Source organism: Mobula birostris, chromosome 7, assembly GCF_030028105.1.
Source record: "Mobula birostris isolate sMobBir1 chromosome 7, sMobBir1.hap1, whole genome shotgun sequence".
NCBI lineage: Eukaryota > Metazoa > Chordata > Chondrichthyes > Myliobatiformes > Myliobatidae > Mobula > Mobula birostris.
The window spans coordinates 132953473-133014420 of record NC_092376.1 but is presented as its reverse complement, the minus strand read 5'-3'; the positions used below and the strand labels follow the sequence as shown (position 1 = coordinate 133014420).

General features: G+C 42.3%; 1 protein-coding gene across 1 annotated transcript; it reads left to right on the top strand.

Annotated features, from left to right (window-relative positions):
* Positions 1-11596: 11596 nt before the first annotated feature.
* Positions 11597-23264, top strand: thoc3 (THO complex 3). The gene is made up of 6 exons (XM_072263758.1): positions 11597-11827; positions 15514-15670; positions 16905-17109; positions 17732-17893; positions 21372-21472; positions 22042-23264. Exons 1-6 carry the CDS (start codon positions 11648-11650, stop codon positions 22203-22205), a joined length of 969 nt encoding a protein of 322 aa, XP_072119859.1. The 5' UTR covers positions 11597-11647; the 3' UTR covers positions 22206-23264.
* The last annotated feature ends 37684 nt before the right edge of the window (positions 23265-60948 follow it).

Here is a 60948-nt window from a genome sequence, read left to right as displayed (position 1 = left end):
GCCAGACAACATCAATAGGAAGAGGTACAGTCGACGTTTCGGGCCGAGACCCTTCGTCAGGACTAACTGAAAGAAGAGCTAGTAAGAGCTGATGGCATGAACATTGACTTCTCTAACTTCCATTAATGCCCCACCTCCCCCTCGTACCCCATCCATTATTGCCCATCCTCTGGGCTTCCCCCTCCCCCTTTCTTACTCCCTAGCCCTCCCGTCCCATGATCCTCTCATATCCCTTTTGCCAATCAACTGTCCAGCTCTTAGCTCCATCCCTCCCCCTCCTGTTTTCTCCTATCATTTTGGATCTTCCCCTCCCCCTGCCCTCCCACTTTCATATCTCTTACTAGCTCTTCTTTCAGTTAGCCCTGACGAAGGGTCTCGGCTCGAAACGTTGACTCTACCTCTTCCTGTTGATGTTGCCTGGCCTGCTGCATTCACCAGCAACTTTTATGTGTGTTGCTTGAAATTCTAGCATCTGCAGATTTCCTCGTGGCTGTGTATAATCTCCTTGGTTCTTGATCCTCCAAAATATTCCACATGGAAATTAGACTGGAGGTGGCTGAGGGTGAGCTTAAGAAGGAGATTTTTGAAGAAGAAAAGCTGCCTTAAATTTAATTGGGTTTGGTTGTGAGACTGTGTTAGGATTAAGATTATTCCAAGCTTTAATTGTGCAGGGAAAAAATGAATTGCTGTTCACATCTGACTTGGTAGTTAGTATTTCAAATTAAGTTGAGTGCCCTCGTCTACTCCAAATAGGTTTGGGTTTGATGTGGGATTGGTAGTCTATGTCGAGTTGACCATTTAACATTTTGTAAAAACAGGTCAGGCGGTGTGCTTCACGTCTATCTTGGAGAGAGTTCCACTTTAATGAATTTAAAAGTTGAGTAACATTCGCTTCTCTTGTCGTGGTTTCTCGTTTCTCACAAACGACAAGGAGACGCAGAAAATCCTTCAAGAAGTTTTAAACTTTAATTTGCAAATCAAAGCTGAGACAGCCAGTGAGCTAGTCGCTGATTGTCCGTCGATCCTTGTACATCGCACTTTTTATAGCAATTCTCCTATCTTAGCTACATTATCATATCCAATCGGCCTGTGATTATATATCATCAATATATCTGCTCTTGACTTTCCACTATTGTTTTACTCCTCAACTTAACTATGTCCTAGTTTACATTTTTAGACCACGTCTTCTCATCCCTAACCACAGTAATTTCTTAATTAGTCTTGCGTTGACATATTGCCACATATTTCGTCATCTTACCCGCCGCCGTTATCTTTCTACTTGGTTTCATTCTAGTTCTCTCATGAATTAATAGTGAACAGGTCAAAAGTCATGGCTACATAGTAAATACCTTCTAATGAGCTAACAGTGGTTACATAGTAAATAATGTAATACTGTAGAAAATACAATGTGTGCATTTACATTTTCCAATATAATCCACCCTTACAGAGAGAGAGGACTGCGAGTCCATGCACAAAAAGCTCAAATAGAGCCCAGCATTTACTCCCAAATTTGGGTTAATCTATAATTTCTTGCACTTGGGACTCAAAGTGTTCTCTCCCCACCTCCCTAGGCCGCTGAGCCAAAAACCTGTCCTTGCATATCTGAGACAGAAAAAAGGACTCAGGAGCCTTCACAGTCTACTCCCCACACTATCATCTCTTTCCTGTTCCTCTTGCATGTCTCATAGACTGTACAAATACAACATCGGTGCTTCTTTCTCCATAGGGCTCGACCCAATAATTTCCAGGAGCATTGGAAACCGTTTCATTGCAGCACGCACTACAAGCGACTTGAGGCATAGAAGAAAACAGCACAGAATGACCGCACAGCTTAGCAATACAATACCGATGGTTACTGCAATCTTGGTCAGCCATGCTCCCCATCCTCCTAGTTTACTATTTAACTAGTCAAAGAACTGGTGTCCAAACCCTGCATTTTGTTTAACTTCCTTTCTTAGATTTTTCAGTTTATTCATTGCTCTGGTAAACGATCCCTCTGGACTAGTGTTATTCGGTATAAAAGTACAGCATTGTTCCCCAAACATTACACAAACCCCTCCTTTCTCCGCAAATAGCCAGTCTAGTACCTGTCTATTCTGCCACGCCACTCTACTGGTTGCATCTGGCTGCTGCCCCAAGGCCTCTAGTGCATCATTGGTGTAGTTAATGAATCTCTGTTGATTATAATATATATAATTTATCCACTCAACATTTTTGCTAACCCCCATCACGGGTGTAAGTGCTTCCCAGCCCGCAGCAATCTCAATTCTTGCCTTAAACTCGTTGGGTATACCCCTTGGCTGTCCTATACTGCCGATCCAAATCGTCGGGTCGGGCTCATATTTTCTCTTCCTCCGTTTTAGTGTCTGTTGCGTCGAGGTGTCAAATTGTATTTCAGGGGATACTACAACTTCTTGAATCAGCATAACCTGTGTACATGTACCTGCCCAATTACGGGGAAGCATGGATCTCAGACCTCCCTCCTGTCCACACAGCCACCAGGTATCTGCTAATGGGATGGTCTGGGCATCCAGTGCACCCTCGGGCGGAGGGGTACCTGTCTTGTATCTTCGGCCTGGGGTTACATCCCAAGTCTTAACACAGTTGCCGCTGAAATGCCCAACTGAGAGATCACCTGTCCGTGTGAAGCATTCATAACTCAAATGTTCCTGCATTTTAAACTTTCCCATTGTGGGTGTCTGGCTTCTTTTATTTATAGCCCACGGTCTGCTGTAATTACAGTTAGAGGCAAGCTTGTTTTGATCAAACTGCGAGGAAGCCTGGTATAACATACACCAATAAGGGCACATTGGTGTGTTGGCCACACACTTCTGATAATAGGGGCTTACCTTAACGCAAACCCTCATGAAACAAGCCTTGGTCGCACTCGGACACTGCTGTTCACACCGTTCCCTACGCTCCCCTTGCCATTGCACACAAGTGGAGGAGTTGTAGGGCGTGGGGACTACATGCTGCACAGGGTTTGATAATAATTCTGCCTCTTCATCATCCCTGCTGTATAGTTTGCCCATTGGTACCACGTGTTCTGGTACCATGGTACGGAGGTAACCGTTGTGCTCCTCTTACTCCTTTCTCTCAGGTTTTGTGGGATCCTAACAGTCCCATGCCACATCTGCCAAATTAATGGTCTCCAAGTCTGCACAAGAGTATCTGAGTGTATCATCCCGAGGGGCAAGACTGGTCGCCCCCATTATCTGAAAGAGTACTACCATCCATAACCCCATCCTTAGGGTCTTCGGGCCTGTCCTCAGGACCAAAAAATTCCCTTATTACTTGGTCAAGTTCCTGCGGTTCAGTATCAGCTTCTTGTTCCTCTTGTCTGTCCCCTACTGCTTGGTCCTCTTCACCACTTACCTTGGGCGGCCCACCTGACTGTACCTGCGGGACTGCTCTAGTGCAGTGATTGAGATGATACCAGGTGGAGCGCCCTTCCACTTGAACTGCAGTGGGTGATGCTTTGGTTACTGTGAAGGGCCCTTCCCTTCTTGGTTCATTCCACTTTCTTTGAGATTCTCACATGTAGACCTGCTCGCCTGGCTTGATTGGTCCTTCTCCTTGAACGGTCTCCAGCTCTTTCTGTTTTTCCTGTGCATAAATAGACATGTATCATAGTTAGTTACTGTATGTATTGTTTAATTCCAATTCCAATTGTTCCCAGGCCCTTTATATGGTCCTCTCCACTGGGGTACCGGCATGGGTCTTCCAGTTAGCATTTCATGCGGTGTTAGACACGTCATCTGATTAGTCTGCATGCGGTAACTCATTAACGCTAACGGTAGTGCACCAACCCAGTTGAGTTTTGTATCTGCAGAGATTTTGTTTAGTTTGGTTTTTAAGGTCCCGTTAATTCTTTCCACCATATCCTGCGACTGAGGGTGATACACACATCCGAATCTTTGCTTTATTCTCAGTGCTGGCAGTACTAACTTGACCACTTTTTGGATGAAAGTTGAACCATTGTCTGAGCTAATTTCTGTCGGTATCCCAAACCTTGGGATCACTTCGTTTGTCAGGAACTTTACCACTGTTCCTGCCCCTTGATCTTTCGAGGGTACTGCCTCTACCCATTTGCTGAATCTGTCGATTACCATCAACATGTATCTTTTCCCTCTTACTGTTTTTATCATGTCTACATAGTCAATCACTAGATGTTTAAGTGGCCCTTCAGGTACGGGTATATGACCTATTGGGGTGGTAATTCCTTTCCGAGCATTATTCTGTGCACATATCTCGCACTGAGACAGCACATGGTCTACTGAAGCCTGTAAATAAGGTGACCAAAACCGTCCTTTTTTATTTTCCTTATTACTTCCCCCTTGCACAATGATCCATCCCATGTGCTTCTGAAATCAGGATAGTCAGTAAAGGAGTGGGAGCTACCAGTAGACGGTCTTCCGTTGTCCATAGGCCTTCTGGGTTCTGCTTGCCCCCCACCCCCCCCCCCCGTCTCCACAGTGTTTGTTCTGCCAAAGTTGCCTTTCCTTGTATTTCAATTAGGTCCTCTACCATAGGTTCCGGCTCCAAGCTTACCTGGGATGTACACCCAGACACTTTCCTGGCTGCTTCGTCTGCAGCTTGATTTCCCTTTGTTACTGCATCGTTTCCTTTCTGATGTGCCTGGCACTTTACTATAGCCAGTGCTTTAGGTTTCATCAGTGCTCTTATTAGATATAAAATTTTCTGACAGTGCTGTATGGGATTGCCATTGCTCTTTTTAAAACCTCTCTGTATCCACACTGCCCTAAACAAATGACATATTCCATGAGCATATGCTGAATCTGTATAGATATCTACTTTCTCTCCTTCCATCATTTCATACGCTGCCGTCAAAGCTCTGATTTTCGCTGGCTGGGCGGAGCACGGTAGGGGGCAAGCCTCTATTCTGATGACCTTGAAGTCTGCCTAATCCTGTTGCACTACTGAGAACCCTGCGTGATTCCCATCATGATCCCTATAACAAGAACCATCTACGAACAGGACCTTTTTATCTTTGTCCTCTAATGGTTCTGATCATAAATCTGCTCTCAATTTAGCGAATGCCATTGTTTTCCCTACACAATCATGGGGTTCTCCTTCATACCCTAAAGGGACATAATCAGCTAGGTTACTGGTGGTGCATCTCTGTATAGTTATATCCGGAAATGTCAGTAGCATCTGATATGCTGCTATCCTGGCTGGTGTCAACACGAATTTCCCTCTTTCCAGTAATTCTGCTACCTTGTGGTGCATGTACAGAAACATAGAAAATAGGTGCAGGAGTAGGCCATTCGGCCCTTCGAGCCTGCACCACCATTCAGTATGATCATGGCTGATCATCCAACTCAGAACCCTGTACCAGCCTTCCCTCCATACCCCCTGATTCCTTTAGCCACAAGGGCGATACCTAACTCCCTCTTAAATATAGCCAATGAACTGCCCTCAACTGTTTCCTGTGGCAGAGAATTCCACAGATTCACTACTTTCTGTGTGAAGAAGTTTTTCCTAATCTCGGTCCTAAAAGGTTTCCCAATTATCCTCAAACTGTGACCCCTTGTTCTGGACTTCCCCAACATCAGGAATAATCTTCTTGCATCTAGCCTGTCCAATCCCTTTAGGATTTTATACATTTCAATAAGATCCCCCCTCAATCTTCTAAATTCCAATGAGTATAAGCCGAGTCGATCCAGTCTTTCAACATATGAGTCCTGTCATCCCAGGAATCAATCTGGTGAACCTTCTTTGTACTCCCTCTATGGCAAGAATGTCTTTCCTTAGATTAGGGGACCAAAACTGCATACAATACTCCAGGTGTGGTCTCACCAAGGCCTTGTACAACTGCAGTAGTACCTCCCTGCTCCAGTACTGTACTCAAATCCTCTTGCTATGAATGCCAGCATACCATTCGCCTTTTTCACCGCCTGCTGTACCTGCATGCCCACTTTCAATGACTGGTGTATAATGACACCCAGGTCACGTTGCACCTCCCCTTTTCCTAATCGGCCACCATTCAGATAATAATCTATTTTCCTGTTCTTGCCACCAAAGTGGATAACCTCATATTTATCCACATTAAATTGCATCTGCCATGAATTTGCCCACTCACCTAACCTATCCAAGTCACCCTGCATCCTCTTATCATCCTCCTCACAGCTAACACTGCCGCCCAGCTTCGTGTCATCCGCAAACTTGGAGATGCTGTATTTAATTCCCTCATCTAAGTCATTAATATATATTGTAAACAACTGGGGTCTCAGCACTGAGCCTTGCGGTACCCCACTAGTCACTGCCTGCCATTCTGAAAAGGCCCCGTTTATTCCCACTCTTTGCTTCCTGTCTGCCAACCAATTCTCTATCCACATCAATACCTTACACCCAATACTGTGTGCACACTAATCTCCTGTGTGGGACCTTGTCAAAAGCCTTTTGAAAATCCAAATATACCACATCCACTGGTTCTCCCCTATCCACTCTACTAGTTACATCCTCAAAAAATTCTATGAGATTCGTCAGACATGATTTTCCTTTCACAAACCCATGCTGACTTTGTCCAATGATTTCACCGCTTTCCAAATGTGCTGTTATCACATCTTTGATAACTGACTCTAGCATTTTCCCCACCACCGATGTTAGGCTAACCGGTCTATAATTCCCCGGTTTCTCTCTCCCTCCTTTTTTAAAAAGCAGGGTTACATTAGCCACACTCCAATCCTTGGGAACTAGTCCATAATCTAAAGAGTTTTGAAAAATTATCACTAAGGCATCCACTATTTCTTGGGCTACTTCCTTAAGCACTCTGGGATGCAGACCATCTGGCCCTGGGGATTTATCTGCCTTTAATCCCTTCAATTTACCTAACACTACTTCCCTACTAACATGTATTTCCCTCAGTTCCTCCATCTCACTAGATCCTCTGTCCCCTACTATTTCTGGAAGATTATTTATGTCCTCCTTAGTAAAGACAGAACCAAAGTAGATATTCAGTTGGTCTGCCATGTCCTTGTTCCCCATAATCAATTCACCTGTTTCTGTCTGTAGGGGACCTACATTTGTCTTAACTAATCTTTTTCTTTTCACATATCTATAAAAGCTTTTACAGTCAGTTTTCATGTTCCCTGCCAGTTTTCTCTCATAATCTTTTTTCCCTTTCCTAATTAAGCCCTTTGTCCTCCTCTGCTGGACTCTGAATTTCTCCCAGTCCTCAGGTGAGCTGCTTTTTCTGGCTAATTTGTATGCTTCTTCTTTGGAGTTGATACTATCCCTAATTTCCCTTGTCAGCCACGGGTGCACTGCCTTTCCTGATTTATTCTTTTGCCAAACTGGGATGAACAATTGTTGTAGTTCATCCATGCGATCTTTAAATGCTTGCCATTGCATATCCACCGCCAACCCTTTAAGCATCATTTGCCAGTCTATCTTAGCTAATTCATGTCTCATACCTTCAAAGTGTATGGGATCACAGGATAGCCCATGGTTACGGATGATGCCTTTTCATATGCATAGTACAGCGCTGCCAATCCCTGATGACAAGGTGGGTACCCCTGAGGCAGTCTCGCACTGTAGTACGCTATCGGTTGTTTTGCTTTACCTGTGCCAGTCTCCTGCGTTAGAACTGCTGCGGCATAACCTTCCTGTCGGTTGGATACGTACAGACGAAAGACCTTCTCGTAGTCAGGCAAAGCTAATGCTGGGGCTGACAGCAATTCCTGTTTAATGGTATTGAAAGCCACTTCCGCCTCCTCATTCCACTGTAGACTATTCCTCAAGCTTGTATGTCCTTCATTATTTTCCTTAGTGGCGTTACAATTTCAGCATATTCCCCAATCCAATCTGAACTATATCCTGTTAGTCCCAGAAACGTCATCAGCTGCCCCATTGTCTGGGTCTTAGGAGCCTCAATTTGATCCGGCGCTGTCGCCTTCGCTCCCTTGGATATCACTCTGCCTAGGTATTCTACCTGTTGCTTGCAAAATTGCAGCTTCTTTCTAGATACCTTATGCCCTCCATGCGCCATTCTTTCTTAAAGGGTTATGGTATCCTGTTCACACTGTCCCTCACTTTCGGAGCAAATCAACAAATCATCCACATACTGTATCAATATATTTTCCAACGGGATGCCCTCTAGGTCCACCTTTAACATTTGATTAAAAATGTGTGGTGAATGTTTAAATCCTTGCGGCATTCTAGTGTAGGTATACTGGTTCCCTCTGTTTGTAAACGCAAATAGGTACTGACACTGATCTGCCAGGGGAACGCTGAAAAACGCCGAGCACAAATCAATCACTGAAAAATAGCCTGCTTCCGGCGGAACGTTAGTCAAAAGCGTGCGTGGGTTGGGAACTACCGCTGGCCAGTCCTCCACTACCTCATTCACCGCTCGCAAGTCATGCACCAGTCTCCATTTAGATTTATCCGCTTTTAGGACGGGTAACAGCGGGGTATTACATGGGCTGTCTGTCCTTTTGAGTACTCCTGCCTCCAGTAGCCCCTGTATTGTTGGCGCTATTCCCTCTTCTGCCTCTGGTTTCAAGGGATATTGTGGTCTCCTGGGTGAAACTGCTCCCTTTTTCAGCTTTATTTCCACCGGACTGGCTGGTCTTATTCTCCCTACATCCGTGTCATGTTGTGACCACAGAATAGATGGTAGCCCTTCTAACCTGTTACCTTTCTGCTGGACTTCCCATGTGTGGTTGGGGAGTTACTTCGACCTCCTTTGTTGTTCCTATCATATCTATATCTATCTCTATTCTAAAGTAGTTGTTGTCTCCCGATACCCACACCTTTGGCATAGTTTTCCTCCACATCGCTACGGTTCCAGCGTGCTTTACTAAGGGTCCTAGGTCTTAAGACTGATGTCCCTCATTTACCAGCAGCGTTATGTGGGGCTCAGCTTCCGGTATCCTGTACCATTTTTCCAAGAAGGTATTCCACCTGACCTGCAGGGCTGCCCCTTGTCTCCCAATTATTATAGCTTCTCCTCTGGCCTGTTCAGTTCCGTGCTCATATAACAGAGATTTCTCTCCATCCCTTTTCGCTCTTAATTCCTGTAACCTTTTGACCTCTTCTAGTTTCCTTTTTTCCTGTTCTATCTTTGTCCTGTCTTCTTCTGTTACCTTCCATAGTTCCCCCTTCTCCTTTTCGTGCTTCCTTCTTTCCTCCTCGGTATCCCAAACTTTAATTTCTCCATTTAGATCCACTTCTCCTGTTATCATCGGACACTGTTTAAGGGTTCCTTTCTCGTAATAGGGAGGAGGTTTTTCTACGTCTTTCAGGTCTGGGTTTAGAGCCGAAGCCGGCTCCCTGTTATGCTTTTCCTTTTCTTTACCAGACTGCTCCTTTCGTATCTCAGTGTCTTTTTCACTTACTATTAATATACTTCCCGTCTTTCTGAACCTTTCTCCCTCCATCCACTTCCATTTATCGTTTTCTTTTTTTCTCTCTTTTCTTGGATTTATCTTTGGGTTTGTGATTTTTAATTAGCGCTTCCATTTCCTCACATAAGCTTACATCACACGTTCCTTCTCTTGGCCATTTCGTGACCAGATTTTTGGTTCTTTTTTCCCATTTCTCTGACGTTTCTATGATCTCATCCTGACTTACTGGGAATGTTCTGTTCCTTTCTCCGTCACGTTGTTCTTTTTTTCCTTTTTCTATTATGGTATTCTTAGAATCTGACGACTTACCTATATAATAATACTATTTCTCTAATTCTATGCCTAGCCTTATGGTTTATCTTACCAGCGTTTGCATTATCTATTAAACTATCTTTATCTCCTATTACGTTCTGCCCGTGCAGACCCCTACTTAAGGCGGTATCCACAGAACTTTTCCTTTTGCACCTCGCCTATTCAGACCCTTACACTTCTTAAGGCGATATTCACGAGGATTTTCTCTTCCTTTCTTTCTTTCCCTACCCGTTCAGACCTTAGTTTCACAGGGACTTACCAATACCACGTGGAATTTTTCCTTCCTTAACTTCGTATTACTTTATTCGTACTTACCCCCACGGCCGTGCTCTTGATCAATCCTCTGAGCCTCCTTTTATCCCCAATTCTGCCAGATTCTTTGGATCGGAGAGACCCTTCGGCAGTTGCTTCACACTTCTGAGTCCCCGAGACCCCCCAAAACCAACAGAATTATTAGTCCGAATTATCGCAAAAAGCGCTCACCTTTTTCTGGGTGCACCCTTAATTCTGTTAGCCCCGTGAGGGTCCCCAGGGGACCGAGAAGCGTCCCAATCTGCCGTTCTTTTCCTCGCGGGTCTCTTTCCGATTCTGTCCGTGACGCCAATTTTGTCGTGGTTTCTCGTTTCTCACAAACGACAAGGAGACGCAGAAAATCCTTCAAGAAGTTTTAAACTTTAATTTGCGAATCAAAGCTGAGACAGCCAGTGAGCTAGTCGCTGGTTGTCCATCGATCCTTGTACATCGCATTTTTATAGCAATTCTCCTATCTTAGCTACATTATCATATCCAATCGGCCTGTGATTACATATCATCAATATATCCGCTCTTGACTTTCCACTATTGTTTTACTCGTCAACTTAATTATGTCCTAGTTTACATTTTTAGACCACATGTCTTCTCATCCCTAACCAGTTATTTCTTAATTAGTCTTGCATCGACATACTGCCACATATTTCATCACCTTACCCGCCACCGTTATATTTCTACTTGGTTTCATTTTAGTTCTCTCATGAATTAATAGTGAACAGGTCAAAAGTCATAGCTACATAGTAAATACCTTCTAATGAGCTAACAGTGGTTACATAGTAAATAATGTAATACTGTAGAAAATACAATGTGTGCATTCGAGTAAATACAGTAATACTGCAGAAAATACAATGCGTGCATTTACATTTTCCAATACTCTCTCATAGGTATTTGTGACAAATCGGGCTGCCTGTCTTTGGACTCACTCGATGGAAGTAGTGTTTTTGTTTGTGTATGGGTCCCATGCAGCAACTGCATATTCCAAATGTGACCTAACAATGGTGAGGTACAATTTCTATGTAACTGAAGCTGAACAATGATGAAAATTGCGTCTCAAAAAATTTAGGACTCCTGTTGCATGATGCGTTCTTGCTTTCACATTCAATTCCACCAGCAACAAACAATAACATAATTAGCTTCCTTAATTATGTGCAGTCCCTGTACAAATATCAATCCTGAAACCCCATACTATTTAAATATACATTTTTCCTGCCGAAATGGACATTTTAAACTATTCTGTATTCTACACCATTTGCCACAGATGCTGGCAGTACGAAATAAACACAGAAAATGTTGTAATTAGAGCGGAGCAGACTGCATTAATCTCTTCGGCGACAAACGGACCGTCAATCTCCCGCCGACTGCCCGTCCCTCCGCATTGTAAATAAAGTTTGGTTTATAAATAAAGTTTGAATCGCAATATATGGTTGTACCATTTCACTAATAGGGGTTCAGTAAACAGCAGGCTTTAAAATAGTAAAAGAAAAGTATTTTTTTGAAAATTCAGAAAATAGCAACTCTATTTTTTGAGTATTATTTGATATCTCGTACCGTACGGTATTTCCCTTTGTAGCCGAAGCGGAGAAGTGTCCGCAGTTACGTTGAGCGTCCCCCCCCACGCCACCGGTAGAGGGTGCCGTGGCCCGGGCCGCGCGACCATGGCGGCCACTTACCTGCTCGAGACTCAGGAGCACTTCAAAACCAACGGCCGCACCAAGGAGTTCTCGGCGCACGCTGCCAAGGTGCACTCGGTGGCCTGGAGCTGTGATGGCCGCAGGCTCGCCTCCGGCTCCTTCGATAAGACGGCCAGCGTTTTCGTGTTGGAGAAAGACAGGCTGGTGAGAGAAGTGAGAGCCGGGCTCTACCCCGCGTCCCGCCGAAGACCTTCCTCAATTGTCCTAGACCCTGCACCCCACCCTCAGCTGGACCCCTCCTCTCCTCTCCCTCCCCCCGCCTCCCTACCCCTTCTCCTCTCCCTCCCCCCGCCTCCCTACCCCTTCTCCTCTCCCTCCCCCCGCCTCCCTACCCTCTCCCCCCGCCTCCCTACCCTCTCCCCCGCCTCCCTACCCTCTCCCCCGCCTCCCTACCCCCTCCCCCGCCTCCCTACCCCCTCCCCCGCCTCCCTACCCCCTCCCCCGCCTCCCTACCCCTTCTCCTCTCCCTACCCCTTCTCCTCTCCCTCCCCCCGCCTCCCTACCCCTTCTCCTCTCCCTCCCCCCGCCTCCCTACCCCTTCTCCTCTCCCTCCCCCCGCCTCCCTACCCCTTCTCCTCTCCCTCCCCCCGCCTCCCTACCCCTTCTCCTCTCCCTCCCCCCGCCTCCCTACCCCTTCTCCTCTCCCTCCCCCCGCCTCCCTACCCTCTCCTCTCCCTCCCCCCGCCTCCCTACCCCTTCTCCTCTCCCTCCCCCCGCCTCCCTACCCTCTCCCCCCGCCTCCCTACCCCCTCCCCCGCCTCCCTACCCCCTCCCCCGCCTCCCTACCCCTTCTCCTCTCCCTCCCCCCGCCTCCCTACCCCTTCTCCTCTCCCTCCCCCCGCCTCCCTACCCCCTCCCCCCGCCTCCCTACCCTCTCCCCCGCCTCCCTACCCTCTCCCCCGCCTCCCTACCCCTTCTCCTCTCCCTCCCCCCGCCTCCCTACCCCTTCTCCTCTCCCTCCCCCCGCCTCCCTACCCCTTCTCCTCTCCCTCCCCCCGCCTCCCTACCCCTTCTCCTCTCCCTCCCCCCGCCTCCCTACCCCTTCTCCTCTCCCTCCCCCCGCCTCCCTACCCCTTCTCCTCTCCCTCCCCCCGCCTCCCTACCCCTTCTCCTCTCCCTCCCCCCGCCTCCCTACCCCTTCTCCTCTCCCTCCCCCCGCCTCCCTACCCTCTTCTGCCTCTCCCTCCCCCCGCCTCCCTACCCTCTCCCCCGCCTCCCTACCCCTTCTCCTCTCCCTACCCCTTCTCCTCTCCCTCCCCCCGCCTCCCTACCCCTTCTCCTCTCCCTCCCCCCGCCTCCCTACCCTCTCCTCTCCCTCCCCCCGCCTCCCTACCCCTTCTCCTCTCCCTCCCCCCGCCTCCCTACCCCTTCTCCTCTCCCTCCCCCCGCCTCCCTACCCCTTCTCCTCTCCCTCCCCCCGCCTCCCTACCCCTTCTCCTCTCCCTCCCCCCGCCTCCCTACCCTCTCCCCCCGCCTCCCTACCCCTTCTCCTCTCCCTCCCCCCGCCTCCCTACCCCTTCTCCTCTCCCTCCCCCCGCCTCCCTACCCCTTCTCCTCTCCCTCCCCCCGCCTCCCTACCCCTTCTCCTCTCCCTCCCCCCGCCTCCCTACCCCTTCTCCTCTCCCTCTCCCCCGCCTCCCTACCCTCTCCCCCGCCTCCCTACCCCTTCTCCTCTCCCTACCCCTTCTCCTCTCCCTCCCCCCGCCTCCCTACCCCTTCTCCTCTCCCTCCCCCCGCCTCCCTACCCCTTCTCCTCTCCCTCCCCCCGCCTCCCTACCCCTTCTCCTCTCCCTCCCCCCGCCTCCCTACCCTCTCCCCCGCCTCCCTACCCTCTCCCCCGCCTCCCTACCCTCTCCCCCGCCTCCCTACCCTCTCCCCCGCCTCCCTACCCCTTCTCCTCTCCCTACCCCTTCTCCTCTCCCTACCCCTTCTCCTCTCCCTCCCCCCGCCTCCCTACCCCTTCTCCTCTCCCTCCCCCCGCCTCCCTACCCTCTCCTCTCCCTCCCCCCGCCTCCCTACCCCTTCTCCTCTCCCTCCCCCCGCCTCCCTACCCCTTCTCCTCTCCCTCCCCCCGCCTCCCTACCCCTTCTCCTCTCCCTCCCCCCGCCTCCCTACCCCTTCTCCTCTCCCTCCCCCCGCCTCCCTACCCCTTCTCCTCTCCCTCCCCCCGCCTCCCTACCCTCTCCCCCTGCCTCCCTACCCCTTCTCCTCTCCCTCCCCCCGCCTCCCTACCCCTTCTCCTCTCCCTCCCCCCGCCTCCCTACCCCTTCTCCTCTCCCTCCCTCCCCCGCCTCCCTACCCTCTCCCCCGCCTCCCTACCCTCTCCCCCGCCTCCCTACCCTCTCCCCCGCCTCCCTACCCCTTCTCCTCTCCCTACCCCTTCTCCTCTCCCTCCCCCCGCCTCCCTACCCCTTCTCCTCTCCCTCCCCCCGCCTCCCTACCCTCTCCTCTCCCTCCCCCCGCCTCCCTACCCCTTCTCCTCTCCCTCCCCCCGCCTCCCTACCCCTTCTCCTCTCCCTCCCCCCGCCTCCCTACCCCTTCTCCTCTCCCTCCCCCCGCCTCCCTACCCTCTCCCCCCGCCTCCCTACCCTCTCCCCTGCCTCCCTACCCTCTCCCCTGCCTCCCTACCCTCTCCCCCGCCTCCCTACCCTCTCCCCCGCCTCCCTACCCCTTCTCCTCTCCCTACCCCTTCTCCTCTCCCTACCCCTTCTCCTCTCCCTACCCCCGCCTCCCTACCCCTTCTCCTCTCCCTCCCCCCGCCTCCCTACCCTCTCCTCTCCCTCCCCCCGCCTCCCTACCCTCTCCTCTCCCTCCCCCCGCCTCCCTACCCCTTCTCCTCTCCCTCCCCCCGCCTCCCTACCCCTTCTCCTCTCCCTCCCCCCGCCTCCCTACCCTCTCCTCTCCCTCCCCCCGCCTCCCTACCCCTTCTCCTCTCCCTCCCCCCGCCTCCCTACCCTCTCCTCTCCCTCCCCCCGCCTCTCTACCCCTTCTCCTCTCCCTCCCCCCGCCTCCCTACCCCTTCTCCTCTCCCTCCCCCCGCCTCCCTACCCCTTCTCCTCTCCCTCTCCCCCGCCTCCCTACCCTCTCCCCCGCCTCCCTACCCTCTCCCCCGCCTCCCTACCCTCTCCCCCCGCCTCCCTCCCCCTTCTCCTCTCCCTCCCCCTTCTCCTCTCCCTCCCCCTTCTCCTCTCCCTCCCCCTTCTCCTCTCCCTCCCCCGCCTCCCTACCCTCTCCCCCCGCCTCCCTACCCCTTCTCCTCTCCTTAACCCCCTCCCCTCGTCTCCCCCTCCCCTCACCTCCCCCTGCCTCCCTACCTCTTCTCCTTTCCTTAACCCCCTCCCCTCCCCTCATCTCCCCCTGCTTCCCTACCCCTTCTCCTTTCCTTAACCCCCTCCCCTTGTCTCCCCCTCCCTTCCCCTCTTGGTCTCCTTGTTCATCTGAATTTCCATTTCTTCCACATTTGCCTCATTGCTGGACCAGCTACCTGAGAAAGACAGCACACTTCTGAGAAATGTGTACAAGGCAGAAATAACTCAGCAAAATTATCTACAGTAAAACTGATTGGATGGTATATAATTTTATTTTATTAGGTATTTCACAGTGTTATAATAATTTTTCCATAAAACAGGTAAGATTAAAAGGAGTACAGGAACTAGGGCCCTGGTAGGTAGAAGGGGACACTGCAAATAACATCTGTCAAGTCAGATTCTGAGCCAAGGTGATTTCCAAATAGTTGGGTTGTAGATTATTGAAATTTTACTCTAAATAATATCTAATTACACAGATGATCTAAAATTTTTATTCTTGTGAATTCTATTTATATTTTTCAGGTTAAAGAGAATAACTATCGTGGTCATGGTGATAGTGTAGACCAGCTCTGTTGGCATCCTAGCAATGCAGACCTTTTTGTGACTGCTTCTGGTGATAAAACTGTTCGAATCTGGGATGTCCGAACTACAAAATGTGTTGCTACTGTCAACACAAAAGGTAATTTACAAGAGATTTAGTCAACACTGCACTACATTTAAATCTATGTGGTTATTGTATGCCAAAATTGGGAATAATTAGATTATTACATTAAGATCACTTAGCACCAGTATAAATAATTGATCTTCTCAATGTGCTGAGTTGTTGTCACTGGACTTTGGAAAGCTTAATGTGCTTTTGGAAGCCATAACCAATGTTTAATGTCATTGAGAGAAATGTGACCTTCATCCTGCAGAGTCTGTGCCTACCATCAAACACTGTATTCACACAAATTCTACCCTAATATATTTTATTAACCTTACATTCCCATTGTCTGCTGTTTCGACAGTTGTGGGTATGGTACGCAGGCCTTGCATTACCCCCTCACTTTTTATGTTTCCTGCTGCTTTAAAATGCTTCTTTGACTTCTTTAGTCAAACATATTGGTTGGCTGAGTGTATCAGCTTGTGTTATATTTCTATGAAATGCTGGTTATATTTTGTTATATTTAATTGTAGGGTATTATTCCCTTATTCCCTGTTTGTATTAGAAGCAGGTTTATTATCACAGACTCATGACGTTTGTTGTTTTGTGGTAGCAGTGGAATGCAAATCAAAAATTAGTCTAAATTATAAAATATATAGTGCAAAAACAAAGGAATAATGAAGTGGTGTTCATAAGTTCAATGGATCTTTCAGAAATCTGATGGTGGAGGGTTAGAAGCTGATCTTAAGATGTTCAAATTCTTGTACCACCTTCCTGATGTTAGTAATGAATTGAGAGCATTTGTTGAATGGTGAGAGTCCTAAGTTGATGGACGCCGCTGTTTGAAGCACTGCCTCTTGAATATGTCGTTGATGGTGGGGAGCACTATGCTGGCAAGAGTCTACAACTCTTGGCAGGCTTTTGTGATCCTGTGCATCGGAACCTCCATACCAGGCTGTGATGCAACCAACCAGAATACTGTCCATGTTGCAGAAATTTGCAGATCTCTTTGACATACAAAATCTCCCCAAACTCTTAACAAAGTAGAGCCACTGGCATGCCTTCGTGATTGCATCAGTGTGTTGGGCCTGCGATCCTCTGAGATGTTTACACTCAGAAGCTGTCCACTGTTTCCACCACTGATTCCTCAATGATGACTGGCAAGTACAGAATTTGGATTGTATTGCCTGTGTTGGCTTGATTTTTTGTTGTAATAAAGGGAATGGGTGCATTGTATTCTGTCCAGAGACTGAACATATTTTTTTGTTAGGTGAGAATATTAACATCTGTTGGAGTCCTGATGGCCAAACAATTGCTGTAGGAAACAAAGACGATGTGGTAACTTTCATTGATGCTAAATCACACCGATCAAGAGCTGAAGAACAGTTTAAATTTGAAGTAAATGAGATATCTTGGAATAATGATAATGATATGTTTTTCCTAACCAATGGCAATGGCTGCATCAACTTACTCAGGTAGCATAAATTTTTGAAATTTACTAAATGGGCTGACAAAGATGTGTGTAATTGAACTGTACAGTATATTAGACTCAAGATGTTGTATCCTGAGTTGGTGATCAATCTAGCTTCGTATGTATGAATAATTCACTTTCAGACTTTATATAAAATTACTAGTTTTGAATTTATTCTTGAACAAATTAAAAGTTGTTAATTTGTAAACTTAGGACTGTGGCAGAACTGCACCAATAGTTTTAATTTTTTTTGCAAGGAGTAGCAATGTGATGAATATTAACATCTGATCAATTGTTTAGACAATATTTGGGAACGGGGTATATATGGAATCGGCTTCTGTGGACAGTATGATCATTTGAAATTTAAATTCTGCAGATTTTGGGGTGGGAAGGAATGGGTGGTCAAGAAAAAAAAATGCATATTATCCTAACACTTCTACCTATTTAAATTTACCTTAGACTTATGAGATTAATATATGTGTTTTTTTGAACAAAACTGCATTATTTATTATTATTCACGTCTGATCTTACATTTGCCTGTAATAGATTGAGGCTGTTCAAAATAACTTAGTGAAGTAATCTGATATTACAGTTTTTAAGGTTTTTTTTACTTAATTGTGTTTCAGTTATCCAGAATTGAAACCTATTCAGTCAATCAATGCACATCCTTCGAACTGCATTTGCATTAAATTTGATCCAACAGGCAAATATTTTGCTACAGGGAGTGCTGACGCACTGGTTAGCCTTTGGAGTGTGGATGAACTTGTCTGTGTAAGATGCTTCTCCAGGTTAGTTGGCTTTGGAATGTGCTCAAAATATTAACTGTTAAATTTGGACTGAGAATGGATAATAAACAAGATATTGCATCTGATCTTGTTACATTGACTATTTTTCAAATCATAGCTGTGATGCAAGTTTTTCATGTTATTAATTCTACATCAAAATATATTCATTTGAATTTGTACTTTACGAGGAGAATTGTTTGTGCAGACAGTTAAAGATAAGTTATTCTATGTTCTGTATGAAAAAGGTCTTTCCTAAGGAAGTTTGACTGTATGTTGGGGTCAAATCATTTATTTAGTTCTTTCTAAATGTGCCTGAGATTCAAAGCACATGAGTTTAAATGCTTTTTTTTAAAACCGCAGTTTGCATTTCTTTGATACATTTATGCAGATTCTTGAGATATTTTTGCCATTTTCTTAAAAATTAGTTAAAGGTGTGGAGTACAATAAAACACTAATGTATTCTATCTTATTTATCTTAGTTTGCTTGTGCATTATCCTGCCATTGTGCATATTTGAGAATGCTGATACAATGGTATAACACTTAATTCCTTCACACCACATATTCTTTGCTGTCTGTTTATATGAGGTGCCAAAGAAAATGAGTTGCAATTTGTAATAGCTAACGCAAAGTTATCTAAAGACATGTTATCTATCTGCATGGCATGATGCTGGGCCATGGAGATTACCACATTAGCTATAAGTTATGGCCTTAAGTTTTCTTTAAAGATTGGAAAGCCAGCTGAATATTCATCTATTAGTTAAGGTGGAGTCAATAGAACTTAGATTCTGTTCACAAAGATATATCATAAAACTCACAATAGGATTATACTTGTTTGATTCTGCAGTTAGATGATAATTTGGTGCAGGATGAGGACTGTGAAAAGAATGAGAGTAATGTGAAAATGGTAGAAATGCATTTTCTCATTTTGGTTCCTGCGCAGTGAATCACTAACTAACAGACAAGGTTTCAGAAATAACATTTAAAAAAAAAAAAAAAAAAAAAATTGAGCCAGAAATGGGCCATTTGGGTGTTTTTTCTTGCAGTCTGTCAATCAATAAAATTATAGCTGATCTTTTATTTCTACAAACATTTCCTTCAGTGACAGCCTTTTGTGTTACTCCTAATATTTTAATCCATCGTATTTTCTTGAGTATACCTTGTGGCAAAGCATTCATTGTTCTCTTGGCTAAAAAAACTTCAAAGATCCAATATCCTTTGGGGAAAGCCATGTCTTCTTGTCTGACTTGAATTGTCAACTCCTCATGTTAAGACTGATTTCTGGTTGAGACATCCCAGCCAAATAAATATCAATCTTGCATCTAATCTGACAAACACCTCCAGATACACTCTGGGTTATTCAGCTATCTCTGTGCTTGCTAACTAATTGGTTCCCTTTTGCTTTATATTCTCAGGCTGCTCATGCTCCTTCAGGTCTGTTTGAGCTCCACACTGTAGTCTTCCTTCAGGTCCACTTGACCACTTTGCCTGGTCTGCACCCAGCTTATCCTGTTGCCTTGACATTCCCTGCTGCTGCTCTCTGCCTCTGTGCTGTTTGCTCTTCTTGTGCTTCACTCGACCTGGTATGCTGGCCCATCACCCTCCACTTCGTCGTGTAGCCTGATCCACTTCCAAACACCCTGGATTCCACCCCTCCCACCCCTCACTAGCAAATGCTCCACTAGATCCTCCCCCCTTCAGCTCTGGTTGAGCTTCATCCTAGTCAGGTCTGCATCCAATTTGCTAGATACACTCAAAAGTTCAAAGTAAATTTAACTTTGAATTACTTGTATTTTACCATATACTACCTTGAGATTCATTTTCTTGTAAATATTACAAGAAAGTAATATAATTTATGAAGAGCTATACGTAGACTGATAAACAACTGATATGCTAAAGAAGACAAGCTGTGTAAATGTAAAAAATCACTGAAAATCTGAGTTGTAAAGAGTCCTTGAAAGTGATTCTGTAGGCTGTAGAATCATCCGGGTCATCCTGTTGCCTCTGCAGTTCACTCAGCTCTCTATATCAGCCTGCTCATGCTTCTCCCTACCTTCTGCTCTAGCTTGTCACTCTGCACCTCGGTCTACATCAAATCACCCTGCTCTCCCTGTTTCACTCTGTGGCCAATTACTGTTGCTTGGTCGGTTGACTCTTCACTCTGTCCCTCCCTGCACATACTTCACTGTACATGGTCTGCTAGGCAATCCTTTCAAGATTGCTTGAGTTCCAAACTTCTGTCTCCTTTAAGGTCTGCTTGATCTTCACCCTCCCAGGTCTGCACCCATTTTAACAGATGTACTCTGGGTTATCCTGTCACTTCTGTGTTACCCTCTACTTCAATACTCTAGTGTTCTGTTCTGCCAGCTTCATCATAAGCGATGTGTTAACTCATCACCCTGCACCTTTGTGCAATCCATACTCAAGCTTCTCCTCTCCCTGCTTCATCCTGAGGCCCTTTATTGCACGTTCCTGATTCAAAGCTGCTTTGCTCTGTCCAGTTAGCTCGTGATTTCTCCAATACAGTTTGCTCTGCCATTCCCCTTTCTGATCTCAAACACTTCTGGATTAACGGCAATGGTCATCAATTAATATGCTGATTTACAGACTTGCACCCAGTTTCCATTTCTGCAGACTCCTGCTTCAAATACGCTTACTATAAAGGCTAACGTATCAATTTTCTTCCTATAGATTGTTATACATGCATTTTAGCTTCATGCACCAGGATGCCAAAATGTTCATACTTCTCTGAAGCCTTTTTACTTGTTGGTTTATATTGCCACTTGCTTTGTTTCTCATATTTCTTACAACATAGATGCCGGGGGCGGGGGGGCATCAGGTCTATTCTAGCTCTAGATTGGATGAAGATCGGTTGAGCAGATGAAGGAGGACGAGAGGTGTCTTGATAGAAATGTTATAGATGATAAGAGGCGTAAATCAAGTGGATAGCCAGAGACTTTCCCAGGGTGGAAATGGCTAACACCAGTGGGCGTAATTTTAAAGTGAATGGAGGAAGTATAGGTGGGATGCCAGAGGTATTTTTTTTTTCCAGAGTTGTGAGTATGTGGAATGCCATGCTGGGGGTGGTGGTGGAAGCGGGGGCATGTTAAAAAAAACTCTTAGTTAGACCTGTGAGAAAAATAGGAGGGAAGGGTTAGAATGATTTTAGGATTAAAAGGTTGGTACAACATCATGGACTGAAGGGGCTGTACTGTGCTGTAGTGTTCTATCTATTACAGTAATGAATTAAATTACCAACTAGTACCTCTTTGGGAAGTGGGAGGAAACTAGAGCATCTGGTGAAACCAGGTGGAGCATGAAGCAGAATATGCAAGATCCACATAGGCAGGATTGGAGGCATCAGCCAACAACTTTACCTGCTGTATCAATGTGCTGCATCACCAATTTATTGACAATTTTTGCTTTAGCCAGGCATTAAAATTTTATTAAGGAGTTTTGCACAGCTTTGTTTGTTTCTTTCAGACTTGACTGGCCTGTAAGAACATTGAGCTTCAGCCATGATGGAAAAATGCTAGCTTCAGCTTCTGAAGATCACTTCATAGACATTGCAGAAGTGGAAACTGGTATGAATTTCTAAATCAACATGGTGGTGATTGATAACCATTGGCATCGTTCTAGAAGTTACATTTCTCTTGCCTGGCTGCCTTTTTAGAAAACTAAGTATATGCCTGTAGTGTATATCATTTAAGTGGAACTTTCTAAGTTTCTAATGGCTGTCTGAAGGTTTATTTGTTGAACTGTTAACCTTTGACTAAAGTTTTGATTGTGGCTCCCACACACACTTTATTTGAATCCTCAGCCAGCAGAAGAGATTTTGTTTTCAGTTTGAACGTTTATCCCAAAGGTGAAAGGTCATGACTAATGCACTGGACCTGAGTATCTTTTTAAAAGGATAGAGCTATAATAGTTTGTAATATTACTAGGAGAAGAAAAATATAACTAAGAGTAAAGCTGCATACAATTAAAAATATAAGAACAGTGAAAACATCTGCATCCATAGCTAAATATATATCTGTGGAATAATTATTCTGACTGGTTCTGTGAGTGTGACAATATTATGAAAAGTGCAATAGTAGTTGTCTTAAGTATCTTTTATATGATGTATATTTTAAAAAGAAATTTCTTCCAATAGGTGAAAAGCTATGGGAAGTGCAATGTGACTCACCTACTTTTACTGTAGCATGGCATCCGAAACGACCACTCTTGGCTTTTGCTTGTGATGACAAAGATGGCAAGTATGATAACAGTCGGGAAGCTGGAACTGTTAAACTCTTTGGACTCCCTAATGATTCATGAAACGATACTCCTGGACTTCAGTGCATTTGCTCAGCGATATGTCGAATGAAACATGTAAAAGCTACTTTGGATTCCAGTCTATTGGGTGAACATTGTAGAAAAAGAGCTTTTATTTTTTTAAAACTATAATGTGAGTGCTTATTGAATTCGTATGCTCATACTATAGTTTTCCACCTAATATGGAAATATATGTTCATGAATATTCCTGGATAAATTTGATATAAATAAAGCTTTTGTAATTAATGTGCAAATGTGTTAAAATATGCAGATGACAGTATTTGACAAAAAAAGTAGAAATTAACTGTTAGTTGAATATTGTTTACACATGAAGTGCCACATACAAGATGTCTAACACACGGTTGATTTTTTTTTCCCCCTTTGTACATTCAATTTCCTATCTTTTAAAGCTGTAAAAGGTAATTTCACAAGGGTGTTAAGTGTAGAAGAGAGTGGTAGTTTGGCAACAGAACTACTAAATTGCAACTCAGTACATTATTGAACATTTTTTTATGAATTACAAGTTTTCACTTTTACTATTCCATTCAGGAAAATCTTGTTGCAATGGTTTAACTTGACGTAGTTGTATTAGATGACAGTGTTCCAGAAAACATGATGTTAATGATTCTCTTGTCCCAAATTCACATTAGTTTAAATTTGATTGTCTTATAGCTACCTTGTTTATCAGATATCAATTTGATATCATAGGTGCAGTTTTTAACTTTTTTAGGGAAGGTTTACTTGTTAGATGCAGCGCCACAACATTATAGTTAAAAGGAAATAAATATTTAGAGCAATTGGATGAGTGTAGATTTGGCACCAGTTACCAAATCAAAGGGGATCCAGAGTTTTCAAAGCAATGCAAAAGAGTTTTTGGCATTTTGTCCAGACCAGTGTATTATAAGTAAAGGTTTAAGGATTCTCTTTTATGTTGGCCTGAAAGTTACTTGTTTGATGTATTTTTTTAAGATAATATGTCAACTCAAAAACATGTGGCAATAATCTGAGTTTTTATGGTCTATATTAAGAATAAACTTTGGATTTAATTGTTTTGGATAATAATTTCCATTTATGTTCTATGTGTGCTTAAATTTATAAATGTCTTTTTAATATAACAATTAATAGGATTTAACCCCACAATGAAAAATGTAAGGGGAGGGAAAGCAGAATGGATAATTCCACATTTTCAGCAAATTCATTTCCACTACTTGCTTGTTATGGTATTTTGAATGTTATCGTTACAGAAAAAAGCACTTTAATTTGAGGCTGATTCTGAAAATGAATCCATACCCAGATAATTTGATTGCAAAAAGAAATATCAGGTTTTTGTCTTTCGTTCTTTGGTGGACTTTGGATGTTTGACCACAGTGAAGCTGAATCATAACTATGTACATTGTAGCATTCTGAAGTGTGCACGTTCAATTTGAATTGGCTGACAGTTATGAGGCTTAAGACAAGTTATAACTTGCAACACAAAACAAGTGCACACTAGTGGTATGAATTGACATTTCAAATCAATTACAGTGGATTCTGGTTAATTGGGATGCATCAGGACCAGTACATTTTGGCCCAATTAATTTTTGGCCCAGTTAGCCAAAGTTTCAAGTCAGTCCAGTTTATTATCACTTAACTATATGCATGTATATGCGAGACAACATTTCTCTGGACCTAGGTGTAAAATACAGTAGTACACAGAGCACACAGTAACTTAGGAAAATAAATCTACAAATGAATTGTGCATAGATAAACAAAGTAAATTGCATAAATTAAATATTGTAGGGTACAGTACAAATTATCTGATGTCACTTAGCATGTGATGCGACAGGGAGTTCAGAAGTAAAATGGCCTGAGGGAAGAAGCTGCTTCCCATCCTGACCATTCTTGTTTTTAAGCATCGGACTCTCTTTTCTGATGGTAGAATGTCTAAGAGGATGTCGGATGGATGGGTGGGATCCTTGATGATAATAAGGTCCCTGTGTACACAGCGCTCCTGATAAAATGTCCCCGATGGATGGTAGGGAAACCTCTACGATCCTTTTGGCTGTTCTCACAATCCTTTGTAGGAACATCCAGACCGATGCTCCCATACCAGACGGAGATGCACCTTTTCAGGATGCTGTCAATGGTGCTACTGTAAAATTAATTTAAAATGGTTGGGGGAGGGGAGAGCCTCACTTGCCCCAATCTCTTCTGGAAGTGTAGGTGCTGCTCTGCCTTTTTATTTGGGAGAAGATATTGAGGGACCAGGTGAGGTTGTTCCTGATGTGAACTTGGTGCACTTACCTCCTTCTACGGAGGATCTATAAGGGAGAGGGAGTGGTTCATCTGCAGCTTCCTAAAGTTCACAATCATTTCCTTGGTCGTCTTCACATTCAGACTTTGATTGTACTCTCACACCAGTCCACCAGCTGTTCCATTTCCTCTCTGTACTCTGACTCATTGTTAATGAGGTCAACCACTGATGTGTTATCTGCAAGTTTGTTACAGTTTCAGCTGAATTCTGTGACAGTCATGCGATGGTAGTGTGAACAGCAATGGGCTGAGCACACAGTCCTGGGGAGTGGCAGTACTCAGTGTAATGGGACTAGAGAAGTTGCTGCCCCCACTGACTGACTGTGGCATTTCTGTTTTTGAAAAGTCCAGGATCCAGTAACAGAGGGAGGCGTTGAGACACAGCAAGGACAGTTTCCCCACCAGGTTCTGGGGTCTGAGGTGTTAAATGCTGAAATGAAGTCTATAAAAAGCAACCTGGCATATGAGGCCCCATTTTCCAGGTGGGACAGGATGGAGTGGATGCCAGAAGCTATGGCATTGTCAGTGGATCATTTGGAGCAGTAAGTGAACTGGACAGGATCGAATGTAATTGTGTTAAAGGCTTTAATGTGCTCTGTGAGCAACCGCTTAAAGCATTTCATAATGGTTGATGTTAATACCACAGGATGACAGTCATTTAGGTAGGTTACTTTTGCTTTCTGTGGCACTGGATGGTTGGTGCCTTGAGGGAACAATAGACTGTTCCAGAGAGATGTTGAATTTGTCTGTTGGCATCTCATTTTGTTGGGCTGCACGGTCTTTCAGAACCCGGCCTGGTATGATATGGGGCCCCATGGGTTGATTCTAGCCAGGGTCTTCCTCACCTCAGCTTCAGCCAGATGGAATGTCTGCTCCTCTTGGGGAGGGGGGGTGGGTGGGAGAGGTTTCTTCCTCACCAGAACTTTGTTCTGTGCATCAAATGGGTATTAAAGACATTCAGCCTGTCGGGGAGTGAGATATTTTGGTTGCTGATGTTCAGAGTAGAATTGTAATCTGTAATCCTAATTTCCTGCCACATGTGCCTCATGTCTCTCATATCATAGAAGTGGTTGTATATGCTCTGAAAATACGCCCGTTTTGTCTTCCTGATGAAGCAGGAAAGCATGGTTCTTGCTTCCCTGAAAGTTGTCATGTCCCCGATCTAATGAAACCTTACTATGCAGCAAGCCGTGGCTTCTGATTTGCCCTTACACGGATAAGAAATAGTTAAAAAGATATATTAAAAAAAGACAATCTATGTTACAAATTATCTATTTAAATGAAATACAGAACAACTTAGAATACTGCCAATAGTACTACAGTACTATAATAGTTATTGACAGAGGAGTTTATCCAGTGTATGCAGTGAATAAAATTGGCACAGACAACTAGTGCAGATAATGGACTGATTTCAATGATTGCATCTTCCAAATCTTCACTTTCATTGTAATATTCAAGATGATTTTTGATACCTTGGAATTATTTGTAGTTCTTGTTGAAGTAGTGAAATCGTTTCATTTTCACTCCTAGCCATTTCTGGTATTTCTAAGCCTGAATGCTTGAAACTGCAGTGAGCAAAACTTTTCAGAATTGTCTTACTGCTGTTTACTTGCCAACTATCAGTGACAAAAATCACTGCTCTTTGAATGCAAAAACACACAACTGACGCTATTTAAAAACTCTTCGCTCTAAGTATGGTGTAGTGCGGCCACACAATTGCTTGTGAATGATGCCAGTTAGAACCTGTTCGGCACCAGTCTCCTGTCCCAATTAAGTGGCATAGTGTCCCAAATAAATAGAGGGAATCCCGGCAATTTTCTTGATGTTTGTTATTTAAAGGTTGAACTAAATAAGTGGTTGCCCCGATTAACCGATGGCCCAATTAACTGGAGTGCACCATATTTGTAATCAGAACTGAAAAAAGATCAATAAAACTTTGAACTGAAGAGAAGGTGGAGAGCGCAGGGGAATTGTCTTTAATAAGATGTGGACCAAATTTATTAAGGTAATAACCACTTCAAATATCCGCCGTTGAAACAAAGTGATACAGAAATGATTTGAAATTGTTCTGGGACTGCTCCTTGAAGCATTGTTGGGAGTAATTGCAGAGGCCAGAGACAGGATAATAAAATAGTGAACTGAAGTTGGCAAGTGTAGAACAAATAAGGATTTTACCTACAGTGTATCTAAAGTATTTTATTTAAAATTAAATAGATTATGATGATGCTTTACAGAGTTAGTTTTATAGAAAATTGGGGAAAAGCTGCAGTTGCTGAAAATGTGAAATTAAAACAGAAAATGATAAGATGATGAAAACCCAGCAGAAATTGCAACTTCTGTGGGGGGTGGGGGAGAGAAAGGGTCAATCTTTTAGACTGAAAGTCTTTTGTTTGTTTTGTAGAAGTCAAAATTAAATGATGCCACCCAATATCAGCATTGCATTTTTCTAAATTGGGTGTAATAAATTTGGACACAGGGTAAGGAGACCTTTCGTTTCCATTTGCTTTTTATTCATCCCAATCTGCAGATGACTGATCACTGTTGCATAAGAATTTTGCTCTTTATATTGTGTCAATCTTTCTTTTTAGAGAATTTGGCACTTTGACTGTTTCTGTAATATTGTACCAATTTTGTTCTTGGTAATGACCTCAGTGAGAATCAGGTTTTGGTCACCTTATAATATCTTAAATAGCTTGCTCAAAAAGGACTTTAATTGTATGTTGAAAGATACAAGTCTTAGATCCTGTAGTGAATACTAACCTATTGCTTCTCGTGTCACTCCCGAATGGTACTGCTGCAGCTCTGTTATAACACTATAGTGATGGTACTTGTCTATTTTTTTCGTATTCTGTGTTGCAATTAGAATATACAAGTTAGATGTTCAAAAACCTTTCAGTGGCACACATAATTAAATTGAAAGGTTCAACTACTGATAGAGGAGAACGTAAGAGGAAGACGAGTATGTGGGTGAGTTTCTAAGTTGAGAAGCTTGCATTAATATTTACCAAGGAGAGGGGTGTGAAGGATAGGGAGATCAGTGTGGAGAATGCTAACGTGGCAGTCCATTTTGAGAGTAGTGTCAGACCTCTTAAAGAACTTTAAGATGATAAGGGCCTGATGCGATTTATTCACATTATTGAGGGTAGTAAGTGGTGAGATTGCTGGTGCCTCGACCAATATCTTTATGTCCTCTCTAGTCACAGGCAAGGTCCTGGAGGACTGGTGAGTAGCTAATGTTGCTCCAATATTCAAGAAAAGAAATAGGGATAAATCTAGAAACTATCAAGTGGTAAGGAAGTTGCTGGAGGAGAATTTGAGACAGAGTTTATGGGCATTTGGAAAACTATGGCTAATTGAGGACAGTAAGCATAGCTTTCTGTGGGGCAAGTCACATCTTATTAATATGTTTGAGTTTTTTGAGGTGAGGAAGGTAGATGTGGATAATGTCTATATGCATTTTGGTAAGATGTTTGACGAGGTCTCTCTTGCAAGGCTCAGTCAGAAGATTAAAATGCATGGGATCCATGTGAGTTGTCTGGTTGCATTCAGAATTGACTTACCCACAGAAGAAAGAGGGTAGTGGTCGATGAGATTTATTCTGGTTAGAGATCTGTGAATGGTGGTATTCTGCTGGAATCTGTATTGGGACATCTACGATATATACAAATGATCTGGATGAAAATGTAGGTGGGTGGGTGGGTTGGTAAGTTTGCAGATGATATGAAGATTGACCGTGCTATAGACCATGTGGAAGACTGCCAGAGGACACAATGGGATATAGATCAGTTGCAGATATGGGTGGAGAAATGGCAGATGGTGTTTAGCCTGGGAGATCAAACATTAATAATAATTAAACAAATAATAATTCATAGCAAGACATCTAATAGTGTTAATGTGCAGAGAGATTATAGGGTCAAAACTCATAGCTCTCTGAAGGTGGCTACATAGGATGGTAAAGAATTCATATATGCAAACAACAGGAATTCTGCAGATGCTGGAAATTCAAGCAACACACATAAAAGTTGCTGGTGAACGCAGCAGGCCAGGCAGCATCTCTAGGAAGAGGTGCAGTCGACGTTTCAGGCCGAGACCCTTGGTCAGGACTAACTGAAGGAAGAGTGAGTAAGGGATTTGAAAGTTGGAGGGAGAGGGGGAGATCCAAAATGATAAGAGAAGACAGGAGGGGGAGGGATGGAGCCAAGAGCTGGACAGGTGATAGGCAAAAGGGATACGAGAGGATCATGGGACAGGAGGTCCGGGAAGAAAGACAAGGGGGGGGACCCAGAGGATGGGCAAGGGGTATATTCAGAGGGACAGAGGGAGAAAAAGGAGAGTGAGAGAAAGAATGTGTGTATAAAAATAAGTAACAGATGGGGTACGAGGGGGAGGTGGGGCATTAGCGGAAGTTAGAGAAGTCGATGTTCATTCTAGCGGAATTAGTCCTTACTCTTAATAATTTCTCCTTTGGCTCCTCCCACTTCCTCCAAACTAAAGGTGTAGCTATGGGCACCCATATGGGTCCTAGCTATGCCTGCCTTTTTGTTGGCTTTGTGGAACAATCTATGTTCCGTGCCTATTCTGGTATCTGTCCTTCACTTTTCCTTCGCTACATTGACGACTGCATTGGCGCTGCTTCCTGCAGACATGCAGAGCTCATTGACTTTATTAACTTTGCCTCCAACTTTCACCCTGCCCTCAAGTTTACCTGGTCCAGTTCCGACACCTCCCTCCCCTTTCTAGATCTTTCTGTCTCTGGAGACAGCTTATCCACTGATGTCTACTATAAGCCTACTGACTCTCACAGCTATCTGGACTATTCCTCTTCTCACCCTGCCTCTTGCAAAAACGCCATCCCCTTCTCGCAATTCCTCCGTCTCCGCCGCATCTGCTCTCAGGATGAGGCTTTTCATTCTAGGACGAGGGAGATGTCTTCCTTTTTTAAAGAAAGGGGCTTCCCTTCCTCCACTATCAACTCTGCTCTTAAACGCATCTCCCCCATTTCACGTACATCTGCTCTCACTCCATCCTCCCGCCACCCCACTAGGAATAGGGTTCCCCTGGTCCTCACCTACCACCCCACCAGCCTCCGGGTCCAACATATTATTCTCCGTAACTTCCGCCACCTCCAACGGGATCCCACCACTAAGCACATCTTTCCCTCCCTCCCCTCTCTGCATTCCGCAGGGATCGCTCCCTACGCAACTCCCTTGTCCATTCGTCCCCCCCATCCCTCACCACTGATCTCCCTCCTGGCACTTATCCGTGTAAGTGGAACAAGTGCTACACATGCCCTTACACTTCCTCCCTTACCACCATTCAGGGCCCCAAACAGTCCCTCTGGGTGAGGCAACACTTCACCTGTGAGTCGGCTGGGGTGATATACTGCATCCGGTGCTCCCGATGTGGCCTTTTATATATTGGCAAGACCCGACGCAGACTGGGAGACCGCTTTGCTGAACACCTACGCTCTGTCTGCCAGAGAAAGCAGGATCTCCCAGTGGCCACACATTTTAATTCCACATCCCATTCCCATTCTGACATGTCTATCCACGGCCTCCTCTACTGTAAAGGTGAAGCCACACTCAGGTTGGAGGAACAACACCTTATATTCCGTCTGGGTAGCCTCCAACCTGATGGCATGAACATTGACTTCTCTAACTTCTGCTAATGCCCCACCTCCCCCTTGAACCCCACCTGTTACTTATTTTTATACACACATTCTTTCACTCCTTTTTCTCCCTCTGTCCCTCTGAATATACCCCTTGCCCATCCTCTGGGTCCCCCCCACTTGTCTTTCTTCCCGGACCTCCGGTCCCATGATCCTCTCATATCCCCTTTGCCAATCACCTGTCCAGCTCTTGGCTCCATCCCTCCCCCTCCTGTCTTCTCCTATCATTTTGGATCTCCCCCTCCCCCTCCAACCTTCAAGTCCCTTACTCACTCTTCCTTCAGTTAGTCCTGATGAAGGGTCGCGGCCTGAAACGTCGACTGCACCTCTTCCTAAAGAATTCATATGACATGTTTGCCTTTATTAATCAAGGAATTGAGTTTTAAAGTCAGGAAATTAGGTTGCAGCTTTGTAAAACTCAAGTTAGTCCGTAAATGGAGTATTGCATTCATTTTTGGTTGCCATGTTATTGAAAGGATGTCGAGGCTTTGGAGTAGGGGCTGAAGAGATTCATCATGATGCTGCCTCAATTAGAAGGCATGCTTTATATAAATGAGGTTAACTTGGGTTGTTTTCTCTGGAGTGGAGCAACTGAGGGGAAATTTGATAGAAGTTTATGAGAGACATAGATATAGAAGACTTCTAGTATTATTTTCGTCAGTATTGAAATGTCTACTACCAGAGGGCTTGCATTTAAAATGAGAGGCGATATGTTCAAAGTTAACAGGTTACACAAGTTTGTTTTTACCCAGTGTAGTGATTGCTTGGAATGCACTTCCAGAGAGGTTGTGGAGGCAAATTGATCGAGGCATTCAGGAGACTCCTAGATAAACATGTGATATGCAGGAAATTGAAAAATATAGACGGTATGTAGGCAGAAAGCATTAGTTTAGTTGGGTATTTGATTATCAATTTTGTTAGTTCAGCATAACATTGTAGGCCAAACGATCTGTTCCTGTGCTGTACTGTTGTATAGAATCATAGAATCATAGAAAATAGGTGCAGGAGTAGGCCATTCAGCCCTTCGAGCCTGCACCGCCATTTATTATGATCATGGCTGATCATCCAACTCAGAACACCGCCCCAGCCTTCCCTCCATACCCCCTGACCCCCGTAGCCACAAGGGCCATATCTAACTCCCTCTTAAATATAGCCAATGAACTGGCCTCAACTGTTTCCTGTGGCAGAGAATTCCACAGATTCACCACTCTCTGTGTGAAGAAGTTTTTCCTAATCTCAGTCCTAAAAGGCTTCCCCTCTATCCTCAAACTGTGACCCCTCGTTCTGGACTTCCCCAACATCGGGAACAATCTTCCTGCATCTAGCCTGTCCAATCCCTTTAGGATCTTATACGTTTCAATCAGATCCCCCCTCAATCTTCTAAATTCCAACGAGTACAAGCCCAGTTCATCCATTCTTTCTTCATATGAAAGTCCTGCCATCCCAGGAATCAATCTGGTGAACCTTCTCTGTACTCCCTCTATGGCAAGGATGTCTTTCCTCAGATTAGGGGACCAAAACTGCACACAATACTCCAGGTGTGGTCTCACCAAGGCCTTGTACAACTGCAGTAGTACCTCCCTGCTCCTGTACTCAAATCCTCTCGCTATAAACGCCAGCATACCATTCGCCTTTTTCACCGCCTGCTGTACCTGCATGCCCACTTTCAATGACTGGTGTATTATGACACCCAGGTCTCGTTGCACCTCCCCTTTTCCTAATCGGCCACCATTCAGTTAATAATCTGTTTTCCTATTTTTGCCACCAAAGTGGATAACTTCACATTTATCCACATTAAATTGCATCTGCCATGAATTTGCCCACTCACCCAACTTATCCAAGTCACCCTGCATCCTCTTAGCATCCTCCTCACAGCTAACACTGCCACCCAGCTTCGTGTCATCCGCAAACTTGGAGATGCTGCATTTAATTCCCTCATCCAAGTCATTAATATATATTGTAAACAACTGGGGTCCCAGCACTGAGCCTTGCGGTACCCCACTAGTCACCGCCTGCCATTCTGAAAAGGTCCCGTTTATTCCCACTCTTTGCTTCCTGTCTGCTAACCAACTCTCCACCCACACCAATACCTTACCCCCAATACCGTGTGCTTTAAGTTTGCACACTAATCTCCTGTGTGGGACCTTGTCAAAAGCCTTCTGAAAATCCAAATATACCACATCCACTGGTTCTCCCCTATCCACTCTACTAGTTACATCCTCAAAAAATTCTATGAGATTTGTCAGACATGATTTTCCTTTCACAAATCCATGCTGACTTTGTCCGATCATTTCACCGCTTTCCAAATGTGCTGTTATCACATCCTTGATAACTGACTCCAGCAGTTTCCCCACCACCAACGTTAGGCTAACCGGTCTATAATTCCCCGGTTTCTCTCTCCCTCCTTTTTTAAAAAGTGGAGTTACATTAGCCACCCTCCAATCCTCAGGAACTAGTCCAGAATCTAACGAGTTTTGAAAAATTATCACTAATGCATCCACTATTTCTTGGGCTACTTCCTTAAGCACCCTGGGATACAGACCATCTGGCCCTGGGGATTTATCTGCCTTCAATCCCTTCAATTTACCTAACACCACTTCCCTACTAACATGTATTTCCCTCAGTTCCTCCATCTCACTGGACCCTCTGTCCCCTACTATTTCTGGAAGATTATTTATGTCCTCCTTAGTGAAGACAGAACCAAAGTAATTATTCAATTGGTCTGCCATGTCCTTGCTCCCCATAATCAACTCACCTGTTTCTGCCTGCAGGGGACCTACATTTGTCTTTACCAGCCTTTTCCTTTTTACGTATCTATAAAAGCTTTTACAGTCCGTTTTTATGTTCCCTGCCAGTTTTCTCTCATAATCTTTTTTCCCCTTCCTAATTAAGCCCTTTGTCCTTCCTCTGCTGAACTCTGAATTTCTCCCAGTCCTCAGGTGAGCCACTTTCTCTGGCTAATTTGTATGCTGCTTCTTTGGAATTGATACTATCCCTAATTTCTCTTGTCAGCCACGGGTGCACTACCTTCCTTGATTTATTCTTTTGCCAAACAGGGATGAACATTTGTTGCAGTTCATCCATGCAACCTTTAAATGCTTGCCATTGCATATCCACTGTCAATCCTTTAAGTGTCATTTGCCAGTCTATCTTAGCTAATTCACGTCTCATACCTTCAAAGTTACCCCTCTTTAAGTTCAGAACCTTTGTTTCTGAATTAACTATGTCACTCTCCATCTTAATGAAGAATTCCACCATAGTATGGTCACTCTTACCCAAGGGGCCTCTCACGACAAGATTGCTAATTAACCCTTCCTCATTGCTCAAAACCCAGTCCAGAATAGCCTGCTCTCTAGTTGGTTCCTCGACATGTTGGTTCAAAAAACCATCCCGCATACATTCCAAGAAAGTATGTTCAAGGTTACTTATTTGGAAGACCACCCTGAAGGGGGTGATTGTATTGATTAAATTTTGATTTGTAGCAGGTACTGTATTCCCTTATAAAGAAATCCTGATTCTCCTTTTTTTTGTCCTTTAAGGTGGAGTGTGTGACTCTTGTACAACTCTTTGTGTCTCCGTGAAATCCAAGCCTAGCAGCAATTCTCATAGTTCTTGAAGGATCTGCTTACTTTTTATCCAGTATGCACCACACTAAAGTTTGCCAGTTATAATTAGCTTATTTTTCTTTGAAGTATGTGCCTTTATGTGATGAAGGTAAAAGATGTCCTTTTGAAGTTAGGAATTTAATAGGAGGCCCTCTGTTGGTAGAGTTTGTTGTAACGTGGATGAAATCACCAGACAGACAGAGTCATTGGTAGATTCAAAGCAGCTTCTTTATTCGACACAACAAGGTACAGCAGGTGTCATATGGACGGAGATGCTTTCGGTAGAAAGGTCTGCTAGCCCAATGAGGGCTCGATATTTATATGCTAAACACAAAGGCAATCGCTACTTAAAAAGTTATAGACAATGCTTCCTATTGAAGCTACATACAAAATATCACACCTCCTAACTTCATCCTTTCCTTCCGATGCCAACATGTCTGGGTTGGTATCCACAGCCTTTAGGAATGCAATTAAATCCACAATACATTTATTTGGCATTTTACATGCTAACATGGAAGACAATTAATATTTATAATGTATAGATAATACTGTCTTCGAAACTACGGCATCAGGTCAAACTACGGCGCCAGAAGCATCTGGTATTCACACCTTTTTAGGAAGCGCATTGTTGTGGACTCAATCCACGGTACTTTGTCAAATAGTCAAATAGAAGTCGGGTGGCCAAAGTCATTTAAGTGTAAACAAACCATCTACCCCAAAAAAAACTCACTCTGACAGAGTTCAACCATGGATGTTGTGTCCTAATGTCTATGTGATGTGCCAGCCAGTACATAAATTAGGGTAGTACAATATGGAGAGCAAGCTGTTGCCCATTTAGCATACTCCCACTCTCGATGCAGCTGATGAACCCAAAAGAACAGTAGAGACTGATACAGTTTAGCACCAGTGGTGTTGCAGGAGTTACTAGTCAGTGTTGAATTCATATGTCATAACTAATGAGGGATGCCATAACTAATTTTCTTTTCCTTGGGTTTACTCCTGAAGCCTTCACCATGAGTTGGTATAGTCACAAGGCAGCAGAGGTTTGAGATCAGACTTTTTCTTCTAAATGAGCTGCCAACCGCAGCTGACAAACCCCATCTGCTTGAAATGACTGATGCTAAGGTGCCAGTAACCTGCCTTTACCCCTTCTCCTGTTAGTAGAAATGGTTCTGTCATGCTTAGTAGCTAAGCCACATAGATACTATAATTAACCTTAATCCATGTCAGAAAGGTGCATTGGCTATGATTTATAATATTATTATGAAACTTAGGAAAGCTCCATTTGATAAGATTAGGGTAGATTGGGAACAGGAATTGGGGTCTATCATTTCCGTGGATGACTGGGGGCAGATTTTACAATTAGTCAATACTTCCTCTATCTGTGCTAAACATTCCCTAATTCAATTTAAAGTTGTTCATAGAGCACATATGTCCAAAGATAAATTAGTTCGCTTTTATTCTCATATTAATCCTTTTTGTGATAGATGTCCGGGGCAGATAGCCTCTTTAACTCATATGTTTTGGTCTTGTCCTACTCTGGAAACTTTTTGGAGAGACATTTTTAATATTATCTCCAAGGTATTGAATATAGATATTTCTCCTCACCCTATTACTGCTATCTTTGGACTACCTAAAATTTCCAGTAATCTTTCTCCTTCAGCCCGTAGAATGATTGCATTTCTTACTTTAATGGCGAAAAGATGTATCTTACAACATTGGAAAGAGTTTAATGCTCCAACTACCTTTTTTTGGTTTTCTCAGACGATATTATGCTTGAATTTGGAGAAAATTAGAAGCAATCTTTATGATTCCTCACTTAAATTTGAACAGACCTGGAGATCTTTTATTCAATATTTTCATTTAATGTAATTTTTTTTTCTCCTCTTTTTTTTGCTCCATATTTATATACCCTTCTTGTTTTTTTTTTACTGTTTTTAATGGAGGTCAGGATTGAGGATGTGATTTTAAGTTTTTTTAACTCTGCTTGGTTCCAAGTTAGCCCATTGCTTTGCTTTGCTTTTAGTTAGTTGCACGGTGTTTTTTTTTTCGGTTTTTTTTTTCTCTATTGATATATATATATAAAAATTAGTATACTATTATGTTACCTTAGTATGTTATGTTTAAATTACATTGTTTGTATCATTTTTTTTGTATTAATATCTCCTGTAATTTTATTATATTCTAACAGTGTATTAGTGCCTATATGGCTTACCTTTTTGTATACTTATTCAATAAAAAGATTTAAAAAGAAAGAAAAGCTAAGCCACATGTGAAGGCCAGGAACTCGACTTGATTATCAGAGCTATTTGAGACGCATGCCATTGGGAGCATTTAAGAGGCAGTGAGAGCTTATTCCCCACTATTTCCACCACCCTTCCCCCGACAGCTATGACAACCTTAAGGAATAACCACTGATTACCCTTACAACATTAAGATGTTGAATGTCTCCTAACAACGTTTCCATATGTTAGAGCATTAATACTGATACTAATGCAGTTATAACAATGGGAGACTAAGTACTGGGCTGAACATAAAACTTCTGCCCTGGATTAGACCATTACACTTATTGGTTAAAATCCAGCTAATGGTGCTTATGAGTTATTACACTTGCTTTTGAGACCTTAGACCAGAAAACAATTATATATAATTAGACCACAAAATGACAGAGAGGAAAAATTATGGTAATTGGAAGTATATGGGAATATAGTCTGAGGGACTGACCTAAAAATGGCTTGCTCTCAAATTAGTGATTTGTAAGAAGTAGCTCAAATGCATAATGAAATATTTTAAACGTAGAAGACTAATTTAGTGTTTTAATATCGTTGTCGTAATAGAACAGTGTTATAAAGACTATTAAAGCAAGTACAAGTATTTTAACATGGTGCAAGGTTGAGAAGCAAAGTATGATGGTCAGTTAAGTTAATTGCATGCTTTCTGCAAAAGAAATGTGGTTAAGTAGAACTGTGTTAAAAAAATTTTGCAGACTGTTAAGGTCAGAACAATAATTGAGTCTATTGGGATTGTGTTTGTAGCAGACAGATTATCAGGCATAGAACAAGTACATTAAATCTTAATAATATTCTTTAAACAATAAATTGGTGGCAGAACACTGATTAAAAGAGAAATAGAATAAAGGTGGGGTTGAAACATACAAAGGGCCATATCAATAAAGCAGTTTGTGCTTGCAACAGAGTCCAAGACAATTAGCATTAGGGTCCCACACAAGAGTGGCACAGTCTGAGAGATAAAACCAGGATGATGAAGAACAGTTACAGCTGCAGATATTTAAACTGGGAGAGAAGTGAATACAGAAAACTCAGCCAGGTGGAGGAGATTTTGCAGCAAACAAAACACAGCAGATGGAAAAGAGACTTTCCCATCTCTTGTTTTAAGGAACAAATTGATTATCATTAGTAGGTAATGCACTTTTTTTACTTGGTGCAATTTCGTCGTCGTCATAGGTCGCATCTGGAATTTCTAGTTGGCGGATGATTTCCCTCCACGCCGCTCTGACATATTGGGAAATCATGTACGTGGCAGATTACAGCAGCGGTTTGCCTTTGCCTTCTGCCGGGTGAGTTTAAAGAGGACACCACCTCTTGCAGTGGATGACCAGAGCCTTGTCATGCTCTTAGCATTCCACCAACGCCTGCTGGCCTGCCTTCTTGACCGTTGGACCATTAATTGGTCTCTTCTGCTCAATCTGCCATGGCCGGACTTCACATGCTGGGATAGGCTCAATCCCCTACCTCACCGAGGGTCGAAGACCCGTCGGCTATCCTCACCTGGTTTGGCCCATCTGCCGAGACGGTTTACCAGGGTGTGGCGGCTGCACGTGTTACAGCTACTTGGAGCCACAGGTGAGAGCTGAGTGCCAGGTGCGGACCAAAGGTGGACGAACTGTCCTGAAAAGGGCACGGCAGGCCCCCCATCAGAGGTGCTACCCCTCCCTAGACACCCCATATATCTCCGGTGCAATTTAATGCAGTGGAAATGGTGCCTTCTTAGAGATAATGGAAAACACCAGGAATTGGAGCTAAAAGAAAGTATCTTGGGGGGGGGGAGAGAGACTAATTAGAGACATTAAACGAAATGAAAACTGATAAACCCCTGGACCTCACTGGCTGCATCTCAATGTTTTGTAGGAGGTGGAAAATGTGATTAACACCTGAGTACATCTAAGATGGAGGTTAATTAATGTTTTGATATTAAGTTATCAATGGATTAGGAGGTTCATGGAAGAAAGTGGTGCTGGGGTGAAAGTTCACTCACAGTCTTAATTGTATAGTGGAGCAGGCTCAAGTGGTTGGGCAACATTTTCCTACTTTATGTTGCAGAGGAAATAAAAACAAATACCGTATTACTGAAGGAATAAACTTTATTTGCTGGAATTTATACTTGTTAGCATATATTAGTGATTCAATTTAAAAGTCAAAGAAGTTCACTGTCTTCCTATTCATCTTTAGTATTTAAAAAAAACAGTATTTGTGAAACATAGATGGGAGTGAAATCACAATTATTGTTTTGTATAGGTAGAATGATTATGAAGGAAAACCTTACATGAATTAAATTGTAATACTTGGTTAGTATAACCTTATACAAATAACTAAGTGATCTAGAAAGAAGAGTATAGAAGGCAAGTGAACAAAGTGCACATAACTCTTATGCACAACCCAGTTTGCTCATTCTATCATGACAATACCTTTTTCCATTATTGTCTTCTTTGACAAAGATAGAGCTTTTATTTATCTGATTCAAAACCAACAAAGTTTTTTAAAGGACTTCTGTCAGCATTTTGCTTTTCAGATCAATGTGACTATGGTGAGCACTTCCACTTTCCAATCGAATCTGATCTATTGGTTGCTTCAGAGTTCAGATAATGTACAGGGGATTAAGCATATTGTAGATGTGCATTCTTGCCCTTATGTTGTGATTCTTCACTAATTTGTCAGTAGATGGCAGCATTACTTTATAAACAGAAGCAAAGAGTTGGAGCTTTAAAAAAAGCTTAAAAAATCCAAGAACATCTCATTCATATAGTTTATTTATGGTTATAACTAGCTAAATTATATGATATTTTGTTCTTTGGCAGTGAGTTAACTTGGTTGTTGTTTCATTATTATTGATGCAATTTGAAATTTATTCAAGGCACACACTGACTATTGGGTAAGGAAAAACTTTGTTTTGTATGCAATCCAGACAGATCATTTTGTTACAAGAATGCAATGAGGTGATACAAGGAAAAACAATAACAGAATGCAGAATAAATTGTTATAGTTACAGATAAAGTGTAATGGAGATAATTAGATGTGAGGCTAGAATGAGGTAGATTTTAAAGTCAAGAGTCCATTTTACTGTACTAGGGGACTGTTCAATATTCTTATAACAGTGGGACAGAAGCTGCCCTTGAGCCTGGTGGTTCAGTGTGGGTGGGGTCTTTGATTGTGTTGGCTTTATATTGGGAAAGTGAGAAGTGTAGACAGAGTCCATGGAGAGGGGGCTGGTTCCACGATGTGGTGAGCTGTGCTGACTACTCTATGCAGTTTCTTGTGGTCTCAGTCAGAGGTATTGTCATACCAAGTCCTGATACATCTGGACAGGATACTTTCCATCAACACACATCAAAGTTGCTGGTGAACGCAGCATGCCAGGCAGCATCTCTAGGAAGAGGTACAGTCGATGTTTCGGGCCAAGACCCTTTGTCAGGACTAACTGAAGGAAGAGCTTGTAAGAGATTTGAAAGTGGGAGGGGGAGGGGGAGATCTGAAATGATAGGAGAAGACAGGAGAGGGAGGGATGGAGCCAAGAGCTGGACAGGTGATTGACAGGATACTTTCCATGGAGCATTGATAAAAATTAGTGAGGGTCAAAGACAAAATGTCAAAATTCTTCAGCTTCCCGAGGAAGTAGAAGCACAGAAACACTTTCTAGACTAGGACAGGGTATTGGTGTTGTTTTCTTTTAGGAACTTAAAGCCTTCAGCCCTCTCGACTTCAGCGCCTTTAATGTAAACAGGACAGTGTGCACTGCCCCTCCTTTCTAAAGTCAATCACCAACTCTTTTATATCTTTGTGTGTACATATATACATATATTCAATCTTTCATGATGATACCCAGAGGTTGGCAAAATAAAGAAGTTGAAGCTGGATGTTGAAGTCCAGGGATCAGTGAGTACAGGGGTCAAAGTCCAAATATCAAAAACTGGAGTTGGCGACTCTGGAGGTTGGAGGTCTGATGTGTATGAGTCTGCAAGTCTGGGGCTAAGCACTGGAAGTTGGAATCTGGGTACTGCCTGTTTGTGAGAATGGGTGGGTGGTTGGCACAGTGGTCTATTGAGGCTGTTGTTGCTTGTGTGGTTCTGCTGAACATTGTGGGCATGCTATAATGGTTCTGGAATATTTGGTGACACTTGTAGGCTAACCCCAGCACATCGCAGGTTGTGTTGGTTGTTAATACAAATGGCACATTTCAATGTACATGTGATAAGTAAATGAATCTGAATCTGATAATGTTTAAGCTTGACTTTTAAAAATTGTTCTCCATTTGTTAGCATTAGGGAGATCAGCCTGGAGATTTTACATGAGTGTTGCATTATGTCTTATGTAATTGCAAATTTCATTTGTGTCCAAAGACAAGGGTATTCTAAAATGTACTGCTTGAGAAACAAGATCAAGGCTTGGTTTAGGGGTTTGGGGAGGGGGGGGAGGCCATGACCCGCATGCCCAGTCAAGACCCGTGTTGTGATTAGTGCCCTTAGAAATTGAGAGGTGGGAAGAGAAAATGGAGCATATTTACAGGCGGTGCTGTGGTGCAGTAAAGGTGATTGGCACTGATAATTTGGGGTGGAAGTTGAGGGAGAAAGCAGAGTCTGTGGTTAGGGCTGAGAAGTTGTGGCAGTGATGAGGTAAATGACAGGGCTGATGGGTGTTACTGATGGTTGGTGTCTGATTCAGGTCTGGGTAATATATACCTAGAAGTATTGCACATATTCTACTCTCCAAAATCTTTCTATTGAATTTTCCTATCTATGAAAATTTGCAAATGCCTCTTCTATTATATTTCCTACCTAAGAAAATTTGCACCCGCAATTAAATTCTAATGTTTTGGTTTTGTTCCTCCATCTCCCCATTTTGTATTTTAGTTAACCGTAATTTTGATTAAGCCTGCAGCAGTCCCAGTTCGTTTACATGTCTTCAGTGTGATCGGAGTGTTGTGTCACTAACTGGAAGGAGAGAAGCACTTTGGAGATAATCCTGTTGTTTTCATGTTGCCAACTAATGGCTGGAAGTAAATAAAGGTCCAGGTTTTTAATGGATTAAAATAATTAATCGCATTTATAATACTTTCATTTCAAATATTAAACAAAAGCATGGAATTTAGCTGATAGAAGTTACAGTGTATATTTGTGTGCAAGCCTTGTGTGTCCCTCCCAAATGCATTATCTTGGTTTTCTGGAATGAACTGCGTTTACCATTTTTCTTCCCTCATCTGATCACCTGAATATATTTCTAACATGTGCAACTTTGTTCTTACTGTCAACAACATGGCTGATCTTAGTATCATTTAAAAATTCCTCAGTCATTCTCAGCAGAATTGAATTTGATATAGTACAAGCTAAATTTATACTTTACCTGTGGTTTCTTATCTTAGAATCAAAATCAGCATCAGGTTTATTATCACCGGCAGCAGTTCAGTGCAATACATAATAAAGAAGAAAAAAAAATAATAAATCAATTACAGTATACGTATGTTGAATAGATTGAAAATCGTGCAAAAAAACAAATAATATATATTAAAAAAGTGAGGTAGTGTTCAAGGGTTCAATGTCCATTTAGGAATTGGATGGCAGAGGGGAAGAAGCTGTTCCTGAATCATTGAGTGTGTGCCTTCAGGCCTCTGTACCTCCTACCTGATGGTTACAGTGAGAAAAGGGCATGCCCTGGGTGCTGGAGGTCGTTAATAATGGATGCTACCTTTCTGAGAGACTGCTCCTTGAAGGTGTCCTGAGCACTTTGTAGTCTAGTATGCAAGATGGAGCTGACTAAATTTACAACGCTCTGCAGCTTCTTTGTGCAGTGCAGTAGCCGACCTCACCACGCCCCCCCATACCTAACAGTGATGCAGCCTGTCAGAATGCTCTCCACAGTCCATCTATAGAAGTTTTTGAGAGTATTTGTTGACATGCCAAATCTCTTCAAACTCCTAATGAAGTAATGTTGCTCTCTTGCCTTCTTTATAACTGCATCGATATGTTGTTACCAGCTTATGTCCTCAGAGATCTTGACACCCAGAAACTTGAAACTGCTCACTCTCTCCATTTCTGATCCCGCTATGAGGATTGGTATGTGTTCCTTCGTCTTGCCCTTCCTGAAGTCCACAATCAACTCTTTGGTCTTACTGACATTGAGTGCCAGGTTGTTGCTGCGACATTACTCCACTAGTTGGCATATCTCGCTCCTGTACGCCCTCTCGTCACCACCTGAGATTCTACCAACAATGGTTGTACCATGAGGAACACCACTAGTCACTGGCAGCCAACCAGAAAAGGCCTCCTTTATTCCCACTTACTGTCTCCTGCCTGTCAGCCATTCCTCTATTCATGCCAGTATCTTTCCTGTAAAACCACAGGATTTTATCTTGTAAAGCAGCCTCATGTGTGGCACATTATCAAATGCCTTCTGAAGATCCAAGTAAATGACATCCACTGCCTCTCCTTTGTCACCCTACATTTCCCAACACTTTATTCGATCTGCCACTTTTTTTTGCCCATTCCTCCAATTTGTCTAAGTTCTGCTGCAATCGCAATGCTTCCTCAGCACTACCTACCCCTCCACCTATCTTCATAACATCCATAAACTTTACCACAAAGCCATTAATTCTATTATCTAAATCACTAACAACAAAGTGAGAAGTAGTGGTCCCAATACTGACCCCTGAGGAATCAGAATCAGAATCAGAATCAGGTTTGTTATCGCCGGCATGTGTTGTGAAATTTGTTAACTTAGCAGCAGCAGTTTAATGCAATACATACTATAGAAGAAAAAAATAAATGTGTAAATCAATAACAGTATACATATATTGAATAAATTAAATATTGTGCAAAAACAGAAATGATATCTATATAATAATACACTTTGGAAGGACAAAGTCCAAGGCAGAGTACAAAGTAAATGGCAGGATACTTGGTAGTGTGGAGGAGCAGAGGGATCTGGGGGTACATGTCCACAGATCCCTGAAAGTTGCCTCACTCACAGGTAGATAGGGTAGTTAAGAAAGCTTATGGGGTGTTACCTTTCATAAGTCGAGGGATAGAGTTTAAGAGTCGCGATTTAATGATGCAGCTCTATAAAAACTCTGGTTAGGTCACACTTGGAGTACTGTGTCCAGTTCTGGTTGTCTCACTATAGGAAGGATGTGGAAGCATTGGAAAGGGTGCAGAGGAGATTTACCGGGATGTTGCCTGGTTTAGAGAGTATGGATTATGATCAGAGATTAAGGGAGCTAGGGCTTTACGCTTTGGAGAGAAGGAGGATGAGAGGAGACATGATAGAGGTGTACAAGATATTAAGAAGAATAGATAGAGTGGATAGCCAGCGCCTCTTCCCCAGGGCACCACTGCTCAATACAAGAGGACATGGCTTTAAGGTAAGGGGTAGGAAGTTCAAAGGGGATATTAGAGGAAGGTTTTTTGAAAGAGAGTGGTTGGTGCATGGAACGCACTGCCTGAGTCAGTGGTGGAGGCAGATACACTAGTGAAGTTTAAGAGACTACTAGACAGGTATATGGAGGAATTTAAGGTGGGAGGTTATATGGGAGGCAGGGTTCGAGGGTCGGCACAACATTGTGGGCCGAAGGGCCTGTAATGTGCTGTACTATTCTATGTTCTATATATATTAAAAAAGTGAGGTAGTGTTCAAGGGTTCAATATCCATTTAGGAATCCAATTGCAGAGGGAAAGAAGCTGTTCCTGAATCACTGAGTGTGTGCCTTCAGGCCTCTACCTCCTACCTGAAGGTAACAGTGAGAAAAGGGCTGCCCTGGGTGCTGGAGGTTCTCAATAATGGACGCTGCCTTTCCGAGACACCGCTCCTTGAAGATGTCCTGAGTACCTTGTAGGCTAGTACTCAAGATGGAGTTGACTAAATCTGCAACCTTCTGCAGCTTCTTTCGGTCCTGTGCAGTAGCACCCCCCCCCCCTCCCAGTTCTATACATTTTACAAGATCTATTTCAATATTTGGCCTTAAGTTTTTTTCCAATCTGTTTACAAAGCTCTCTGCTAAGTAGAATCATTTTGAAATGATTCACCATAACTGCTATTTTAAGTTGCAGTTCATAATGTTAAACTGTCTAGAATTTCAGCATATAATGTCTTTTGCTTAAAGAGCTAATGCAGAAAGGGTTGTCAAAACAGCAATGTTTATGCTTTTTTAGTGAGGATGCATTTCCAAAATTGAGATTGAAACAGAGGGTGTGAAATCTGTGACATGCAAGGCTCTAGCTGGTAACATTACATTTTAATTTTGCAGAGTAAAGGTGGAAAATGTCTTCCATTCTTGTCCTTACACATCCTCTTATCCCTTAATAAAAAATCTAAGGCAACTTTAAGGGAAAAATAGTTATAATTAGAGCTCTAAAGCTTAATCTATCATGAAAGTATCACTGCAGTTTATTAAAATTTAACAGCTTTTTGCTAGATTTTGTGATGAAGCAGTATTCCTTTTTGATTAATTTGAAAGGAATGAAACTCACTTGCCTTATGGTATCACACATTCTCTTACCACGCTTTGAGTACATTTTTCAATCTATGAATACTTTTAGTCGAAAAAGGCACCCTAATTTAAAAACACACATTTCTAGTCCTAAGATACTTCGTAGTCACTGGTGTGAAGTATCTGTTCTAATTCAGGAAATATGATAGCCAACTTGCATACATGTATTAATGACTACATAATCTGATATATTAGTGTTCATTGAGGAAGAAATACAATAAAGGAAACTTCATTCTTGTTCAGTGGAACTTTTACATATAATTGAAAGAACTGAAGATCAATAGATGAATATATCTTCTGAAGATCTTTCAGCAGTCTAAGGGACTGAAGTATAAGCTTTGATTTTTGTGCTGGGATAGGACTTGAATCTTTGATCTGCTGACCCAGAGGTAAATGTGTGATCAACTGAGCCACTGTTTAACTAACTGAAAATCCAGAAGCTACTGGTTGCGTTGTTATGGTTTTCATTGATGAACACAGAGATAACAGAAACAATGTCACGTTGGGCTAATTGCTTTCAATTCCCATCATAAAGACAAGTGAAATAAAGTAGAAAGTTCAAAATAAAATTTATTATTAGAGTACATTCATGTCACCACATACAACCCTGAGATTCTTTTTCTTGTGGGCCTACTCAGCAAATCTATGGAATAGTAACTGTAAACAGGATCAATAAAACAGCAACAGCGTAGAAGACAACAAACTGTGCAAGTATAGTTAAACAGCAATAAATAATGAGAGCATGAAATAACAAGATAAAGAGTCCTTAAAGTGAGATAATTGGTTGCGGGAACATCTCAATAGATGAGCATAGTTATCCTCTTTTGTTCAAATACCTGATGGTTGAGGGGTAGTAACTGTTCTTGAACCCAATGGTGTGAGTCCTGTGGTCTTTATACAATCACCAGTGACTGAATTTTTAATAAAATTGTGGAAAAAATGCTGTTGAGTAAATTATTTTGGTGTGAATAATAATTTTTTTAAAAAGTTTGGTCCTTAAATCCCAAGGACATTTACTGTTACAATGTATTTTAAGAAAGAAACAACATTAAAATATTTTTGTATCTATCTTTCCCTTAATGCCATGTAATGTTTAGCTCATTTCTTGTAAATGGTTGCAAACCATTTAAAATTCACTCCCCCCCTGCCCCCCATTTTTTCTAGTTTACAAGACCCGGTAAATGATCTAACCTAATTGTTCAGAATGCATCATTGTTGCTTTCATGCTCACCAATGTCCTGCAGGGGGAACCAACTTCAAGTAGGCTGCAGATGAGTGGAAATCTCCTCTATCAAGTGGACAACCAACTGTTCATAATGTGATTGTAAAACACTCCTCTGTCACAGTGCAATGCAGGAGAATATACTCTGTGAAATAGATCCCCAAATCAAATACAATTGCATTCAGTTTGTCAGTAGTTCTTCAGAGTTTCTTTTATGTTGGGAGAAATGCCCCCCTTTCTCACAGTTTTCTCATAAGGGAAACAGGTAAGCTGTTGGTTTGCAGGAAAAGTACAATGAAATGTTGGAACCAGAATGACAGGTTGAACTTTAGATTCTGCATAGCATTAATTCATGTTTTGAAACATATATTTTGTGAAGTATTTTTGTATTATAGTTAAGAAATTAAAACATCTTCCACTGGCAATCACTCATTTTTTAAGTAATTAGTGTTAGTCAGAATCTGTTTAGATTTATTTATCATAAGTATGCTGAAATATACAGTGAAATTCAGTGATATTCAGTGTGCTGGGGTAGCCCATGAGTGTCACCACACATTCCAGTGCTGACATAGCATACCCACAACATTCAGCAGAAGAACACAAGGATCAATAGCAACAACAGAACAAAACAAGCTAATTTCTCACCCTCCCACCAAGCACACACATAGACAGGCCTCTAGTCACATGAGAGGCCACAAGTTCCAGTATCTGACTCCAAGAGAAAGTTGTATTGATGTTCTTCTGTTTAGGGGAAGTTGGTTATTGTGAAAGCCTTACCGTCAGCAGGAAGTTTGTCAGCGTCTCCCACACCATCCCTAGGTGACTATAAATTGCACAACTGTAAAATTTTTTTATTTCAAAATATACTTTATTCAAAAATAAAAGTATATACAATAAACCATTCAATAACTTTCCATCCTTTACATACGCTTCCAATATAGTCAATACATATCCGTACTTATGGCCACCCACGTGACACTCCAGTTGTTCACCTTACCATATCATTGTTGAGGGGTATACTCCCCGCCACCTGACCCCTTCCACTCCCATGGGTGGAGAAACCTATACCGTGGTCCTTCCCCACTGGACCCTTGTGGTGGCTGCACCGAGTTTCAGTGCGTCCCTCAGCACGTACTCCTGCAGCCGAGAATGTGCCGTTCGGCAGCATTCTCCCACGGACATCTCCATGTGCTGGTAGATCATCAAGTTTCGGGTCGACCAAAGAGCGTCTTTCACCGAGTTGATGATCTGCCAGCAGCACTGGATGTTGGTCTCCGTGTGCATCCCCGGGAACAGCCCGTAGATCAGAGAGTCCTCTGTTACGCAGCTGCTGGGGATGAAACGTGACACTAGCCCGTCCATCCTCCTCCACACCCTCTTTGTGAACTGACAGTGTGCAAAGAGGTGAGTCACAGACTCTTCCTCACTGCAGTCCTCCCGTGGGCAGTGAGGTGTGGAGACGATGTTCTGGGTGTACAGGAGGGCTCTGACTTGGAGGGCCCCTCTCACCGCCAGCCAGGCGAGGTCTTGGTGCCTGTTGGTGAGGTCTGGCGATGAGGCATTTTGCCAGAGGAACTGGACGGTCTGCTGTAAAATTAACCAGAAATATTGGGAATTGAAGGAATGTCCAGTAGAAATTAACCAATAGCTATGTCGTAACTAGTTGGTGATCACTTTAAACAGAGATAGTGGGTTATTTTTCATGCCAGCTAGTATTGTATTCAATTGTCAGAATTGAAAAATGGAACATGAAATTCTAAAATGTCATTTAAAATTACTGATGTCATTCTCTGGTTGCTTTGCATACAGCTGATGGGAGTTAAATGTAGATGTGCTAAACTCTATAATAAAATACTGCCTAGAACACATTATTTTCAGGGCACTTTATTTTGTAACTTGAAGGACACAAGGGATGAATGAAAAAAAAGACATGATTAGCCACCAGCTGTTTACAGGCACAGTTGAGGTTCTATTACCGAAGGTTGGTCAAAGTCGAAATGTTGAGTTTGCAGCCATATGTACCAGTACATGGATGCACGTGCAATGAGAGAAACTTATCTGCAGGAACATTACAAGCACGTATCATATAAGCTGCATAAATTAACATAAATTATACACAATTTTCCATGAAAGACCATAATTAGGACAGCAAAATAAGGGGGAAAAACAAACCCTGTCCATTCCATTTTGAAGATTAGCCCTAGAAGTGGCTTACTTGATCATTGTTTTATCCAGAAATAATGCCGGAGATGACAAAGAAAAAAAATTAGGTGGCTAAAATGCATCATTCTATTACACTGTCATATTATTTATTAAAATTTCCCTTTTGAGAGGGTTAAGAATTTTTTTTTGCTCCACAATTTTTCTTCCTGTTTCCTAATAAAGAGGATGATATTTCTGTGCCTTCACATAGACAATTGTGAGTCTGCGGAATTTCTTACATAGTGGATTGTGGAGGCTAAATAATTTGGGGCATTTAAAGAGGAAATACCCATGTGTTTTTGAACTATCAGGGAATTGAAGGCTCTGGGGGTCTGGTTCAGAAGTGATGAAGCTTGAGGTCAATCAGCCATAATTATGATGAATGATGGGAAGGGCACAAGAAACTGAGTGTTTGACTCATCCTTCTGTTTTCTTATGTTCAAAGATGATTAATTTTCTGTTGACAAGACCAAAGCATTCTTTCCTGGATTTGTGTTTGAATTTGGAAAATATTGACACTAAGTTAAAATTACTAAGACAGCTCATAATTAGCCATTGGCAACAATAACAACTTGTGTTTGAATATAACCTTCAATGTAGTGAAATGCTCCAGGGAATTTCACAGGAATATTTTAAACCAACGTTCGATGCTGAACTATGTATAGCTGCCAAATTCTTGATCAGTTTTAAGGTGTATCTCAGATGAGGAAAGAGAAACAGTCATAGAGAAGTTTAAGGAGAGAATTCCTGGGTAGAGAGGCAAGGTGAATCCGCCAGTAGTGGAGAAGGTTATAGGGGGAGATTTGGAGTGTTCTGGAGGGGTCTGAGAACAAGAAAGACACTTAAAATCGAGGGTCTACTGCAAGGGTCAGTGAGGACAGGGTGAATGTTAAAGAGGAATTCATTAAAACAATGCAATTGTGAATGTGATAGAATAAAATTAGACACATGTCATTTCTTCAAAATCATGTTTTTTTTTTGTAAACCTGTATATTTTCTTCTAAGAGATGTAGATAAAACAAAATGTAGTAGGGAAATCAAAAAAAGCGCAATAAAATACAGTGGATTCCAGTTAATTGGGGCAGCTGCTTATTTGGGACAACTCTTAAAAGAACAAAAACAAATTGAGAAAATCACCAGGCTTCCCTTTGTTTATTTGGGACACTATGGTGCTTAATTGGGGTAGGAGACTTTCCAAACAGGTTCTAACTACTGCCAGTTGTGCGCACTTATGTGGCTGTTAGATGCTTAGAGCAGACAGTTTTTGAATAGTGTCAGTTACATGTATTTGTGTCCAAAAAGCAGTGATTTTTATCACCGATGGTTGGTATTAAAATAGCAGTAGGACAATTTAGAACTGTTTTGCTCACTGCCATTTTAAGCATTCAGGCTTGAAGATACCAGATTCTGGGAGTGAAAAGATTTCACTGCTTCAACAAGTTAGGAACTACAAAGAATTTGAAGGTATCGACAATTATCTTGAATGTTACAATGATAGTAAAGACTTGGAGGATGCAATTATCAATAGCACTGTATGAAGGCAATCTATTATCTGCATCAGGTGTTGATTTTGTTCACTGTGTACATTGGATGAATACCTCAATCGATAATTATTAGGAACTAATACACAGTTTTATAGTTCTAGAGTACTGTTGGTAATGTTCTATTTTGTTCTGTATTTCACTTAAATACATAATTTGTTACTCATTTTGTCTTTCTTTTAACTATTTTATTTTTTTAAAATTTTTTTACTTTTTTAAAACTATTTCAATGAAACTTTGGCTAATTAGGGCAGCCACTTAATTGTACTGGTTTCAAAGTGTCCCAATTTACTGGAACCCACTGTATATACACAGAAAGCCAGACTGGAACACAAGACATGGGGATTGTGTTTATTGAAAATTGAAATTCTCGTGGTCTTTTCCCCAGAAGTATTACACATGTTGCGTTATCTTTGGTTCAGTTTCTACTTAAGTACCTGTGCCCCTGAAATATTATGTGGTTCGTGGTCTGGATCTGCTGCTCTGCTATAATTCATAATGCCAGATCTGCATTAGTACTTCTGCAATTACTGCATATAAACTGCATTTTATAATATTTCCTGATGTTAACAGAACTAAAGATTTGTTGAAGTGTCAATAAGGTAGTAAAAGAAACAAATTTCATCCCTTGCTGTCTTTTATGATCTAACAGCATTTTCAGCTAAAAATGAATTAATGTGAATAAATGAACATAGAAATTAGGAGCAAGAGTATATTGCTGTGGCCCTTCATGCCTTCTCTGCCACTTAGTAAATTCATGGTTGATCTGACTGTTCCATCTCCTCCACAGTCTATCTATTCACAATAACCATTCACACCTTACTTGTCAAGAACTTATTTACATCTGCCGTAAAAGATTTTGCTTCTAGTGCTCTTTGACTAAGAGTGTTCCAAAGAATTCCAAAGACACTTTAAATTATATCATCCATCTCTGTAATAAATGGATGATGCCCGGTCTCAGATTGTTCCACTATACAAATCAAACACCCACACACACCCTCTTAAGACCATTCAGGATCTTACATATGGCAATCACATTCCTTCCTACTCTGCTTGGCTCCAGTGAATGCAAACTGACTGTTCAACTTTCATAAGATAATCCACAGATTCAATTCCACTCCAGATATTAGTAATAGTACTCTGAACTGCTTCACGTTAACTTTCTTCCCTAAATATGGAGACCGATACTGTACAATTCTCCAGATATGGTTCTTTACCATAATATCAAAGAAGATTTATCTGATTGTCATTTGTTATGTAAAACTTGGCTGCCATTTTTCCTTACACTGCATCAGTGCTTTGAGATGTCCCGATGTCACAAAAAGTGCTAAATAAATACAAATCCTTTTAGTTTAGTTTCAGTTAGTTTCACATGATTTTACAGGAGAATGTCATTTCTGAGGTAGCTTGATATGCAAGAGCTGTGATAACACCACAGCTTCCTGACAAACAGTTCTCTCATGGTTGGCTGCAAACAGAAGGTAAATCTGCCAAATGCATCGAGACTGACTGTGCTCCCAGCCCAGTTAATAGCTGGGCCTTTGTGAATTTGGCAGGTTTAGCTTTTGGAGTACAGCCAAATATGAGAAGACCTTCTGTGAGAAATGAATGATACTAGCTCAGGACTTTCATAGTGAGAGAAGAGCTCCATAGTACTTCTTAGTAAAGGGAGAGATTAGTTTATGTTCCATTTCAAAAAACATTTAAAATCCATCTGTTAGCCCAACTAAATGTAGGACCAACTTTAACTTGCCAACAAATGTGTAGACGGATAATTTTATATATATTTTAAAAATGTTATTGAGATGCAGTGCGGAATAGGCCCTTCCGATCTTTTGAGCCGCGTCGCCCAGCAATCCCTGACTTAACCCTATCCTAATCACCAGACAATTTACAATGATCAATTAACCTACCAAATGGTACATCTTTGGCCTGTGGGAGGAAACCGGATCACCCAGATGAAACCAACGCAGTCACGGAGAGAACGTACAAGCTCCTTTTAGGCAGTGGCAGGAAATGAACCTAGGTCACTGATACTGTAAGTCATTGTGCAAGCCACTACACTACCATGCCACCCTCAAAAAATAAAAAAAAACAAATCAATAGGTGTATAACCCTCGCCTATCTTTTAATATACTTTATGTTGTAGTTGCTTTAGTAAACTTAGCAAGGTTGTTTTTCAGTTGCATTGAAGTAACAGTTTATTACTGCTGTTGATGGAAAATTTGTATACAATTTCTAAAATTGTTCTGTTGGAAATGAACTTGTGTTTCTGATTGCCTCCAGCGCTACGTTATATGATTTCAAATCATGTCAACAAACAAGGTCAAGTGTTTAAGTTTTGGTCAGTGTTACTTTGATTGATTACAGCTGGCCTGGTGTTAGGTGTTCAACAATATTTGCAACAAGTTGTGCAAGAAAAAATATTTTCAACATATTGCATCAAATTATGTTTAGCATTTATATTTTTAATTATTAGAGTTTCTGATGACTCACTCATGCAACAACTACCTTGGCAATAAATCAACTATATGATTCAATAGAGCTCAACATTTAAAAAAAAATTATTCTATAAAAGCCTTTTTCCCAACCTTTAAAAAAACTGACTGACAGTAGTAAGCCTAGAATAATTATATTTTCTCTTTTTCTGTTCCTTTACTCTTCCCTTCTTGCTTTTGTTCCCTTTTCTGGTTCTGACTTTTATTCCAGTTTATATATTTCCCTTCTCGCTCATCTTAGTTCCTTTCCATTTCTCATGCACCCTCACTTCAGCTGCATCAAAGTAATTGTTACAGTTGTTGCTGGAGAGTTTATACGCAATTTGTTAAATTGTTCTATTGGAAATGAACTTGTGTTTGTAATTGCCTCCAGCATTACACTGTGATTTCAAATCATGCCTTTAGTTCAGTGTCTCTCATCTTATTTTCCCTTCTTGTTCACTTTTCTGGGATGGCTCAGTTACAAGGGGTGCAAAATACCACATGGTTTTTGCTGTTAATTGTTTTCTATATATGCCAAGTACATGAATATTAGGCTTAGTTGAGTTATAATTTTACAATCAAATGGTCAGTTAGCATAGCGCAGTTGATACTTAACGAATGAACAACTGCCCCTGGAGCCACACTTTAGGGTAACTCACTGCCACCAGGCAATGTAAAAACTGAGAGAAAACTAAAATGTTAAATGTGTTAAAACAGTTCACCTTAAGATTTAGATTTAACTTTTGCATCAAAGTATTGCACAAAGTTCTTAACATTTCCCTGTAATAGTAGCTGCATAAATGGCATGATCATTGCTGTTTTGATCTTCTCACAATTGTAGCCCCAAATGTTCCTCAGAATCAACTATTAACATATTCTGGTAAACATTAATAGAATGATTCAGATATACATAAGGGATATATTAGTGAACAATCACAAAGTGTGACATATAAGAGTGGCAGTTTTCTAGCTGCTTTCAAGTTGATGCCTAACAGGACTGAGTGAAACTCCCATCAGAGGTTCAATAATGGCCAGATTTTCTTTTTTTAAAACCCAATGAGCATGCGACCTGAATGGATATATAGCAAACATCTGGCCTATCAACTGAGCATGTTACAGGTGCTTGTCTGAGAGCAGTAGATATTGTATAATAATGTCCTATTGAAGGGGAAAGCTTTTCACTTAGCAGTTTTCACTTCGAAGTGTTAGATAACCAGTGTCATTATTGTATTTATAAGATGTGGGAGATTTTCACAGCTTTTGCTTAGTTATCCTTCAATTCTTTTTCAAGAAAATCCAGATGGTAAGTTTTATTTATCTTGGGATAAAAATCCGAAGCAATTAATCTTGAGGTTATATCTCTGCATATGTATGCAAAATGAAGAGAAATGTAACAAATAGTAGTGAAAAAATTACTGCAGGGTTATGGGAAAGGGGTCATGGAATGAATGGGGCTGAATGGATTGCTGATGCAGAGATTTTATGTGGGCACTTAGGGCAAATGGCACACTTTGTTATTATAATGTTTTAGTGACACCTCAGTACTGATTATTAACTTGTGTATTTCTATATATCTAAAATTGTGTCACCTTTCTTTATCTTAATATTTTTCATTTGCTGAATGACAAGCATTTAAACCTATAAAAGTTATGAGCCTTGAACATAGATATTGTCAAGGACGCATATTTAGGAACCAGTAAGAAACACCACAACCTATAGACTCAAGGACTTCAAAAAGCAGAACGATTTTCAACGGGAGTCCTTGATGGGAGAATGGGACAGACACAGTCGAAGCATTCTTGCACAAGTCCGGCGAAGAGCTTTAAAAACCCAGTCTCTGTAAAAGAAGGGTACTGTCTAGTGGAGTGGTCATCGTTGCAGTGGTCTTAGTCAGAGTGGTAAGGCTTTAGCTCAATAGGGCTTCGGCGAGAACAGGCGGAGGCAAGGTAAGTAAGTAAGTTCATTTCTTATTTCTTTTCTCTTATCTAACTCTTAACAGAATAGGGGTATATCTACAAGGCCAGTTTTGGGTTCTGGGTGTCAGATATGGGACTTCTGGGAGACCTCCAGCTCCCCGATGACCACATCTGCACCAGGTGTATCGAGATGCAACTCCTAAGAGACTGTGTTAAGGATCTGGAGTTGCAGCTCAATGACCTTCAGCTTGTTAAGGAAAATGAAGAGGTGATAGATAGGAGCTACAGGGAGATAATCGCCCCAGGGCTACAGGAGACTGTTAAATGGGTGACTGTCAGGAGAGGAAAAGGAGAATGTCAGATAGTGGAGAGCACCCCTGTGGCTGTCCCCCTCAATGATAAGTACTCCATTTTGAGTACTGCTGAGGGGTGGGGGGGCAGAACCTACCTTGGGGAAGCATCAGTCGTCGCGCCTCTGGCACTAAATCTGGTCTTGTGGCTCAGAAGGATAGGGAACTGAAGAGGATGGCAGCAGCAATAGGGGACTCTATAGTTAGGGGGACAGATGGATGATTCTGTGGATGCGAGAAAGAAACACAGATGGTTGTTTGCCTCCCAGGTGCCAGTGTGTGCAATGTTTCTGAATGCACCCACAATACCCTGAAAAGGGAGGGTGAGCAACCAGAAATCATGGTACATATTGGTACCAACAACATATGTAGAAAAATGGAGGAGGTCCTGAAAACAGAATACAGGGAGTTAAGAAGGAAGCTGAGAAGCAGAACCTCAAGGGTAGTAATCTCAGGATCGCTGCTTGTGATCTAGGAATAGAATGAGGTGGCAGATTAATGCATGAATTGGAGCAGGAGGCAGGGATTCAAATTTCTGGATAATTGGAACTTCTGCTGGGGCAGGTGTGACCTGTACAAAAGGGACGGGTTGCACTTGCATCTGAGGGGAACCAATAACTTTGCTGCAGGTTTATCAAAGCTGTTGGTTTAAACTAATGTGGCATGGGGATGGGAACCAGTATGAAAAAGCTGAGGATAAACTAGCAGGATTACAAGTTGTTCATCCATTGTCATTGTCGATGAAGAGCTCGACAAGGACAAGGACAGGATTACAAGTAGATGATGGGTGTAACACGAATGTAAGGAAGGACAAGCCAATGATTGAATACAAATGCAAAGAGTTAAATTGTACTACAAGAGCAAAATTCAAAAGGACGAAGAATGCATGTAGTATTTAGAATAAGGTGGATGAACTCATGGCGCAATTAGAGATTGGTCAGTATGATGTTGCGGGCATCACTGAGTCATGCCTGAAAGAAGGCCGTAGTTGGGAGATTAACATCAAAGAATATACTTTGTATTGAAAGGACAGGCAGGAAGGCACAGGTGGAGGTGTGGCTTTGTTGGTAAGAGATGGAATTACATCTTTAGAAAGAGGTGACACAGGGTCAGAGAATGTTGAATCTTTGTGGTTGGAGTTAAGAAACTGCAAGGGTAAAAAAAATTATAGGAATCATATATAGACCTCCAAATAGTAGCCAAGATGTGGGGTTGGGATTGCAAAGGGGTCTGGAAAAACAATGTAGTAAGGGTAATGTCACAATTGTAATGGGGACATGAATATGCAAGGGAATTGGAAAAATCAGGCTGGTGTCAAATCGCTAGAGAAGGAATTTGTTGAATGCCTATGAGATGAGTTTTTAGAGCAGCTTGTTCTTGAACTTACTAGGGGAAAGGCTATCTTATATTGGTGTTATATAATAACCCTGATCTTATTAGGCAGATTAACATAAAGGAACCCTTAAGAGGCAGTGATCATAATATGATTGAATTCACACTGCAATTTGAGAGGGAGAAGCATAACTCATATGTATCGTTATCACAGTGGAATAAAGGGAGTTCCAGAGGCATGAGAGAGGAGCTTGCCCAGGTGGATTGGAGGAGGATACTGGTAGGGATGATGGCAGAGCAGAGGTGGTTGAAGTTTTGGGAAATAGTTCACAAGGCACAGGATAGATATGTCCCACAGAAGAAATAGTTCTCAAATGGCACGGGTAGGCAACCGTGGCTGACACAGGAAGTTAGGATTGCAGAAAAGACAAGAAAAGAGCATATAATGTAACAAAAGTGAATGGGAAGTTGGATTATTGGGGAGTTTTTAAAATCCAACAAAAGGCAGCTAACGAAGCTATTAGAAGAGAAAAGAGGAAATATGAAGGCAAACTAGCCAATAGTATAAAACAGGATACCAACAGTTTTTTCAGTTATATAAAGAGTAAAAGGGAGGTGAGAGCTGATATTTGACCACTGGAAAATTATGCTGGCGAGGTAGTAATGGTGGGGGGCAAAGAAATAGCAGATGAACTTACTAAGTATTTTGCTTCAGTCTTTACTGTGGAAGACACTAGTAGCGTGCCTGAGGTTTGTGAATGTTAGGGAGCAGGAGTGAGTGCCATTGCTATTACAAAGGAAAAACTGCTAGGCAAACTGATAGGTCTTAAAGTGGATACAAGTCACCTGGACCAGTTTGACTACATCCTAGAGTCCTGAGAGAGGTTGCAGAAGAGATAACAGATGCATTGGTCATGATCTTTCAAGAATCACTTGATTCTGGCATGGTCCTGGTGGACTGGAAAATTGCAAATGTCACTCCACTCTTTAAGAAGGGTGAAGGGAAAAAGAAAGGAAATTATTGACAGTTAGTCTAACCTCAGTGGTTGGGAAAGAGTTAGAGTCTATTATTAAGGATTAATTTTTGGTGTATTTGGAGACTAATGATAAAATAATCAAAGTCAGCATGGTTTCGGTAAAGGGGAATTTTACTTGACAAATCTGTTAGACTTCTTAGATTATAAGAACACTCAGTCCTCTTTTATTGTCATTTCAAAATGCATACATGCATTAAGAAATGATATAATGTTTCTCTGGAGTGATATCACAGAAAACAGGACAGACCAAAGACTAACACTGACAGAGCCACATAATTATAATTATAGTTACAGCAGTGCAAAGCAATACCATAATTTGATGAAGAACAGACCATGGGCACAGTAAAAAAAAGTCTCAAAGTCCTGAGTCGATTGACTCCTGAGTCCCCGATAGCAGGCGGCAAAAGGAAGAAACTCTCTGCCATAAACCTCCAGGCACTGTCAACTTGCTGATACCTTGGAAGCAGCCGGCCACAGCCGACAGTGAGTCCATCCGTCTGAAAACTCTGAGCTTCTGACCAGCCTCCGTAGCGCCATCCTCTGCTGAGCGCCTTCGACCTCTCCCTGGCCGCTGAAACACGCAAAGCCGAGGATTTCGGGGCCTTTGGCTCCGGAGATTCCGGTTACCACACAATAGCAGCGGCAGCGAAGCGGGCATTTCAGAAGTTTTCCAGATGTTCCTCCGTGCTCTCACATCTGTCTCCATGAAATCAGAATTGTGCATGGTCCTCTACTTGACAGATAACAGATATCATCACCGAAGTGGCCGCGCGCGCTGCCGTCGCGCTGCCATCTTCTCTTCCCTATCTTCTTCAAGGAAGTAACAAGTAAGGTGGACAAAGGAGAGGCAGTGGATGTCATTTACTTGGATTTTCAGAAGGCATTTGATAATGTGCCACACATGAGGCTGCTTTACAAGATAAAATCCTGTGGTGTTACAGGAAAGATACTGGCATGGATAGAGGAATGGCTGACAGGCAGGAGGCAGCAAGTGGGAATAAAGGGGGCCTTTGCTGGTTGGCTGCCAGTGACTAGTGGTGTTCCTGATGGTACAACCATTGTTGGTAGAATCTCAGGTGGAGATGAGAGGGCGTACAGGAGCGAGATATGCTAACTGGTGGAGTGGTGTCACAGCAACAACCTTGCGCTCAGCATCAGTAAGACGAATGAGCTGATTGTGGACTTCAGGAAGGGTAAGATGAAGGAACACATACTAATCCTCATAGAAGGATCAGAACTGGAGAGAGTGAACAGTTTCAAGTTTCTGGGTGTCAAGATCTCTGAGGACCTAACCTGGTCCCAACATATCGATGCAGTTATAAAGTAGGCAAGACAACTGCTGTATTTCATTAGGAGTTTGAAGAGATTTGGCATGTCAACAAGTACACTCAAGAACTTCTATAGATGTACCGTGGAGAACATTCTGACAGGCTACGTCACTGTCTGGTATGGGGGGCGGGGGGTGGGGTGGCTGCTGCATAGGACCAAAAGAAGCTGCAGAGGGCTGTAAATTTAGTCAGCTCCATCTTGAGTACTAGTCTACAAAATACTCAGGATGTCTTCAAGGAGCGGTGTCTCGGAAAGGCAGAGCCTATTATTAAGGACCTCCAGCACCTAGGGCCTATGCTTTTCTCACTGTAACCATCAGGTAGGAGGTACAGAGGCCTGAAGGCACACACTCAATGATTCAGGAACAGCTTTCCCTCTGCCTAAATGGACATTGAATCCTTGAACCCTACCTCACTTTTTAAACATATATTATTTCTGTTTTTTTCACGATATTTAATCTATTCAATATATGTATAGTGTTATTGATTTACTTATTTATTATTATTATTTTTCTTCTTTATTATGTATTACATTGAACAGTTGCTGCTAAGTTAACAAATTTCACGTCACATGCCGGTGATAATAAACCTGATTCTGATTCCTCAGGGGTCAGTATTGGGACAGCTACTTCTCACTTTGTTGTTAGTGAATTAGATAATGGAACTGATGGCTTTGTGGTAAAGTTTGTGGATGATGTGAAGATATGTGGAGGGGTAGGTAGTGCTGAGGAAGCATTGCGATTGCAGCAAGACTTAGACAAATTGGAAGAATGGGCAAAAAGGTGGCAGATGGAATAAAGTGCTGGGAAGTGTATGATAATGCATTTTGGTAAAAGGTACAATAGTGCAGGCTATTATCTAAATGGGGAGAAAATTCAAACACCAGAGGTGTAAAGAGCCTTAGGAGTCCTTGTGCAAGACTTCCAGAAGATTAAATTACAGTTTGAGTCCGTGGTAAAGAACGAAAACGCAATGTTGGCAATTATTTCGAGGGGAATAGAATATAAAAGCAAGGAGATAATGCTGAGGCTTTATAAGACACTAGTCGGGCCGCACTTGGAGTATTGTCAGCATTTTTTCGTCCCATATCTCAGAAAGGATGTGTTGTCATTGGAGAGAGTCCAGAGGAGGTTCACGAGGATGATTCTGGAATATAGCGATTAACATATGAGGAGTGTTTGGCAGCTGTGGGCCTGTACTCACTGGAATTTAGAAGAATGCGGGGGGGGGGGGTGGGTGTTGGTCCGCATCTACCGAATGTTGAAAGGACTAGATAAAGTGAATGTGGAAAGGATATTTCCCATGGTGGCGGCACCTAGAGCAAGAAATAGCCTCAAAACTGAGGGGCAACCTTTTAGAACAGAGGTAAGGAGAAATTTTTTCAGCTAGAGAGTGGTGAATCTGTGGAATGCTCTACCACAGGCTGCGGTGGAGGCCAAGTCCGTGCGTATATTTGAAGCGGAAGTTGATAGTTTCCTGATTGGTCAGGGCATCAAAAGATACAGTGAGAAGGAAGGTGAATGGAGTTGAGTGGGATCCACGATTAGCCATGATGGAATGGCAGAGCAGACTCGATTTACTGAATGGCCTATTCCTGCTCCTATGTCCTGTGGTCTTATGGACATGTTCTCAGTATTATTTACTTTATTTTTTATTATTTGTACTGCTTGTCTTTTGCACATTGGTTGTTTGTTACTCTTTGTTATTTATAGTTTTCATCAACTCTATTGCCTTTTTTTATTTTCCTGCAGTCTCAAGGTGGTATATGGTGATGTATACATATTCTGATAATAAGTTTACTTTGAAGTTTGAACATTCAATCTTTTCAGAGACATGCTGTGTTTGAAAGACTTATAACCTGATCTTGGATCCCTTTATTGCTAGTTTACCTGTCCGGGCTTTTGCTTTGTTGTTCTCAGGAAACTGTCAATAAACCAAAGTCTTTCATGTTTAAACTTATATTTGTTTAGTCCTCCCTTAGCACTATGTCCAACATTGTTAACATTTTAGTGTTATTCTATCTGAAAAGCATCTCAGCATCTTTTGCTTATTTCTCACTATTCCCTCAGTTTAAATCCAAACCAATATTGAACTCTCCGTCTCCATTTCCATCATGATTGATTTATTACCTTGCTGCTGATAATTTAGCATAGTTAACAAACTGAAATTTAAAGCTTTAATCAACTCATAGCCAGTTGCTTACTTAGTACTTAATGATTCTATTCTCCTCACTGCTGGATAAAAATTCCAAGATAATAATTGCCTTTGATTCATCCAGTTAGTCGCCCTATTGTACATAATACCAGATTTGTAAGAAAGATGTTTCTTCTCCCATTCACTGAGGGTATGTATCCTTCAATGCAGCCAATAAACAACTAAAAAGTATGGAAAAAGTGACGCAACAGACCTTTAACATCATAAATCAGTGAGTTGTTTGTTATGTCTCCCCTCTTGCTGTGATACAGGGACACCTCTTTTTCCCTTTTAGGGACAGAGAAAGAGCCTGTGGTATGTCAGATTACTGGGTGAACAAGTAGTCTTTGGGGTACTGCAAGTCTGTGTCTGTATTGATGCTTTGCTGCACACTTGAGTGCTCGGTGGGGGGCGCTGATGCTTTTTTGCTGGTGGGGGAGGGAGGTGGTTGTCTTGCTGCTGCTTCTGCGTGGGAGGGGTAGCTGGGGGGGCTTTGTGGTCTAACATTTAATTGTCATTCATTCTTTGGGGCGCTCCTCTGTTTTCATGGATGTTTGCAAAGAAAAAGAATTTCGGGATGTATACTGCATACATTTCTCTGATGGTGAATGTACCTATTGAAAATGCAGAAGATAGTAGACGATTGTGATAGAAATTGTAGATATTAGTAGTCAGAGAAGCACTAAAGACCAATTGAAAGATTCTCATTGACATATTCAAACACACTTTCAGGGAATGGTAGTGGTATTAAGTAATTAGTTTCCCTTAGTTTTTAATCCTGAAGAAAGGGCATAACCTCCAGCAGAA

Coding starts and splice junctions, on each gene's coding strand:
- thoc3 (XM_072263758.1), top strand. CDS start 11,648: ATGGCGGCCACTTACCTGCTCGAGACTCAGGAGCACTTCAAAACCAAC. Junction 11,828..15,513: donor TGTTGGAGAAAGACAGGCTG/GTGAGAGAAGTG, acceptor TATATTTTTCAG/GTTAAAGAGAATAACTATCG. Junction 15,671..16,904: donor TGCTACTGTCAACACAAAAG/GTAATTTACAAG, acceptor TTTTTTTGTTAG/GTGAGAATATTAACATCTGT.